The sequence below is a fragment of the Salvia splendens genome, chromosome 12 (assembly GCF_004379255.2).
Source record: "Salvia splendens isolate huo1 chromosome 12, SspV2, whole genome shotgun sequence".
In the NCBI taxonomy this organism is placed as follows: Eukaryota; Viridiplantae; Streptophyta; class Magnoliopsida; order Lamiales; family Lamiaceae; genus Salvia; species Salvia splendens.
In genome coordinates this window covers 28167750-28237394 of record NC_056043.1, presented here as the reverse complement: position 1 = coordinate 28237394, position 69645 = coordinate 28167750, and the positions used below count along the sequence as shown (strand labels likewise).

The window sequence follows — 69645 nt, the reverse complement described above, 5'->3', positions numbered from 1 at the left end:
GTTCGGTCGAATACTGAGACCGAACTGCTTTGGTTGCCGATCTGAGAGTAGAGCTTGATGCCGACCTGAGAGCAGAGCTTGATTGGTTGGCTTTTACCGAGCTGTAGGCTGAGGCCGAACTCTTTGTTCGGTCGAATACTGAGACCGAACTGCTTTGGTAGCCGATCTGAGAGTAGAGCTTGATGCCGACCTGAGAGCAGAGCTTGATTGGTTGGCTTTTACCGAGCTGTAGGCTGAGGCCGAACTCTTTGGTAATGCCGAACTCATACTCTTCCTTGGGCTGATGGGCCGTCATTGCTGTTGGGCTTGTTTAGTACGCACCCCATCACTACCCCCCCCGAAGGGCGAAGTGAATCACTTCGGCAAAGTGAGTCACTTCGGCATTCTGGATAAAGGCAAGGGGGAGGCTGATGTCAGGGGACGTGCCTTGCATTAAATGCGACAGTAAAATCCGGCCGTTGAATCCTGAAAAGGTGGGATTCGAAACGGTGCGACGATTTTGAAATCTTCGCCGAATCTGATAAATACCTCCTTTCTTCATCATTGAAGCACTTTTGCGACTGCTTCTTCTGCACTCTCTCTTTTTTGCGAAAATTCTCTCTCCGCTTTCAAGAATTTCTTCAGACTTTCTTCACCTTCAAAAAGTAAGAAAAATGTCTTCTTCTTCTTCTTCGGAGTCGGGTAGCGGTAGGAGAGGCGGTAAGGGGTCTTCTGGCCGGAAAGAGTCCGGGGAGAAGACCGTAGAGTATTTCCATAGTATTTTGAGTAAGGATACTGTGATATCCCTACCCGAAAAATACTTTTTTCCTGGGGGGAAGGCGGTGGTACCTGACGGTGATCATAGGGCTGACTCCCCGCCGGAGGGTTACGCCACCGTGTACGAGGCCTGCTTAGAATGCGGGCTTCGTTTCCCCCTCCCTTCTGCCTTTATAGATTTACTAGATTTTTTTCAGCTTCCTTTAGGCCAGGTGACTCCGAACTCTTGGAGGCACTTGTCGGCCTTCGCTGCCGAACTCCGTAATTTAGGAAGGGATTTGTCTTTGAAGGCGATCCTTAAATTCTTTCAATTTAAGAGGAAGGGGTCTTGGTTTTACTTGATCCCTGTACAGCCCTTTAGGGCCTTTTGTAAAACGAAGTGGCCGAAGTGGCAAAACCGCTTCTTCTACTATGATAGGACCGCGGCTCCTAGTTTTCCCTGGAGAGGGCCGAAGTCCGTTATCCGTCATCCTCGGCCTGAACCGTTGGACGAGCTCGATGGCGAGCTCAACAAGATTCCCATAGTTAGGAAACAATACACGGAGTCTGAGCTCGTCAAGGGCGACGTCGTGTTCGACATCTCGTCTTCGGACGAAGAGGCCGAGGGTGAGGATTTCTCTTTATCTTTATGCTCTACTGCTTTAACGAAGAAAACTAACCTGGCTTTCTTGCTTTTTGGCAGTGTACATGTTGAATAAGGCTATCCGAAAGTCCTCCGAGCTTGTGGAGCCGGAGAGGCAGAGAGCCCCTCGCTCGGCGTCTGAAGCCGAGAAGAATCCGAAGAGGCAAAAAACCTCTTCTTCGGATCCGAAAGAGCCGGAGTCGTGTTCGGCTAAAGGGAAGGGGAAATTTCATGAGTCCCCAAGAGTGCCGGGGAAAGACCTGGTCATCTCCGAGGTGGTTGCAGACATCCCGGAACACGTCCCTGAGCCTTTTCAATGGCCGACTAATTTTGTGGAGGTAAGCTTTCTGACTTGGCTTCTTTTCCACATTTTTTGATGGCCATTCTGTTGAGTTTTTTCCTTGTTCATCTTCAGAGAGCCAAGCTCGTCTCCGTGGAGCTCTCCAAAGCATCCCACGACTACGAGGAGATGCAGAAGAAGTTGCATCTTGCTCGTAGTCTGGCCGAACAGGCTGAGGCCAAATTTGAGAGGGCCCGAGCTGCCAGGATCTCGGCTCAGGATGAAGCCCGGTCAGCCAAAAACCAGCTCATCATCCTGCAAGAGCAGACGAAGCACCGGGAGGCTCAGAAGGAGGCTGCCGCCGTGGCTGCCCAGGGGGAGGCTCTCCGTGTTTACACGGAGAAACTCTTTTTGAGCAGCCAGTTCTCGGCCTTTGTCGGTAGTCTGGTAAGGCTAATTACCGATAAGGGTGAGCAGGGGGCCGACGTCGTGCTGCCTCTGTACAGCCGAGAGATAGCAGCTCGGCTTCAGAATCTGCCGCTCCTTGAGGAGCTCGCTTCATCCTCGGTCCTGCTTTCTGCAGACCGAGTCCGGAGTTGTCGAGCTGATCGGGACGAGAACCTGGAGGCTATCTTTGCCTCCGTGGGACCCGTTTCACCCGCTTCGACTTACAACGGAGAGGGTGAGGCCGAGCCGCTAGAGCTGGAGGCCGAAGTCGAGCGGGCCGGGCATCCGGAGAAGGAAGCCGATCAGGAGGCGGAGGCGAGGCCGGCAGGATGCGAGGCCGAGGCTGAGGTAGCTCAGGAGAAAGAAGCTGAACCAGACCGAGGAGCCGAAGCTGGCGGAGTATGATTTCGTCTCCCTTCTCTTAGTCTAGTTTCTTCCTTGTAAAATGGCCTTGAAGCCCTCCTAGTGTAAAAAATTTTCCTTGTGAATGAAAAATTCTCTACACTTGTCTTCGTATAGCTTTTCGTACTCGCCTTTATTCCTGTTGTATTTTACTATCTGCTCGGTACAGCTGCCGAACTAATATAGCTGCTTTGTACTCAAGGAGATGGAGATACTTCACTGGAAACGGCTGTACTCTTCGGCTTTAGACGAAGCTGAGAAAAGAGCTATAGCCGATCAGACGAAGAATGACGAGCTTCTGGCTCGTTTAGTGAAGCTGGAGGCCGATAATAAGGACTTAGAGTCCGATAAGAAGGATCTGGAGGCCGAGCTGAATACGACCATTGCTGAGAGGACTGCGTACGAGGATTACATCCGTGTGCGCGGGGGAGTGACCATATCAGATGTTCAGAGTCGAGTTGACGAACTGTGGGAGGAATATCATGTACTCCGGAGGAACAATGCGCTGGAGAGCTCGGCTTGCCAACAAGTTGTGAAATCATTGCGGCGCTGGGCTTCTCGGTACGACATCATTTTTTCCCGGCGTCCCTCAATCGAGAGATTCCTTAGGCATTTCCCGCCAACAGATGCTCGCACTCCAGATCAAGCCTCTGGTTCCCTTGTTCAAAATCCTACTCCAAGTCAACAACGAACTCCGGAACAGCCGGAAACGTCAAGACGAGAACGGGCTCAGGAGCAACCGGAATCGTCAAGACAGGGACGGACTGAAATTCGCCGAGGAGTTGTGACTATGAGCGAGCAAGATCAGCAGATGCTTATTGCAGAGACTCTTCATCGCCGAGGGGTTAGAGCTTCTGGGGCTCGCGGAAGAGGTGTTGGGTCGAGGATAGCATCTCGTCGACCTGCTTATTCTTCATCTGCTCGGAACAACCGAACTCGGCTTCCAGAGGATTTTGCAGATAGGTGGCTCAACTTTAGCAACCCCGGACAGTAGAATAGTCCTTTGTAATAGCGTAACGCCATTTTGTAGGGTAGCGGAGTTGTATGCCGAACAAGATTTGAAAAATGAAATTTTGTTTTCGCTTCTAACACCGTGTATTTACAGCTTAGCGAAAAAATTTCATCGTACTTGTCCTCGGTCTTATGAAGTAAACTTCTTTGACCGGACTCGTCTTTGGTCTGATGAAATAAACATCTTTGACCGGACTCGTCTTTGGTCTGATGAAATAAACATCTTTGACCGGACTCGTCTTTGGTCTGATGAAATAAACATCTTTGACCGGACTTGGTTTGTGTTCTAATTCGGCGATTTTTGTCGCCGGGATCGAACTTTCCCTTGTCCTAATTCGGCGAGTTTTATCGCGTGGATCGGACTTTCCCAGTTAACCGAAGTGGTCTTATGCAGTAAACCTCTTTGACTAGACATGGTCGTCCCCGGTCTTATGAGGTAAACTTCTTTGACCGAACTTGGTCGTCCTAATTCGGCGAGGTTTATCGCGTGGATCGGACTTTCCCTTATTGCAGTTCGTTTCAGACGAAGTGCTTATTTCTTAAGCCGAATTGTGGTCTTGTATCTTCCTGAAGCTTGGACTCACAATCGTTGGCTTATTGCAGTTCGTTTCAGACGAAGTGCTTGTTAAGCTGAATTGCGGTCTTGTATCCTCCTTGGAAGCTTGGACTCACAATCGTTGGCTTATTGCAGTTCGTTTCAGACGGACTGCTTGTTAAGCTGAATTGTGGTCTTATATCCTCCTTAGAAGCTTGGACTCACAATAGTCTTTAATAATCGATCTAAAAAGGGGATCAGTCTTTAAAGAACGATATACCTTGGTACCATTTGTAAGAGACGACAAGCACATAGAGACAAAACACATAGAGAAAAAATGAAAAAGATGAAGGAAAAAAACTTTAAACATTTTTTTAAAAAACGACAAGTAAAAGGTACAAGTAAGAAACAAACAAATAAAAACATATACCCCTATGACCGAACTAGACACGAGACGGACTGACCGGACTTTTGTCTCTTACAAGTGGAACTTCTTGAGGTTGGAGACGTGCCATGTTCGGGGTACTTGTTCTCCTGACATGTGAGTCAATTTATAAGACCCTTTGCCGAGGACTTCTGACACCCGATATGGACCCTCCCATGTGGGTTCGAGTTTGCCCAGCTTTTCTGCTCGGCTTACTTCGTTGTTTCTCAAGACGAGATCTCCCACTTGAAATTGAAGCTTTTTCACCCTTTGGTTATAATACCGGGCTACTTGCTCCTTATACTTGGCTGCTTTTATGCACGCCAATTCTCTTCTTTCTTCGGCGAGATCTAGTTCTGCTCTCAGTCCGTCGTCATTCATTTCTGAGGAGAAATTTAGAGTTCGGGGACTGGGTACGCCGATCTCCACCGGAATTACGGCTTCAGTGCCGTACACCAGACTATACGGAGTTTCACCGTTGGAGGTTTTGGGTGTAGTTCGGTAGGACCATAGGACTTGAGGAAGATTTTCTACCCATTGTCCTTTGGCTTGTTCTAACCGAGCTTTTAACCCTTTCACCAGAATCCGGTTCGTTACTTCCGTTTGTCCGTTTGCTTGGGGATGGGAGACCGAAGTGAACCGCTGTTGAATGTTCAGCTCTTGGCACCAATTCTTGAACGTCTTGTCGGTGAACTGAGTCCCATTATCCGAGATGAGGATGTGGGGTATGCCAAATCGGCACACTATGTTCTTCCAGACGAAGTCCAATGCCTTTGAGCTCGTTATCGTAGCTAATGGTTCAGCCTCCACCCACTTCGTGAAGTAGTCCACGGCAACGATAAGGAATTTCATTTGCCGAGGAGCTTGAGGAAGTGGTCCCACTATGTCTATGCCCCATTGCATGAAAGGCCAAGGGCTTTGCATAGTGTATAGATCGGTCTGCGGCATCCTTGGGACATTTGCATGAATTTGGCACTTCGTACACTTCTTGACGAGCTGCACTGCCTCTTGTACCATGGTTGGCCAATAATATCCCCATCTCAGAACTTTTTTAGCTAAAGCTCTGGCTCCGATGTGGCTACCGCACGATCCTTCATGAACTTCTCTGAGGATGTAGTCCGTCTCTTCTGGTCCTACGCACCGCAATAACGGCTGGAGGTAAGACTTTCTAAAGAGGACTCCTTCATGAAGTTCGTACCGAAGTGCTCGGCACGTGATCTTCCGAGCTTCTCTCTTATCCTCGGGCAATTGTCCTTGATCCAGATACTGCAAGATCGGCGTCATCCAGTTCGGCGAGCTGGATACTGAATGTACCTCGGCTTCATCAATGCTTCGATGCATTAATTCTTCCGCCTTTGAGCTCGGATCTGAGGCCAACTTACTTAAGGTATCTGCTCGGCTATTTTCCGCTCTGGGAATGCGGATTATCCGAAAATAGGAGAAACTTCGGCTGATGCTTTGCGCTTTGTCCAAATACTTCTTCATTCTCTCGTCACGGGCTTCACTTGTACCCAACATGTGATTTACTATGACTTGTGAATCACAATGGACTTTGAGAGATTTGACGAGCAGACTTTGCGCTAACTGGAGTCCGGCCAGGAGGGCTTCGTACTCGGCTTCATTATTAGTAGTGGGGAATAGGAACCGAAGTGAGTAGGCTACCTCGTGTCCGTCGGGAGCGACAAGTAAAATACCAGCTCCACTTCCCATCTTGTTCGAAGCTCCATCTACGAACCCGCTCCAGCAGTCCGGCGGCTCTACTTCGGATTCCAAGGGCTGTGCTAGTTCGGCACTGGCAGAATTCTTCTGTTCGGCAATAACAGGAATTGCTTGATCGAACTTCGCTTCTGCAAGAAAATCTGCCAAGGCTTGTCCCTTGATGGCTTTCCGAGGTAGATATTCAATTGTGTGCTCTCCCAACTCTATAGCCCACTTGGCGATTCTGCCTGATGCTTCTGGTTTGGTCAACACTTGCCGAAGTGGCAGATCAGTTAAGACGCATACCTTGTGAGCATAGAAGTATGGCCGCAGTCTCCTTGCTGCATTTACTAATGCCAGAGCAATCTTTTCCAGAGGTTGATACCTGGTTTCTGGACCTCTTAATGCTCGGCTTGTAAAATAGATGGGAAGCTGCTTTAGGCCTTCTTCTCGTACAAGCACCGCGCTGATGGTTTGATCCGATGCCGCTAAGTATAAGAATATTACTTCGGCTTCGGTTGGAGCAGAGAGAATAGGAAGCTCGGCTAGATAACTTTTGAGCTCGTCAAAGGCCTTTTTCTGCTCGGCTCCCCACTCGAACTTTGGTGCCTTTTTCAACACCTTGAAGAACGGCAGTTGCTTTTCGGCTGCTTGGGAAAGGAATCGATTCAGTGCGGCTAGACATCCGGTTAGCCTTTGCACGTCATGTATGGACTTCGGCATTGCCATGTTCTGAACGACTTGAACTTTTGAGGGGTTTGCCTTGAGTCCGTCCTTTGAAACCCAACAACCCAGAAACTTTCCCGAATCTACCAAAAAGGTACACTTTTGGGGATTAAGTTTGAGGTTGGCTTTCTTGAGCACGTTGAGAGTGGACTTGAGGTTGTGCTCGTACTCCGAAGTGCTTTTGCTTTTGACGACTATATCGTCAACATACACTTCGACCTCCTTTCCAATCAGGTGCCGAAAAAGCTTGTCTACCATCCTTTGATAAGTGGCTCCGGCATTCTTTAAACCGAATGGCATCTTTTTATAAGCGAAAATGCCGAAATCAGTAATGAAGGCCGTTTTTGAAGCGTCAATCTCATCCATTAAAACTTGATGGTATCCTTTGTATAGATCAAGAAAACAAAAAATTTCAAAGCCTATCAAAGCTTCTACTTTTTTATCTATGTTCGGAAGGGGATAGCAATCTTTGGGACAGTGCTTATTTAGATCGGTGAAATCTATGCACATCCGCCATCCTCCTTCCTTTTTCTTGATCATGACAGGATTGGCCACCCACGAAGGATACTTCACTTCGAATAACACATCCGCCTTCAATAATTGACGGACTTCGTCATGGATGACTTGACTTCGTTCTGCCGCAAAGAGTCTTTGCTTCTGTTTTATCGGCCGGACCGAAGGATCAATATTTAACCGATGAGTGATTACCTCGGGGGGCACTCCGGTCATGTCCAACGGAGACCATGCAAAGACGTCTTTATACTCCTTGAGGAGCTGGATGGTTTTTTCCCGAAGTAGAGGCGTTCCCGCGAAGCCGATCTTAACCGTTCTGGATGGATCGTCTTCGTACAGCTGAACTGTCATCGAGTTCGGCTCCGGTATGACTTCGGTCATCGCCTCTGACTCCGGCTGCTGTGATTGCTATGCTTGGTGGTGCCGATCTGACTGCTCGGCACTTCTAAGCGCAATTTGCAGACATTCCTTTGCTCTCTTTTGGTCACCTCGGATGACCGCTATCCCTCCTTTAGTAGGGATCTTGATGGTGAGGTGATAAGTGGAGCAAACGGCCCGAACTGTGTTGAGCCAGTCTCTTCCCAGGATGATGTTGTACGGGGACCGAGCTTTCACCACGAAAAACTCAATCATCGTACTGGAGCTAGTAGGCGCTTTCCCCACCGTGATCGGAAGGCTGATAATACCTTCAGGGCGGGTGTCCTCCTGGGCGAAGCTCTTTAGGGGAAGCGGAGCCGGACTGAGCCGAGCTGGGTCCACTTCTAGTTTGTCAAAGCACTCTTTAAAAAGAATGCTAACCGACGCTCCTGTATCCACAAACACCCTGTGGATCAGTTTGTTTGCCACTCCGGCTTGGATGACAATGGCGTCTTGGTGAGGAGAGATGGCCGGGACGGGATCAGCAGCCGAGAACGTAATCACTTCGTCCTGCTTCAGCCTTTTATGCGTTGGCTCCTCTCGATTGGAGCCTCTGCGCTCTGACTTTAGGGACGACTTGGTCTTCCCGGCAGGGAGCGCGTCAATAGTCTGGATTACTCCATCATATTGCGGCTCGTCATCGTCTTCGGGATCCGGCTGCCTTTTCGGATCCTGAGGAGCGCAGTTCGCACCTCTCTGCTTCTTATTCTTCTTTGACTGCTTGCTTTGGTATTTTTTCAATGTCCCTGCCCTCACAAGAACATCGATACCTGCAGCCAAGTTTCTGCACTCCTCGGTATCGTGACCGTGGTCTTGATGGTAGGAGCAGTAGTTATCCTGGGGTCGGCGCGCGGCTGATTTCGTCATCCGCTTTGGCTTTTCGAACAGGTCAGAGTGCAGTTCGAAAATTTCCGCTCTCGGCTTGTTCAGCGGTACGAACTGAGCGGGCGGCTTCTCGGGATTGAGACGGGGTCCCAATCTGTCTTGCACCGGAGTCCTTTGAATCCTTTCAAAAGGAGTTCGGCGAGGATGTCCCTGATCGCCAAAAGGAGTTCGGCGAGGATGTCCCTGATCGTTATGATCGGGCTTCCTCCTGTCTCCTCGGGATGAGCTGTCTAAAGACCGTTTGCGACGGTCAGCCTCATCGGCACGGGAGAACTGGTCCGCAATGTCCCACATCTCTTGAGCTGTTTGCGGACTGCATTCCACGAGCTTTCTGTAGAGAGCTCCGGGCAGGATTCCATTTTGGAATGCCGAAATGACAAGTAGATCGTTGAGATCATCTACTTGTAGGCATTCCTTGTGGAATCTCGTCATGAAGTCGCTGATCCTTTCGTCGCGACCTTGACGTATAGAAAGCAGCTGAGCCGAAGTGATCCGGGCTTCCGCTTTCTGAAAGAACCTCCTGTGGAAAGCATCCATTAGATCTCGGTAAGATCTAATGCTGCCTTGGGGGAGGCTATCGAACCACCTTCTCGCGTTCCCGATAAGCAGCTCGGGGAACAGCTTGCACATATGGACCTCATTGAGACCCTGGTTCGCCATGTTATACTGATAGCGTCCCAGGAAGTCATGAGGATCCACCAACCCGTCATAAGTCATCGACGGAGTTCGGTAGTTCTGTGGAAGGGGAGTTCGGGTGATATCGTCCGAGAACGGAGTCTTCAATGCTCCGTACATGGCGAACCCGACATCTCTTCGGTATGGAGGAGATGGAGATCTCCTGTGATTCCGGTACCGAGGAGGAACAGGAACATGTCGGGGTTGAGGATTCTTCTTCCTGGAAGACATGGCACTACTGCGGTAGTGACTTTCATGTCTGGATGAGGAAGGAGAATCCACCGTTTTCGTCTTCGGCTCTTGGCTCTTTTGCAGGAAGGCTAAGAACTCATCCTGCTTCTCAGCCAAGAACAGCTTGACAGCCTCATTCAAATCAGGCTGCTGGGAAGACTCGGTGTGTGGACCTTTTGAGCGGCTTGTTCCTTCGCCATGAGAACTGGTGGTGGATTTATCCCTAGGCTGTTTTCCAGACCTATGGGATGGATTGGCTTCCTCCTGGTTCTCACGGGCAGGAATACGGGTACTCTGCGATCTGGTATGCATTTTTTGGGTGGAAAAAATGGATCAAAAATTCGCTTTATCACAAATTTTGTTCTCTGTTTCCCACAGACGGCGCCAGTGATGGATCCGCGAATTTCTGATGTTAGCAAATGCTGGTAGAGAATAAAGACTACGACACAAAGAATTTACGTGGTTCGATTTACTGAAGTAAATCTACGTCCACGGGAAGAAGGGAGGGCAAGATTGTATTGCTTGATCTGGGATTACAGCTTACAACACAGACTTGCTATATGATCTTTTATCTCTAGAGAGCTTAACCTTTTTCTATCTGATCTAAGTTCTATTTATACATTGAACTAAGATCGTGGCTTGCATCACCACTAATGATGGTTGTGGATGTCGTGGAGGTCATGGCCTAAGATCGTGGATGTAGCGTAGGTCATGGCCTACGATCGTGGCCTGAGTTGACACCACGAGGTAGTGGGTGTGTTGGAAGTTGTGGAAATCCTGTATGGGTCCACTAACTCCTTGTTCGGTCGAATACTGAGACCGAACTGCTTTGGTTGCCGATCTGAGAGTAGAGCTTGATGCCGACCTGAGAGCAGAGCTTGATTGGTTGGCTTTTACCGAGCTGTAGGCTGAGGCCGAACTCTTTGTTCGGTCGAATACTGAGACCGAACTGCTTTGGTAGCCGATCTGAGAGTAGAGCTTGATGCCGACCTGAGAGCAGAGCTTGATTGGTTGGCTTTTACCGAGCTGTAGGCTGAGGCCGAACTCTTTGGTAATGCCGAACTCATACTCTTCCTTGGGCTGATGGGCCGTCATTGCTGTTGGGCTTGTTTAGTACGCACCCCATCACCGTCATTTGCAGTTTGAGCGTTTTTTGTTATAAAAAAGAAATAAGTTATTGTGAAATAAATACACTAGTAAGTAGTCACCAATTTGCGCCGTGGCATTCTTTTGTGAGTGTGGTGCCGAATTTTTTTTCTCAATTTTTATGCCGTCTAACTAAGAGAATTTCAATCTGGAGTTTCCAACCATGCTAGTGATTTCATTCATATAGTAGAATGTAGAGTACCCAACTCAAGTGGTGAAGGATGGGTAGTTTGTTGTTTGTGTTTGTTTTATAAATGAAGAAATTTAGATTCATTTAAGTGCAAAATACATTTGCTCATGGCACATGCTATGTGAACATGACTGGTTTCTTTTCTATGCATGGTGGGACGTTTCCCACTTATCCATTGAACTGCACCGAAATAATCCTACGCCTCACAATAAAAAGAACTTCATCAACGGCCCACGTTGCTGGCGGTGGAGGGAAAATTCTGTCTATTTGTTTATTGATTTATTTATGTCTTTTTCTTCTGAATTTATAGAATTTTGGAGTCCACATCGCTAGTGCACATGAATAAATCTATGCTGCAAAAAAACTTTAGTGTGATTGGTTTGAGCACGTAACCTTTAGCTCAAGAAACAATCACTTGAGTAACCATAATATTTTTATGAAAAATAAAATGTACTACTAGAATTCTTTGTAGTTTGAATCTTTTGACTAATACACTCACTGAATTCTTAGGGCTCGTCTGGTAGCCCTCATTTGCTGTGAAACCCAACTTCCATCACGCCTAATCCACCGTTTGGTACGCCTCACACCAATCGGCCGACCCGGAAAACAGCAGCCGGGTTTCAGGCTTTCACATACTACTATCGGCGCATTTGTGTCAACTCTATCAAGGTGAGGGTGTGGTATTAGTTTTCGACTTCCGTCGATTAGGCTGAAAAGTTTACATTTGTACCAATTTGCCCTTTGAAGTCGTTAATTCCTTTTGTTTTGTGCACCGTTCGCAGCTGAAATTTGGTCGTCGGTGTGCGAATCGACATTCGCTGGTGTCGGACTCTTTTCAATTCCGGTTCGTTCGCATTACCTTTGTCTGGGTATGTCGATTTATCGAGTTTTGGGGTTCGATCTGTTGGCAGTGAATATGAATTTGGTGTTGATGTTTGAATTTGGGTTTGATTTGAACAAATTTGTCTCTGCATCTGTAGCTATAAAACTACCAAACGGTAGAATTGCATTGTTTTCAAGGTCGATCTGTAGGTTTATGTTTTGAATATGCAACTTGTGTCTGGTTGTGATGTTGCATTCTTTATGGATTTGTGCCAATTTTGCGAATTTGTCTTCGATCAGTCTGGGTTGCAGAGTTTATTTCGTTCTGCATCCTCCATTAATTGAATCATTTTTTAGGATAGCTTTTTGAGCATCTACGAAAAGCTAGGACGTGCTTCTAAGTTGTCGTTCCGTGCTGCCGTATTAGTTCAAATTTGAGCTTTTGTGGATTGCGATCTGTTTGATTAAGATTAGAATATGTTATCGGTCTAGTTGTTTAAGATTTGGAATATGTTATTGCCGTATTTCCTTGCTTCTGTTCTTTGAGAAAAGTTTGTAAAATTGCATATGTTTTTTACTTTGTCTTGAATAATTGATTTGGTACAGCCTTAAAAAATGTCACTCAAATGATACTTTTACATCATAAAATGATAGTTTGAGGGGATAAAATGATGTTGAAATGTTTCATTATTTGTTCACAACCTCAACATTCTTCTGCTCATCTGAAACAGGGTGTGCTTCCATCCATCAAAAACTCAGTTTCTAAACAACCAAGTCTTTTACCAACAGATTGAGTTGAGAGCCCTAACATATTAAAGCATATGCTTTTGTGAATAAAATTTTAAACCTGCACATTTTTTATGATTAACAGCAACTAACAAGATATAAAAGCATTTTAAGTTGAAAGAGGGAAAACTCGACCAGCCCATAAGCTTTTTCAATTCAACTCTGATACTTTTATATCATAAAATGATAGTTTGAGGGGATAAAATGATACTTTTGCCGACATGCAAATACTCGTCGAAGAGGTCGGCCGTTTGCCCAGTAACGAGTTGTCGAATGGCACACGTACACTTCTGCAACGCCGAGAGACTTTGGCGACCGGCTGCATCTGGATCTGTTTGGAAGTATTCAACACGGGCGGACAATGTGTTGATAATACGCATAAACAAGCGCTTTGACATGCGAAAACGGCGCCTAAAGTAATCTTCCGGAAACCGCGGCGGGTCGGAAAAATAGTCGGCAACGAGCCTTTCGTGGGCTCCCTCCCGGTCACGATGGATGTAGCGGCGAGTTGATCTAGTTGGTTGAGGAGGATGGGCGGGGGTATTCGCTGCGACATATGCTTCATAAGCGGCACGATGTTGTTCGTAGTATTCTTGTTCTTCGCGCTCCGCTTCCGCATTGAGATGGGTGAAATCCATTTGAGGTTTTGAGTGAGAGATGAAAGTGTAGATATTAAGTTGTATGAAGAATATGAATGAGAGATGATTTGATGTGAAAAATGGATGATGAATGTGTGTGTTTATAGATGATTTTGGGGAAAAAATATAAAGAAATAAAAAAAATACAGAAAAACGGGCAAAAAACGGCCATTTTTTGGGATTGGGAAAATAATTTTTTTTATTTTTTGGTATTATTTTCGATCTTTAAAAAAATAAAAAAAATGATTTTCCAACGGATTTGCCGTTGGCCAATCACACGCTGTCACGTCTCCTGCTCGCTGGCACGGACGTGCTCGATGCATCGAGCAGTGCCGTGCCAGCGGCTAGAGCGCAGCGGCGGACAGCTCCTCCGCGCCGCTATCACAGACGGACGGACGAGCACATGCTCTGCGTTGTGGATGCTCTAATGAACCAACAAGCATATTTAAAAAAAAAGTTTAAGTTATTTACCAAAAGAAAAAAAAATTAAGTTGATTGAAGATTGGCAATCTCAACGAACATATATTCCTAAATTTGATTTAAGATACAGTATTTTATTATTCCATTCGTCCCTGGGCCGATGTCAACTTCCATTTTTAGTTTATCTTACTAAAAATATTTTTTTTAAAAATCTTACATAAAGAATTCTTACCACCTACCCAAAACAATACCTCTAGAATCTCTTGCCATCACCCAAATATAATACGCCTTGGAATGAAGGAAATACTTGTTTATCTGACGGGAACGGAACAATTTGATATGAGTTGATGATTAATAACAAAGTAGCATTTAAATTAAATCATACAACAATTAAGCAATATTTTAAATGAACTTTTGTTTGAAGTGTTGTATTAATATTAATCTTTTAGTTTGTAGTACCAAACTTATCATCTCTGCATTTGTACACTAATTTAAAATTTCAAAATTTTGGTATGTTCTCCAAATCAATATACTTTATGTCTTTAATACTATTACTATCACATTATTAATAGTGCGTACCTTACTGTCCGTTAATAATATTTCAATTATTTTTCTCTTCTCTTTTATATTTTACCAATTTCACATCAGAATCTATGATATTAACAAAATTCTTAATTTTAGAAGACAAAGTAAGCATATTTATCATCTATCGAACATCAAAATTCAAATTCGATTAACGATTGCAATCAATTTTATTGTTGGATTTCGAGAATCGCATCTCAGTATTAATAAATTACACTCTACCGCGTTATCTGAGGCCAACTACTCAACGGCCACATCTATGGGTGAAATTGATAATTAAAGAATACATCAAAACAATTGGATTCAAAATTTCTAAAATCAGCTTTTATTTTCATTATTCTATAATTTTCTGTATTTTATCCCCTAGATTCTTCAAACTCCACATTTTTAGTAGTAATTGAGATAATAGAAAATAGATATATGCAAAATGATATACATACATGAGTAAATAGTTGGCGGGGGCACGTAGTCTGATATTGAAAAGGACAAGAGTGATGGTAGATAAAGACACCATCGGTTGGTACAGGTGGGCCCCAACGATTATATTCAGCAACGCTCTGCTTCCTTATTTCCCGCTTGCATTGAAATTACCTGTTTACCCTTTTCTACTTTACACTTTCATTTTGGGCTTATGTCAGACAAACGGGGACCTGACATTTTTGTTCAATGTCTTAATTTTTGTCATCAACATCAATTTCTTTTTTCAACTTGCTACTATTTCAATCAAATTACATACAGTACTCATGCTAAAACTGACCAGGGAAGCAAATTTTCCAACAATATTTAGTTTTTAAATTTTAATATCTATTGCATAATTTGAATGATTTGCTCATAAGTGTTAATGCATATGTGCTATTTATAATTAAAAAGGGATAAATGTTAGTATGTGATACTAACTTTTAGGTCTGATCCTTGAAAGCAATATGCATGATCTTGTTTTAGAATTTTAAATCTTTGTAGAGTTTTACTTTGTAAATTAAGATTTAAGAGATTTTAACATCTGTTTGATACAAACAATCCATTAAAGTAAAATGAACGATTTTTCTCAAATTATACTAAACTAAATGAATAAATTTGAAAAGATAAATGTTTTTAATTCAATTGTTATTTTATTCTGACAAAATACAAGATAAGAAGATATTATGAGATATATTTTATTAGTAGTATATTTTTATCCGATATACTGAATTTCGATAGGACAATCGAAATTGGGTTTAATATTGGTATCCAAAATCGATCATATAAAAAATGTGGTATACCTACTTTTGGCACACACAAAAAATCGATAAAGTAAATGTATATTATTTTTACTTATATCAAATTTTTAGTGTGATAATATCAATTTCAGCATGATATACACCATATAGAGCCACCTTCCCCTACTCGACTTTATATATCAATCTGGGCTATTGCAACCGTGTGATGTGTGAATTTTATTTTTTATTTTTTTAACCAAAAGTTTTGGGACGCAATATGCGTATTTTGCTTTTGTTTTCCATTTTTCACTCAATCAATATATTTGAATTATTGTTTGTTGCGAATCTTGGGATCCTGTAACCACCTAAAAGAGTAAGATAGATTAATCAATCACAATGAGTTTATTCCAAAAACAAATTTAAAAGATAGATTGTTAAATATCTTTCTACCCGTTGTATTCACATCTCAAAAGTTACGTACATATCAAGAATAGTAAATAATTTTAAGAACCGATTACAACATAATTGTGATAGTACTGTCGCATAAACACTACGTCAATAATTCTTTCAAAAGAAAAAAAAATATAAGTAAAATGCTGAATGTTTTTTTTTTTTTTTAATAAGGAGGATCGACGATGGTTCCCCATCTATCCCCGAAGTGACTCGGATCGACGATGGTTAACGAAGTAAAATGCTGAATGTTAATGTTTTCCCCCTTATCAGTTAAGTAGGTATGTAATAGTAATAATAATAGTAATAATACAACTTTATCATATGAGTATCATGCAAAGTATACGAGATAATCGAAACATAAATCCAAATATATATTGAACCTTACTACAAATTAACTCAATCTTCAATGTGGTATAATAAATACTTATATGCAGAAATTTAAATAGTCTTCAATGAGGTAGCTCAAAATTAATCAAGGGATTGCTTCAAAAACTCTACTTTATATGATCCAATTATATGCAACCAATCAGGAAATTTTTACATTATTAAAGACTTATTTAATTTGGACAAATATGATCCAAAAATTTAGTTTTTTGTTTACATTGATTAATTTTAGAATAGGCTACATTAAAATTTATGACTATTATGCGAAAATTTGAGATTGCATTTATAATCATGCAAAACTACATGAAATCGAGGGCAAATAAAGTCGATGATGAGTTTTGTGAGTATATATTTGAAATTTTGTACAGATTAGATGATAATTAAATATTCAACCAAACTGATAAAAGTAATAATTTTTTAGAACCTGTTACTTAAGATAATTATATTCCAACATCTGAACCACGGGCAGATTAAAAAACATTTATCAACCTAATATAATTTGATCAGTGCGATATTAAATAAAATGGAATAATAGGACAATGCTTAACGGCACTAAACAAATATTTCCGCACAGTAAAGCCAACTTTAACAATTCATATTATTTCATGTTCTTAATAGTAATATTAAATATTTAATTATAAAGATAGTAGATGAACATACATATTCGATTATGATGCGATACTATATGAAATGAAGATTAATTTCATAAAAAATAAGCAAATAAAGGGCAATATAGTAATCTAGTAATTCCACCAGGTCAAAGAGTCAACCAAAAACACAACTAAGAAAAAACTCATCTGCATGATTGGTGAGCCATTATTACTACGTGCCGATCGTTCATTGGTCCATTTCAGTCCATCGGGATTCACAGCTCTCACACATAATAATAATAATAATAATTAAAGTTAAACAAAAGCGCAGCAAGAAAACACAAACGTACACTCCCTCTCTCTCATCTTCTCATCTCCAGTCACACTGTGTTTTCTCTCTCCTAAAAAAACCCAAATTCTTCCTGAATTGCCAGCGCCATTCATCCAGAGGCGCAAAGAAGCTTCACCACCCAATGAATTGCCTTCCCACAGAGCCTCATTTCAACACCTAAGCCTAAGGAATTGAGTTCATTTTGCTTGTATATTCGCAAGAGAAGTTGGAAAATGCTGGAAGCTGCTGCAGTGGTGAGCAATGGCGGATTCTCTCCTCACTCATCGCATCTGCATAGCTGCGGCGACAGCTCAGAGGAGGAGCTTTCTGTTTTACCGCGCCACACCAAGGTTATTGTCACAGGTAACAATCGCACAAAGTCGGTGCTGGTGGGGCTTCAGGGCGTCGTCAAGAAAGCTGTTGGCCTCGGTGGATGGCATTGGCTGGTAAAATTCAGCACCAATTGGAAAAGAACATTTAAAATTGAAATATTTTTTTAGTTTTTTTTCAGTCAATTTTGGAAATTCTTCAGTTGCTTAGTGGAGCAATGTGTTTTGGGTCTTACTTGGAATGATTCTGCGTAGATTATGTGACTCGGAAAGTTGTAATTTTGGCAATATTTCAATGTTTTGTAAGCTTACTTGAGTAATTAAAATTCTTTAAATGCTGAATTGACTTTGAAATTAATCATCTGAGTGTTGTTTGAGAAATGGTGATAGTGGATCCCGTAGATCTAATTCGATTACTCTTGTTTTCATAATGTGATTGCTATTTGGCATTTATTTTACCAATTTATTAGTATACAAAATTGCTCTGGTTTCCCCTTTTGATTCTTCGTCAGTAATAAGATCAATTTCTATAAGTTTTTATCATTGCAAATCAACTTTATCACATATGGATGTCCTTTTCGTTTGACTGTCTTTAGTTTATTATGAATTTAGCGAATATTGTGAATTAACTGGATGCTTCCCGTGACTGATTAGAACACTGCATTGTTAGTTTTGCATTTATTTATGATTATTTCTGTAGCAGAACTGTAGAATTTTGGTAGTTTCCAATTCAACAGATTCTATCTTATCTTTTTAGATATTCTTGGAGGAAATAGTTGGCCTCTGTATTAGGAATTATCCCTTGTGAGGAACTCAATATTTTAGAAATTCATTATCTTCTAAAGAAGAGATTGAAGGTGCTTGAGAAGGATGTAATGAAATTGAATGATTAGTCTTTTGATGGGTTGCTTACTGATGGATGTGCAGGTCCTCACTAATGGTATTGAGGTGAAGCTGCAAAGGAATGCTCTAAGTGTTCTTGAACCTCCTACGGGGAATGAGGAAGACGACTACCTTGAAATCGAACACGAGCAGTGGAATAGCTCGGATATTGGTGAGGATTGTTAATAGTTCTATCTATTTTAGTTAATGTTGGCTCATGTGACACTGGCTATATGAGGTCCTCTTTCTGCTAAACCAGAGAACTTATCCTGTCCTAAAATGCAAATGATTCCTATTCTTGTTGTATATGTCCAAATTGATTGTTTTGTTGGAGATGCTACAAAATTGAAGCAGTAATAATGTCGCGCCTGCTGCCTGATGATTAAATAGCTTTTATTTTTCTTGTGAAAGTTACATTGGATTCTTTACATTTCTTTATCACTTTTCTTATATTACTTCCACTCCATTTCTGTAAGGCCTTGGATTTATCCATTAATGTGATCTGATTGTATGTTGCATTGCAATTTTTTAGCATTCGACGATGCTCATAAGTCCCATAGGTCGAGGCATCGTATGCACCGTTCGTCTAACAAGACTCTCCGCCGGTCTCTCTCCTCCGACTCTCAGCTGAAGGATTCTGTTTCTGCAGCAAAAGTGTCCTCGGTGAGAAAACCTTTCCCTTTTTCATTCATCTTTCTCTTGATAAGAATATAAAGCTGAATCAGCTTTGCTGTTTGCTTTTTTTATCTCATTCACAATCAACCATTGCTAAATACCTCAGGTTGACCTCAGCAAACTCGAGATGGCTGCGCTATGGAGATATGCATTGCATTTTAACCTTGTGAGTGGCTTTATTATACTTCTTCATTCTTGATTTACAGTTATTTTTTGCACAGTTCATTAACCTAATTGGTTCGACTTTAGGTGGATACGAATCCTAACCCTTCTAAGGAGCAACTGATCGACGTTGTCCAGAGGCATTTTGTTTCACAGGTTCGTCGATACTTGTGTGTATATATACACGCACAAGGTCCTGATCTACACGTACATTGCGTTTAATGATTGAATCTGTATGTCGGGTGCAGCAACTGGACGAGCTTCAAGTGATTGCGGGGTTTGTGAAGGCAGCAAAGAGACTGAAGACAGTATGCAAATGATGATGGTTCGGATTCGATGCGGCTGACCCTAACAAAGTTGCAATACCTTAAAAAAACTTGTGGGAATGTATATGTTTAGTAATGTGTCTAGTTGTGTAGGTGTAGATAAAGATCTGTGTAGATATATGCGTTGGAACTGACTGACTCAAGATTCCTAAGAGGCCATATCCCAAACCAAAAGTGGGGACTTTTTCTTCAGCCTGTATAGGCCCCCACCCACAGATGACACCTTAACCCTTTCAATGGATCTATTGTTATCTCTCAAAACTCTCTCTAGTGTGTGTATATTCTATCAAAGCTTGTTACTGTGAGAGAGAGGGGAATTTAGTTGGTTGGAGATGAGCATCCGATGTTGGATTTTGTTGGCAGTGGTGTGTTTGTAATCCACCTGTCACTTTACCAGATGGTCTTGAGTAGGCTCTTACTTTTGGATATATGAAAGCATATCACAAAATTCAAAATATTAATTATAGTATTGTCTGCATGTGGAGTCTGGAGCGTTAGAGCATCCGCATCATCGCTGCTCTCCCGGAAGGACGGCGTCCGTATCGCTGGCGTGGCTTTGTGTTGTCCGCCGTTGTGCTCTTGCTGCTGGCATGATGTTGCTCGATGCATCGAGTACGTTCGTGCCGCTGAGCAGGCTAATGTGGCGTGATGGGATTGGCCAACGGCAAAGTCGTTGGCATTTTCAATTTTTTTTTAAAAAAATTGAATTTAATTTTAAAAATCTTTTTAAATAAAAAATAAAGATGTTCCCATTTACTGATAAATTATATCTGTTTTCTACCCACTTTTAATTTATTTTTCAATTTTTTACCCCAAAATTCACATTTTCATCTATAAATACCTCCACTTCCACACAAAAAATTTCCCACCACACTACACAATTCTCATATAAATTTTCTCATCTAAATTCTCTTATCAATTCTCAATCTTTTACTCTTACAAAAAGATGTCCGGCTCCGGCGATCTCACCTCCGGCTCCGGCGGTTGGAACCACGAATGGTTCGGCTTACAACAATTCCCTAGTCTGGAAATGCAATTCTCAGCTCCTCCTCAAACCCAAGGTTCTCAAGTTTCGGGTGGCTACCGGCCTTACCCGGTGGACGACCAAGATGCCCCCGATGGGTGATACAAGTGGGCACCCGAACCCGGATCGTGAGGGAGCCGCGGCTCTCAAACTCATCCTACTCCTCCTCGTGGTGTCCGCACCCGTACACTCCGGCGGAGATGGATAAGTTATTCAAAGCCTATTTGATTATCTCCGAAGATCCGGAGGTTGACACGAACCAAAGCAGGATAGGTTTTGGTGGCGTGTCTCTCGCCGGTACAATGAAAACCGCCCGGATGGAACCATCGAGGCAATGAGAGTACGGTGCGCAATGCCATCTTCAGAGCCAACGAAGAAATCCAAAAGTTTCAGGGGTATTACTTCCAGGAAGAGCGGCCGGCGGGGAGCGGCAGGAGCGAGCTCGACATCATCAGTGCCGCGTTGGCGACCTACCAATCCCAACATTACAAACCGTTCAAGTACCTCAGCGCTTGGCAGGAGGTGCGTGTGCATCCGAAGTATAAGGGAGGCGTATCATCCTCCTCCAGCTCTTCCAGCAAACGGTCGAAGTCGGTATCCCTATCCGACGCCGACGAGGATGAGGTGGCTAGCCAGCATGCCGAATGTAACTTGGGTAGCCCCGACGCCAGCCCGAGCAGTTCTCAATGGCGCTCGTAAGGAAGGAAGAAGGCGACGATCAACCGCCGTCGCGCCGCGACTCCATCCGCCCCCGCTCCCGCTCCCTTTGTGCCACCTCAACCCCCCTACCAACTCGTTGTGGACCCTTTTGGCTCAACTCAATTTGGCCGATAGGTCTCGGATGACTCCCGAGCAATTTGATTCACATTTGGCAATGATACAGGGTCTCCGAAAAACATTGGGGATAGTGCCAGAGGACTAGTCTTCCACGGGGTATTTTAGCCTTTAATTATGTAATTTTTAATTTGTAGGATTTTAAATATGTATTTTTTATTATTTTTTAGGATTTTAATTATGTATTTTTTATTTTTTAGGATTTTAATTATGTAATTTTTATATTTTAATGTATTTTTAGTAATTGAAGTATTTAAATTAAATAATGAAATGATGGGACCCTTGAGCATGTCCTTGCTGAAGAGTATGAATGTGAGTGTTGTGTTCTTAGAGAAGAGCAGAGAATAAAAAATTAATAAAAGTGAGTCCGGCCCACATCTATGCTCTTGCCAAAGAGCAAGGATGTGGATGCTCTTAGAGTCATTAATTAATATCTTTTGGAATCCTAAGTTACAAGGCTCAAAAATCAAAATCCATGAGGTGAATAGCTCAAATATTAATAAGGAGCAATGTGACATTCCATTCTCATTTTTTCGTGCTTTTTCAACCTTTTGATTTTCGAAAAATGTAAAAGTAATCTATTTTTACTTTTATTTTAAGAAGAGAATCTCAAAAGGCAAAGTAGTAAATTGATGAGGTATAATTAATAATTTTATTTATTTCTTTTAAGTAAATATTGACTATAAATAAGTGTTGGATAGGATGGGAGTAGTGATGAAATAAACCAAAATATCAGTGATATTTGATAAAAATGAATACGGTTAGAATATACAGTATTATGTAACTAATTATACGTAAGATAAAATGCATCCAAAACAAAACTCCAATTGCTAGTTTCGGCCCACAAATTTGATCTACAACTCTCCCATTAACGAAATCCTAAATGAGTTTTAGTTGGTGTTTTCTAATCCCATAATCCCATATCAACATCTTGTCAATTCAATTGAACACAAATACAAATATTAAATCTCATACTAAATCAACACACACAAGAGAAATGCCAAATTTCCAATGCTCAAACTGCATTAAGCATAGTAGATTATAGACACGCTGCTTGGATGTAGGGTTCCAATTTCCAACTGTTCGGTAAAATGACTCAATGAGTTGTTATAAGTTAACTGAATATATTGTTGGGATTGTGATGATATCAAGTTTGTTTGAGTACTTATTCTTCTTTTTTGATTAATACTAAGATGTATGATACTAGTAGAGTACTAGGAGAAATTCTTCTTTTGGATTATTATGGAAATAAGGTTCCCAAATTAGGAAGTTTATTTTTTAAATTCTGCAAAAGTGATCCTCTCTCACTAGTCTAGTTAGTTAGTAGTAGTAAGTAATTTTGTGGTTGGTCCTTGTCACAGCTGACAAAAAATAAAATTTTAGAATAGGCTTTGGGAACAAGTGATTCTAATTCCGATGGGGACAGTTGCATCATCAACCACCAACTATTTTATTTTTACCCCAATATTTCTAATTGGCAATTGATTTTGTGAATTACTTTGAACTGTATTTAGTTATATTGGTTCTTATAGTTCTCTGTTTAAAATTATACACGCCGTTTAATAGTTTTTTTCTTTTTCTTTACGACTTGGTTAAGAAGTTGACTGATTTCGAATTTCGATTACATCCAATAATGGAGCACTTAGCACTTTAACATAGATATATTTAATTCATAAAATTATGAAGAAACAATGAAAGAAGGTTGTTAAAGTGTCAACAAACTAGTGGCCCTTTTTTCCCTATGCAAAGGCCCAACAGTTGGCATCATACCAAACTTGGATATTTTCTGTAGTGGAGGAGAGTACTTTACCAAAATGTCCTCTCTTTTTTTGTCTTTGCTTACTCATCATGACAAATCAATGTCAACACTTAATCTATCACATCAAATCAAAACCAAAAATAAAAATTTAAAATTTAATGATAAAATCAAAACTCTATTTCGCCTATAAAGAACTATTCTTTTTAAATGGACTGGGCTCGGGTGGATTTTGGACCGAACTTATGGGCCTATAATATCACAACATTAAAGTAGTACTAGTATGTTTTTAGTCAGCAATTTCACTAGTATATCCAACTCTAAGAAATTAATATAATTGAAATGGTTTCTACTTTCCACGTGTACATGCATAATTAAAATAAGTGAACGTATGATTCTCTATCTATTGATTGTATTTTTATGGGGGGTAATTTTTAGTCTTAACAAATAAATAGCAATAGATTGGCGAGTTGTACCTTAACAAAGTCGTTAAACAAGCACATTTTAAAACGTTGATAATAATAGTAATATATTTATAAGTTGCCAAGTTGGTGGGAAAGAGCGTCTAAGAAAGCGTGATTAGGTAAAGTTTGCAACGGCAATTATTTAATTAAACAATTAATTAATTGGACTCATCCCTTTGAAAAATTTGGTATATAGCTAGTTGGACTTCAGCAAAACACCAAACCCAACTGCCCTTACCTAAACAAATTATTTTAATTTCATTCAAAATTTTCTTCTTCACTAATTACTTATTTACTCTAGCTAGCTTCCAAATTCCAAATCTATGCCTCGATTTAATTATTGGATAGCTCAGATTGGATTCGGTCGAATTGCAATCAATAATGTTTGCTTAGGATTTACTATAAAATTAGTTTGTCTTTATATAATTGAATTTACGAAGGTAATTTCAGTTGGGACGAATTGGGTCGATAAAAACATCAAAATTGATTTGACATACCAAAATTAATCTGTTTGAACATAACAGCCTACTTAAAGAAGTTAACAAAAATTAATACAGTAGAAGCTACACAAACAATCTTGAGGTGATGGTTCGAATATAACACATCTTAATACGTTAGATGGTTTGATAATAGTACTCAGATATCGAATTTATACATATAGTTTCACAAAAACCTATTTTACTATTTACCAATAAAATTTGCCAGACTTTTTCAAGAACCGAGTATTAAATATTTTCGATACGATATTGGTATGAATTTTCATACTCTGCGGTGTACTGAAAATCAATACTCCTATATGCCAAAAAGAAATACGATAATGATACTATATATCTATTATATACTATATATATATTTTTTAAAATCCTAACCTAGATATAATTCTAAATGAAACTTGAATTCTTAAAAAAAGGCCTCATCCTAATTCATTTTTAAAGTTAACTTTATAATTTGATATATGAGTTACTTAAAAATCACATTGTTGAATTCGTATGTTAAAGTTATAAGAGCCGCTCCAAAAATATGGCGATGAACTTAAATAATTATCTAATGAAGTGGATAATTACCTAGACAATGAGATGGAGAATTGCTATAATCTCACTTTCGATCTTTTGGAGTCATGGAAAGGAAATAGAACTAGCTATCCAATTGATGGTTTTGCGAATTGTTGATGGTGATGAATGCAGGAAAATATAGATTACGACACAGAGATTTACGTGGTTCGATTTACTGAGGTAAATCTACGTCCACGGGAAGGAAAGAGGGCAGAGTTGTATTGCTTGATCTGTTTTCTACAGCTTACAATACAAACTTGCTATATGATCTATTATGTCTAGAGAGCTCCCTTTTCCTTCTGATCTAAGTTCTATTTATACATTGAACTAAGATCGTGGCTTGCATCACCACTAACTAGGTCGTGGCTTACATCACCACTGACTAGGTCGTGGCTTACATCACCACTAAGTATGTCGGGGATGTCGTGGATGTCGTGGAGGTCCTGCATGGGTCCACTATCTCCCAGTTCGGTCGAACTATCCTGCATGTGATCCTGCATGAGTTGACTATCTTCCAGTTCGGTCGAATACTGAGACCGAACTGCTGAACTATTGCCGAGCAGCTTTAGCCGATCTGAGAGTAGAGCTTGACTGGTCGGCTTTTACCGAGTTGTAGGCTGGGGCCGAACTCTTTGGTAATGCCGAACTGATACTCTTCCTTGGGCTTTGGGCTGATGGGCCGTCACTGCTGTTGGGCTTGTTTAGTCCGTACCCCATCACTACCCCCCCCGAAAAACGAAGTGAATCACTTCGGCGAACATATTGGATAAGCTGAGCCGCAAATCTTCGGAGTCCAAGGAGCCGGAGAGGCCGAAAACCACCAGCTCGGCGTCTGATGCCGAGAGGACTCCGAAAAGGCAAAAAACCTCTTCGGATCCGAAGAAGCCGGAGTCGACTTCGGCAAAGGGGAAGGGGAAGGCCCAGAAGCCCCCGAGAGCGCCAGAGAAAGACGTGGTCTTGGCGCCTCCTTCGGAACATATCTGTGAGCCGTTTTTATGGCCCACGGACTTCGCCGAGGTGAATTCTCTTCTTGATTTTCTGGCCTTGCTTTTTTCCTGTATTTTTTGTGGCCCCTTTGTTGACTTTTTTCTTTATCCATTTTCAGAGGAACGATATGCTCTCCAAGCTCGTCGCCGTCGAACTCTCCAAAGCGTCCAATGACTATGCTGAGATGCAGAGGAAGTTGGCGGCTGCTTGTCATCGGGCCGAACAGGCTGAGGCTAACTTTGAGAAGGCCAGAGCTGCTAGGATTTCGGCCCAGGATGAAGCTCAGTTTGCCAAAAACCAGCTCGTCATCCAGCGAGAGCAGACGAAACGGAGGGATGCTGCTGCCGTGGTTGCCCAAGGGGAGGTTCTCCGTGCTTTCGCGGAGAAACTCTTTCTGAGCAACCAATTTTCAGCCTTTGTCGGTGATCTGCTGAAACTGATGACCGATAAAGCCGAGCAGGGTCCCGAAGTCATCCTGCCGCTGTACGGCCGAGAGATAGCAGCTCGGCTTCAGAGTCTGCCGGTGCTTGAGGAGCTTGCTTCGTCCTCGGTCCTGCTTTCTGCAGACCAAGTTCGTAGTTGCCGAGCTGACCGCGATGAGAACATGGAGGCTATCTTTGCCTCCATAGGGTCAGTTTCACCCGCTCCAATTTTCCATGGAGAGGGTGAGACCGAGCAGCATGAGCGGCAGACCGGCGATGAGCAGGCCGAGCAGGAGGCGCAGCAGATCGGCTACGGTGGCGCCGAGCAGGCTGGGGAGAGCAGGGAGGCCGAGGCTGAAGCTGAAGCAGACAAGGAGAAGGAAGCTGAACCTCACCGAGAAGGCGGAGACGAAGCTAGCGGAGTATGATTTCATCTTCCTTCTCTTAGTTTAGTTTCTTCCTTCTTGTAAAACGGCCTTGAAGCCCTTGTGTAGAAAAAATTTTTTCTTGTGAATGAAAAAATTCTTCTTTCTGCTCTTGTGTCTTCGTATAGCCTTTCGTGCTCTCTTACTCCTGTTGTGGTTTACTACCTGCTCGGTAAGCTGAAATGCCGAACTGACGTAGCTGCTTTGTATTCTTAACTCTCAAGGAGCTGGAGGTATTTCACTGGAAGCGGCTGTACTCTTCGGCTTTAGACGAAGCTGAGAAAAGAGCTATAGCTGACCAGATGAAGAATGACGAACTCTTGGCTCGTTCAATGAAGCTGGAGGCCGATAATAAGGACTTAGAGTCCGAAAAGAAGGATCTGGAGGCCGAGCTGAACACTGCCGTCGCTGAGAGGACTGCGTATGAGGATTTCATCTGCAGGCGTGGGGGAATGACCATCTCTGAAGTTCAGGAACGAGTTGACGAACTGTGGGAGGAATATCATGTACTCCGGAGGAACAATGCGCTGGAGAGCTCGGCTTGCCAACAAGTCGTGAAATCATTGCGGCGCTGGGCTTCTCGGTACGACATCATTCTTTCCCGGCGTCCCTCAATCGAGAGATTCCTTAGGCATTTCCCGTCAACAGATGGTCACACTCCAGCTCAAACCCCTGATTCACTTGCTCAAAACCTTACTCCAAGTCAGCAACGAACTCAGGAACAGCCGGAAACGTCAAGACAAGGACGGACTGAAGTTCGTAGAGGAGCTGTGATTATGAGTGAGCAAGATCAACAAATGCTTCGTGAAGAGACTCTTCGCCGCCGAGGTGCTAGTGCTTCCCGGGCTCAGGGAAGAGGTGGTAGGTCGATTAGAGCATCTCGTCGACCTGCTTATTCTTCAGCTGCCGAGAACGCCCGAACTCGGCTTCACGAGGATTTTGTGAATAGGTGGCTCAACTTTAGCAACCCCGGACAGTAGAATAGTCCTTTGTAATAGCGTAACGCCATTTTGTAGGGTAGCGGAGTTGTATGCCGAACAAGATTTGAAAAATGAAATTTTGTTTTCGCTTCTAACACTGTGTATTTACAGCTTAGCGAAAAAATTTCATCGTACTTGTCCTCGGTCTTATGAAGTAAACTTCTTTGACCGGACTTGGTCCTTGGTCTGATGAAATAAACATCTTTGACCGGACTCGTCTTTGGTCTGATGAAATAAACATCTTTGACCGGACTCGTCTTTGGTCTGATGAAATAAACATCTTTGACCGGACTCGTCTTTGGTCTGATGAAATAAACATCTTTGACCGGACTCGTCTTTGGTCTGATGAAATAAACATCTTTGACCGGACTCGTCTTTGGTCTGATGAAATAAACATCTTTGACCGGACTCGTCTTTGGTCTGATGAAATAAACATCTTTGACCGGACTAAGCTTGTGTCCTAATTTGGCGAGTTTTATCGCTCGGATCGGACTTTCCGTTGTCCTAATTTGGGGATCGGACTTTCCCTTGTCCTAATTCGGCGAGTTTTATCGCGTGGATCGGACTTTCCCTTGTCCTAATTCAGGCAAGTTTTATCGCGTGAATCGGACTTTTGTTGCAGTTCGTTTCAGACGAAGTGCTTGATTCTTAAGCTGAGTTGTGGTCTTGTATCCTCTTTAGAAGCTTGGACTTCACAATCGTTGGCTTATTGCAGTTCGTTTCAGACGAACTGCTTGTTTAAGCTGAATTGTGGTCTTGTATCCTCTTTAGAAGCTTTGACTTCACAATCGTTGGCTTATTGCAGTTCGTTTCAGACGAACTGCTTGTTTAAGCTGAATTGTGGTCTTGTATCCTCTTTAGAAGCTTTGACTTCACAATCGTTGGCTTATTGCAGTTCGTTTCAGACGAACTGCTTGTTTAAGCTGAATTGTGGTCTTGTATCCTCTTTAGAAGCTTTGACTTCACAATCGTTGGCTTATTGCAGTTCGTTTCAGACGAACTGCTTGTTTAAGCTGAATTGTGGTCTTGTATCCTCTTTAGAAGCTTTGACTCACAATCGTTGGCTTGTATATGTTCTAAGAAGGGGATCAGCCTTCGAAGAACAAGATACCTCAGTAACATTTGTAAGAGACGACACGCACAGAGACAGACAAAACACACAGACAAAACGCACAGAGACAAACAAAGACCAAGCAAACCAAAGAAAGCACATTGACCGAACAGGACTCAAGACTGACTGACCGGACTGTCTCTTACAAATGGAACTTTTTGAGGTTGGAAACGTACCATGTTCGGGGTACTTGTGCTCCTGACACGTGAGTCAATTTGTAAGACCCTTTGCCGAGGACTTCTGACACCCGATATGGACCTTCCCATGTGGGTTCGAGTTCGCCCAGCTTTTCTGCTCGGCTTACTTCGTTGTTTCTCAAGACGAGATCTCCCACTTGAAATTGCAGCTTTTTCACCCTTTGGTTATAATACCGGGCTACTTGCTCCTTGTACTTGGCTGCTTTTATGCAGGCCAATTCTCTTCTTTCTTCGGCAAGATCTAGTTCGGCTCTCAGTCCGTCACCATTCATTTCTGAGGAGAAATTGAGTTCGGGGACTGGGTATGCCGATCTCAACCGGAATCACGGCTTCAGTGCCGTACACCATCGAGTTCGGCTCCGGTGTGACTTCGGTCATTTCGCCTGCCTCTGACTCCGGCTGCTTTGATTGCTATGCTTGATGGTGCCGAACTGATTGCTCGGCACTTTTAAGCGCAATCTGCGAACACACTTGCTCTTTTTCGATCACTTCGGATGACCGCTATCCCTCCTTTGGTGGGGAAGGTGTTCGGCGAGGAAGCCTCTGATCGCTATGATCGGGCTTCTTTTTGTCTTCTCTAGATGAGCTGTCTAAAGACCGTTTTCGACGGTCTGCCTCATCGGCACGAGAAAACTTGTCCGCAATGTCCCACATCTCTTGAGCTGTTTGCGGACTGCATTCCACGAGCTTTCTGTAGAGAGCTCCGGGCAGGATTCCATTTTGGAATGCCGAAATGACAAGTAGATCGTTGAGATCATCTACTTGTAGGCATTCCTTGTGGAATCTCGTCATGAAGTCGCTGATCTTTTCGTCGCGACCTTGACGTATAGAAAGCAGCTGAGCCGAAGTGATCCGGGCTTCCGCTTTCTGAAAGAACCTCCTGTGGAAAGCATCCATTAGATCTCGGTAAGATCTAATGCTGCCTTGGGGGAGGCTATCGAACCACCTTCTCGCGTTCCCGATAAGCAGCTCGGGGAACAGCTTGCACATATGGACCTCATTGAGACCCTGGTTCGCCATGTTATACTGATAGCGTCCCAGGAAGTCATGAGGATCCACCAACCCGTCATAAGTCATCGACGGAGTTCGGTAGTTCTGTGGAAGGGGAGTTCGGGTGATATCGTCCGAGAACGGAGTCTTCAATGCTCCGTACATGGCGAACCCGACATCTCTTCGGTATGGAGGAGATGGAGATCTCCTGTGATTCCGGTACCGAGGAGGAACAGGAACATGTCGGGGTTGAGGATTCTTCTTCCTGGAAGACACGGCACTACTGCGGTAGTGACTTTCATGTCTGGATGAGGAAGGAGAATCCACCGTTTTCGTCTTCGGCTCTTGGCTCTTTTGCAGGAAGGCTAAGAACTCATCCTGCTTCTCAGCCAAGAACAGCTTGACAGCCTTATTCAAATCAGGCTGCTGGGAAGACTCGGTGTGTGGACCTTTTGAGCGGCTTGTTCCTTCATCGTGAAAACTGGAAGTAGATGTCTCCCGAGGCTGTTTTCCGGACCTGCGGGCTGGACTAGCTTCCTCATGGTTTTCACGAACGGTATTACGGGTAGTATGTGATCTGGTATGCATTTTTTTGGGGTGGAAAAAGGGTCAAAAATTCGCTTTATCACAAATTTGGTTCTCTGTTTCCCACAGACGGCGCCAGTGATGGTTTTGCGAATTGTTGATGGTGATGAATGCAGGAAAATATAGATTACGACACAGAGATTTACGTGGTTCGATTTACTGAGGTAAATCTACGTCCACGGGAAGGAAAGAGGGCAGAGTTGTATTGCTTGATCTGTTTTCTACAGCTTACAATACAAACTTGCTATATGATCTATTATGTCTAGAGAGCTCCCTTTTCCTTCTGATCTAAGTTCTATTTATACATTGAACTAAGATCGTGGCTTGCATCACCACTAACTAGGTCGTGGCTTACATCACCACTGACTAGGTCGTGGCTTACATCACCACTAAGTATGTCGGGGATGTCGTGGATGTCGTGGAGGTCCTGCATGGGTCCACTATCTCCCAGTTCGGTCGAACTATCCTGCATGTGATCCTGCATGAGTTGACTATCTTCCAGTTCGGTCGAATACTGAGACCGAACTGCTGAACTATTGCCGAACAGCTTTAGCCGATCTGAGAGTAGAGCTTGACTGGTCGGCTTTTACCGAGTTGTAGGCTGGGGCCGAACTCTTTGGTAATGCCGAACTGATACTCTTCCTTGGGCTTTGGGCTGATGGGCCGTCACTGCTGTTGGGCTTGTTTAGTCCGTACCCCATCACCAATCATTTTACTCATTGCAAATGATATATTTGTAATTCCAACTTTAATCGGTTGCTAGTGAAACCACTTCTAGCTTAGGTAAATGATAAGTATTTTATTTTTTAGAATTAGTTTGAGTTTAAAAATAACAAAGGCATTGATATATATATATCAATGATTGGCTCGAAACAGGTGATTGTAACTTATACCGTACCTTCCACCCTTGTACATAATCTCATCAACCAACATGGTATATCACGTAGTTCAAACTTAAAAAAAAAACTATTTTAGGATTAAAAAATAATATCGGTCAATTTTTCTGAAGTTCAACACTGACGATACACATTTAGTAGCAAAAACTTCGACGGACGACTGGTGAATCACGTCATGGTATTTCTAGCAACATAAGGGCATTGTAGAAGTTAAGAATAACATGCGAACAAACGGATCATAAAAGTTTTGTAGTGGTATTTATAAACTAATATCCAAGTCATAAATTCCATATTAAGAATACATGCTTTAGACCATAGGAAAGCATACATTACCTTTCCATATCTTAATAATTCTTTTTTACTTTCTATAATACATCAAAATCGGATAAAACCATAGTATTACAAATTTGAAAATAAGACACCAAATTACTTCCGAAATTATCCTAACCCACCAAGCGAACTAAATGAAATTATACCTTAGTTTCAATTTATGAAGTAATCAATCAAAAAATAAAAATTATACTAAGTCAATTTTATGATTCTCAATTTCTCAAATGAAACGAAGGATGAAGAATAGGGCAACCAACCACTAAAAAATTCAATCGAAGGAAAGTAACATAATTGGATTCTTGTTGTAGCCAGTTTCGTAACAGATAATACTAATCAAAATTAGTTAATGCTACAGTATATGTATCCACGTGAACATGAATTCAATTCATACACCGCCATCACCAATTCTTACTTTACCCATTCAAAACAGAGCAAAATTTCATCATCTCCGTATCATTAATTCAGTATATCTTCCTCTATTTCTCTCTACTGTGAATGCGCAGTGTACTCTTTTCTCCTTTCTCTCCCCTAAACTGAAGAATCTGCGAGATTTTGCTACTGGGAATTGGACAAATTAGTGCACAGAGCTCACGCATAGCAAAAGAGAAAAAAAGTTCGTTTTTTGTCGGCCGAGTTCTTCAAAAGCTGAGCCCCCTTTGCCATATTTTCGGGGTTTGAGGGTTTTCAGCTTCTGGGTTTTGTGCACCGCCTATAATGCGGCGAGTTTCGAGGCTTTTGCAGGGGTCGGAGCCGATCAGAAGAGTGGCGGAGAATTGATTCAATTGAGGTTGTTCATGTTAGAATTCGTCGTTTAATGGAGTTGAGGGTTCGATGTAACCGATGCGCTGGAGAGGTTTCTTCACTCCCGAGATTTGAACTGAATCTTACTGGCATTTGCCTCAAGGTAAAGATGGGATTTCATTTTTGTTGAGTAAATGTTGGACACTAGAAAAAAGGGATGATTTTTGGTTCCACAATTTTTTAAGTTATTTACTCTTTGACGAGCATTGATGCTTTAAACTATGGATGATTGTTCATGGAAGGAGGGTGTCTGTATTTACTTTTTTTTTAATTATTTCTTATCTTCTGGAAAAATTCTTGTCTGTTTCTTTGACATTTTCTTTTTTGATTAGGATTAAGTGTTTTAACTAATTTTGTGACTGTTGTCTTTTCATTCCTCGGAGAGGCTTATTTTTTTTTACTAAAATTAGTATTTATGTATGCTACATTGGTATCTACTATCATTTTCTGGGGGGATTCGGCTTCGTTGGGTTTACTTGAGGGGCTGTTTCTTCAGGTCAGCTAAGCTTATGGAGTTTGTATTTCTCTAAATGAATTAGGAGTTCTTTTACACAATTAGTTTATATCTTCTAAGTTATCTCTATCGATCTCAGATATTATTGGTGTTACTTCTGTTGGAAGCAGCTTTTGTAACAACCGAAGGATTCCAATCTCAAAGAAGAGTACTTGATAAAGACAAAGATAACATACTATCACATTCGTGCATTCACGATCAAATTATCGAGCAAAGGAAGAGACCTGGACGCAAGGTTTATTCCGTGTCTGCTCAGGTCTATGTTGAGCCTGATATTTCCAAGTCCCTAAAGAGAAAGGGACGTGAACTGCTTGGTGTTTCTGAATTGCCAGTGTGGCATACAGAAGCTAAGCAACCCATTAGAATTTACTTAAATTATGATGCTGTAGGGCATTCTTCAGATAGGGACTGCCGGAATGTGGGGGACATTGTAAAGGCAAGTATTTTCAGAAACATGAAAATTTGTGTTTGTGCTTTTGATTTGATACTGATGCTGGATTTGCATCCCTTCATGCCTGTGTTTCTTTTTCCAGTTGGGGGAACCAGCTGGAGCCTTTTACTCTGGTGCACCATCTTGTAACCCTCAAGCAGATCCTCCTATTTATGGGGACTGTTGGTATAATTGTACACTAGATGACATAGCTGAGGAGGACAAGAAACTTCGCCTTCACAAGGTTTTGCTTTATTTCTTTTGTTGCTATATGGTGTTAACTGTAACCTTGATGGAGTTTGTAGAATGCAAAAGTAGAGTTTGTTTAAGAAATTTCTTGTCTAATCCTTTCAGGAGTTGCTGCATGATACATAGATTATTGATGGGTGTAGCTTGAAAAATATGTTTTTGAAGGACCCTTTAGTCCTTTAATTATTCCGTATGATCATGTTATAATATCCTCATTCTTCTACAGGCTCTTGGGCAAACAGCAGATTGGTTCAAAAGAGCGCTCTCTGTTGAGCCTGTGAGGGGGAACTTGCGGTTGAGTGGATACTCTGCTTGCGGTCAAGACGGAGGTGTGCAACTTCCTAGAGAATATGTCGAAGGTTTATCTCTTGCAAAAGTCTATAACACTTCAGTTCATTAAACGTTTCCATCTGTTGGTTTTCTCAAAATTCCGGCATTATTAACTACATAATATCCATCTTTTCAGAAGGTGTAGCCTATGCAGATTTAGTTCTATTGGTTACTACAAGACCAACAACTGGAAACACACTTGCTTGGGCTGTTGCATGTGAACGAGATCAATGGGGCCGTGCTATTGCTGGTATGGTTGTTTCATTTGAAGTAGCTACTTCTTGTTATATATAGCTAGCATTGAAAGTGGAAGTTTAGTGACCAATATTGTTTTTCGGCAAGTAGGACATGTGAATGTTGCACCTCGGCACTTGACTGCTGAAGCGGAGTCATTACTTTCAGCTACACTAATCCATGAGGTAACTTAACTCAAGCAAACACTTAGAAAGTCAGGTTGCTTATTTGATTGGATATATACTGATCATGTTTCACTTTTTCTAGGTTATGCATGTTCTTGGATTCGATCCCCATGCCTTTGCTCACTTTCGAGATGAAAGGAAAAGAAGGCGTATCCAGGTAAATTTTAAATTAATTTTCAACGTAGTGTTTATCAGGAACTTTATCATTGGACCACCACTATGAATTTACGTGTATGAGATTGTCAGTCTGACATTAAAAAATTGAAATGCTATTTTCCACATTGAATGTGATGGTGCAGGAATCTTATCTTGTTTAAGAGTCTTTCTTAATCTTTATTGGATCTTGGTATTTAGGACCTCATTGATGGACTATATTTTATTTAAACTAGACTGTTTTCCCAATCGTTCTTTGTGCTTCCCTCTACTTATAATGGAGCAGTTCCCAACATGGGGCCCTTCTTTGAGTTATCAGGGGAAATACAGCTGCTTGACCACCCCCACTTTAGCTGAGTGTGGTTTTTCCACACAACTATCATGGTTGTAAGATGTATCCTTATGACTATGTCATGTAAAATCTCTTTGCAGATAACAGAACAAGTCATGGATGAAAAACTAGGACGGATGGTAACAAGAGTGGTGCTTCCTCGAGTTATAATGCACTCTCGCTATCACTACGGGGTAGAGATATAAGTCCCATTTTATCAAATTTCTATTGTAAATGATTCTTGTGCTGGAAAATGTCGAGAAGAACTATTTTGATTTTATTTCTGTGTAGTTTGTAAGGTTTAAAAATATCTGTTGGCAGGCTTTCTCAGAGAATTTTACCGGTTTGGAGCTTGAAGATGGTGGTGGGCGTGGTACATCAGGTTGGTCGTTATTTTGCAGTAACACCTGACAGGATCTACAGTTTTTTTTTCCATATCATCATCCAATTGTTTTTATTTTATATTTACATATTAAATCTGACATTCTAGGATTTGGTATCACCATTCCTAAAATATTTGGTCAGTGGAATGGTAATGTATAAAATTTGAATCCAAACGCTCGTGTTGAGTCTTCACCCTAGATTGCACACATTTATGTAAGGTAGAGTGTGGCTGATGCTTATAGTTTATAATTAATATTTTAAACACAGGATCTCATTGGGAGAAAAGACTTCTAATGAATGAGATTATGACGGGCTCAGTTGATACAAGATCGGTTGTTTCTAAGATGACACTCGCTTTACTTGAGGACAGTGGATGGTACCAGGCTAATTACAGCATGGAAGAACATCTTGACTGGGGCCACAACCAGGGAACTGATTTTGTCACTTTGCCCTGCAATCATTGGAAGGGTGCATATCTCTGCAATTCGACACAGTTTTCTGGATGTACATACAATAGGGAGGCAGAAGGCTATTGTCCTATTGTAAACTACAGTCGTGATCTTCCGCAGTGGGCTCGCTACTTTTCACAAGCTAATAAAGGTGCGGTCTGCTGTTGCCTCCATTGAATTGAACATAATTCATAATTTCTCATTTTAACTGGCTTGGTGACCTTATTGTGCGTTCTATTTTTTGCAGGCGGTCAGTCATCATTGGCTGATTATTGCACTTATTTTGTAGCATATTCTGACGGTTCATGTACGGATATTAGCAGTGCTAGGGCACCTGACAGTATGTTGGGTGAAGTGCGGGGAAGTAATTCAAGGTGAGTTTTTTTATTCTACTATTTGTGGTCAATTATAAAATCCATACATGTCAGATAATTACAGTTGTCATATCCTCGGATGACAGATGCATGGCCTCAAATTTAGTGCGAACTGGGTTCGTTAGAGCGTTGACTAGCCTGGGAAATGGTTGTTATCAGCACAGATGTTTAAACAACTCATTGGAGGTACAATTTGCTCTATAAATATACTTATACATGTATGTATGTATGTATATGTGTGTGTATAGTTTTGTAGCTAGCGCTTGTAAGCTGAAAATGGAGATCATAATCACCCTTTTGGGACTTACTGATTTGTTAAATATGTGAAAAGCTGAAAACTTTTGAATTATTTAAAGGTTTTACTAATATTTAGGCAAGAGAAACGAGCAAAACAGCAGGCTGTGATACCTTCCGGTTTAATCTACTGTTAAGCTTCAGACTTCAGAAAATACAAGATTTTCAACTCTGACTCTAAGAGTACATTTTTGCTGTCTTGTTAGATTGCGGTGGATGGACTTTGGAAAGTATGTCCTCAAGCTGGTGGACCCATTAAATTTTCTGGCTTTAATGGTAACATTATTGTTTTCTATAGGCTATCTGCGCACACAAACATTTTCACACATGCACTGACAACTTAATGCGTTCGTTTCATTTATAAGCTGCATCTTGATGCATGTTTACTTATCAATTTTTTCATGTGCATGCTCTAGGTGAGCTGATCTGCCCTGCATATCATGAACTCTGCAACGTAAATCCTGCCCCTGTATCTGGTCAATGTCCTAATTCCTGTCATTTTAACGGCGATTGCATTGACGGAAGATGCCAGTGCTTTTTGGGGTTCGAGGGTCATGATTGTAGCCAGCGTAAGTGGTCAAAACTTTTATTTCGCACCGCAATCCATATCTGTTTCCCAACTCATCTCCTTGTCCGTTTGTAGGATCTTGCCCTAACAATTGTGGGGGTCGAGGCAAGTGCCTTAGGGAAGGTGTTTGCAATTGTCAACCCGGGTACACTGGAATTGACTGCTCTACAGGTACTGCAATCAAATCGATATATTTCCTATTACGCCAGCTTGTGTTTTTTTTTCATCAATTGTGCGATAGAATGTCGACTGTGTTGGTCCCTCTTTTCGCTCATTAAAGTGTTATATGGTTTGAATTACATGACTCAAGATTCATTCTACATTTGCTTTGCCATCTGCAGCCACTTGTGACGAACAATGCAGTCTTCATGGTGGGGTCTGTGACAATGGTGTCTGTGAGTTTCGTTGCTCGGACTATGCTGGCTACACATGCCAGAACAGTTCCACGCTCCTCCCAAGTCTCTCAGTGTGCAAATCTGTCCTTGAGAACGATATGTCGGGGCAGCATTGTGCACCTAGTGAGCTAAGCATCCTACAACAGCTAGAAGAAGTTGTCGTGATGCCCAACTACCATCGTCTTTTCCCTGGTGGCCCACGTAAGTTTCTAAATTATATCAGAGGCAGAGACTGCGATGGAGCTGCCAAACGATTAGCTTGCTGGGTGAGTCTCTTCACAATCTTCTTATTGTCTGTTTATAAATCGAAAAAACTGCATTATTTGCTGATACATGATGGTTGAACTAGATATCGATTCAAAAGTGTGAACGGAATGAGGACAACCGGCTACGAGTATGCCACTCTGCATGCCAATCGTACAACTTAGCGTGCGGGGCCTCACTAGATTGCTCGGACCAGACCCTATTTAGCAACGAAGAAGAGGGGGAAGGTTTATGCACGGGGTGGGTGAACTGAGTTATTCCGCGAGGTGGGATTTCCCGTAAGGGAGTATGTAAATTGTAGGAAGCTTTAGAGGTATCCATATTTTTTTCCTACAAAATCGCCATATATGGATAGGCTGTGTAGGAAGAAAGAAGAGCAGGCACATATTGAGGTGCTTTAGTTTAGAGTTTCATTTTTCCTTTTCCCACCCAAAATATTGTTAAAAAAATTATTGGGAGGGATTTTGATATTAGGTTTTGGCTTTCGAAGAAGGAAGTCCAGATGAGTAGAAAATTGAAGAGTGGCTGAGGGCTTTTGTGAAATGTGAGTTTCAATTCTTGGTCTTTTTCCTAACTCAAATTAATGCCAATCAGTAAACAAGAATATTTATTTGGTGTTTCAATCTTGTAAACATATCAGAAAACAGGAATATTTATTTTTTGTAGTGCATTTCCTATCTAGGCTGTAAAATACTTATGTAAGTATTTATTTTTTTGTAATAGGATAAACGAATCTTCAGTGATAGTCATTTATCCTATAATGATACATAAAACATGTCTGTTTTATTCATTAATAAATATGCTAATAAAATCAACTTAATACTCCATAAAGGACAAAATAATGCAACCAATTAATTTTTTTCCCGTGATAGTAGTATCTAACCTAAGATCATCTACTACATTTGCAATTTGATTGCATTCTCATTAAAATATGTGATACTTAATAAGTCTATTTTTCTAAGTAATCATAGTTATCTAGAATAAATAAGGCTACTAACATGAAGTAGCTAAAAATAGCTTTGTCCCAAAAATGAAGCTGTCAAATGACGCCAAACATATGCAACTACAAAGCGAACCTTAATATAAAGAAAGTAACATGATAACAGCCAACCTACTTGTTTGGCTTACCACCAAATTTATGAGTGTTTAGTTGAGCTTATTACAAGAGCTTATATGACATCTTAAACTTATAAGTTATGAAAGTATAAAGTGTAAAACAATTCCCACTTCACCAAATCCAACATATACCTTCTACCAATGAAAAGTTGAAACAATATTACTACAAATGAGCAAAAGTTATGCTGTATAACATCCATGCTTGGATCTATAATAAGAATTCATGTCATCATCTAATGATACGCAACAAAAATTACTGAAAGTTAATATATCTAGATTCATAACATAATTATATATTGAGCATATGATACAACAATTAGATAACTTACATACAACAATTAGAGAACTTACTCGTTACGCAATTTATTTTCCACGATTGATTGAATCCAACAGGTGAATCCACTACTATCCGTATGCACGTGCATTTCCAGTCCAATGCAGGAATGATTTCTCGCTACAATCGTTCTATTGAAAAACTAAGAAATCTTCGTAGAACATATGTATTATCTTTTTTGATCTTCTTTATAAGAGAATTATAGATTTCTATCTCTGTATATTCTCTGGAGTAACTGCCACATGCATCTTAGGCCAATAATTTAGTTTATATTATAGTATAGATTAAATAATTCATAATTTAACTATTTTTAATTAATCCATTATCTTTCACTGTGTTAATCCAATGCATAAAGTAGACAGGTTAGAAATAGCATTGTAAAAAAAAATTCCATTAACAATATGAATAAAATTCAGGTTGAAGGACAAAACACGATCAAATAATCAGAGGCAGTGCAAGTGCACGTGCTCGACAAATCATCGTACGCGTAGCTATACGCGGTCGGGCACGCGCTCTTGAACATGTCCGAGTACGACGTCGGTCCGCACGTGGCCGACGTCGCGTGGGCGCCAGTGCAGCAGAACTCGGGCGTCTCGAACGCCGTGCACGCGCTCCGGCACGCCACCACCGCGCCGCCCCCGTCCACCACCTGCAGCTCCCTCGGGCAGTTCGCGTTCACGTCCGACACGCACCCGGCCGACTGGCAGTCGCCGGAGCCGCCGGAGGCCTGCACCGATATCCCCACATTGTACCCGTCCACCAGGCTCACGTCGTAGAAGTCCTTCCCCGCCGCCCCGCTGCCGATCGTGAACTCCGCCAGGGACACCGGCGGCACGCCGCCGCCGGAGCACTTAATCGCGCCGCCGCAGTCGCCGGTGGCGCACGGCCCTTTTCCGGCGTCGTCGAAGTCGCAGCCCGTCCGGGCCCAGAAGCGGCCCGACCAGCCCTCTGGGGCCGGGAGCTCGACGGTGTCGCCGGGGGCCAGTGCGAAGCCGCCGCCGCCGAGGACGGCGGCGCCGTTGCCGGAAAGTGTGCCGGGCCAGATTGTATAACTGCAGCTGTTTTGGAGAGTAAAGATCGTTGCTGAGGCCATTCTCAACAGACCTGATCATCAATCAATAACGAAATTAAATTAAAACGATCAAAATTACAACATCTTTTTTGAAAACTATTTTGATTTTATGGAATATTGATTACCTATGGAGAAGAGCTGCAGAAGAAGTTGGGATATGCCCACCATTTTAGTCTAAAATTTTCAACTTAATGGTGTCAATTTATAGACTTGGAAAATTTGGTAATTTAAAATTTTTGAAGCATTTTAAAAATTGAAAGATGAGCAACAATTTTTGTACGTGGTCAAATGTCAGTTTCAGGTGTGAGAATATTAGATTAGCTTTGAGTATTCATGAAGAGTTCATGGTGAAAGAGAGGCAGTTAAGAGGCAAATTCTTACATTACATAAATCTTGTACTCCACTATAAATACATATTTTTAGGGTTCATTCAGACTACATTGGTGTAAATGAACCCAATTGAGTCGAATAATAAATCGAAATTCGAGCTTTATTTATCAAAGGCTACGAACTTAATCGAGCTCAACGAACATTTTAAATATATATATTAATTGATATTTAAATAAACACTATCAAAAAATGTCTAGAGATTTTTTACTGCAATTAAAATTGCTAATTTATATTTATAAATATAATATTAACTTTTCAAAAAATATTTTTATTGTTGGTGTTATAACTAAAATTAAGAGATGCAAATGGAAATATCCTAAATAAAAAAAATTAAGATAATTTGTTCCCAATTAAGGCTTAGTTGGGACATAATACAATCATTACTAATTACAGTATGAGGTATTTAGTGCCGTTTGAATTTTATAGGATATGTAGCTCTTATAATTAGTTGTCGGAAATTTAAGAAGTGTGTGATATTAAGATCCGATTGCAATAATTAGTAAAATCCAATCAACATTTTGAACCAGCCTTACCATGCCCCTTTCGAGAAACTATAGCCTTACCATTTCCGAGAAACTATAGAACTTCATGAAAAATACATATATAAAGTTTTACCGGAATAGTAAATAGTTTGTGGTATTAGGTAGGTTATTAAGAAAATGGTTTACAAGAAAAATAAAAGGTTCACCAAACACGTTCAGTCAATAGAATAAGCCCCATAACTTTTTTTAACAGAACATAAAAATATGGATAAAAAAATGTGTATATATGTGTATTTTATTGTTTGTTTTATGTTTGACACTGAAGATGCCGCAGATCCAATCACAAAACCTAAACTTACAACTTAAATTTTGAAATATCACATATTATAAGTTAGATTAAGACTACCCATGTAATTACATTATAATTCCATTACTCATTTGCTTGATTTAAAGTACGGACTTTAACTTATGGGTTGAAATGTAACACCTTGTATTAGTGCAATGAAATCAACCCACGGACCATAATGCGTGAGATTAAAAAAATTGAATAATCCAAGTAAAAAATTTGAAATAAAATAATTACTTCAAATACAGAAAGGAATAACTATTTTGCTATTTAAAAAGTAGTACTACTACTATTAGTTAAACTATTTTGCTATTTGTGTTTAACTTTATGAATTATGGATCTATATGCAAGAAAGAATAAATATCGTGTTTTAAATCATTTTCATACGCCTACACGAGAATTTGATTTTATATGTGTAATTTAGAATTTTTATAAACCAAGATATGATTAATTATGAGACTTTTGTATCCATGGTTTTTTATTTGATAATACAACAAATAATTCCATAGCATGTTGGCATTGTGACAATCATATTCTCATCACAATACTTAATGTAGACGTTGATAAATAGTACTCAATTCGTCCGCAATTAGAAGTCCTGATTGAGTTTTAGGCGAGTTTTTAGAAATATAAGAGTGGGTGGAAGTGCTGAGCTTCACATTACTAGAATAATCACAAATTATACCCAAGAACAATATATATAAAGATGAGAAGAAGCAGCCTAATTACAAGGGCCTAGATTAGTGACTTCTAATTAGGTATAGTGTTACATTCTGGTAACACAAAATACTAATACGATCCCAAAAACCTCCAGTGTCCAGCATCTTGTCTGCCCGCATACAAAACCATAGACTATCAAACTGCAAGAAATAAGACAGATTATATCACATTTGATAAGCAGCTTTGGGATAAACCGTTAACGAATAATTATGTTTAGCATGCTGCGTTCTTGAGTTATAAAAGTAGAGAAGTTGGTTTGGCTCAACTTTGTCAGCCAGTAGTAATGATCCAACTGAAACTTGAGTACATAAAAATGAACATGATGGAAGTGATAATGCACATTCACTTTCAAAAATCACATGTGCTGGTATAACAATGCTCACCAGATAATCACAGTTACTTGTTTTGCTGTTTTGTCACAGTTCTCTGGACAGTAGAGACACCATCTACAAATTTGGTCCGGAAAAGAACATTGGCATTGTTAAACATGCCTTCTTTCAAGGAGACTACAATAAACTGCACTCAGAAAAAACAAAAGAAAAGAAGGCATCAGATTCCAAGTGTGAAGAAAAAAAGGAGAAATGAAATACGCAATAGAAGAAAGAATTCTAACTTGAGAGTGTGGAAAGTGAGATTTGATCATTCTTCCAATGTTCTGTGTGTGGCTTAAATCAAGAGCTGCATCTACCTGAGACATTTTGGAAATGAAAGGTTTGATCATGAACTTTATCTATTTACCTCTGCATAGAAAAATTCTGCGAAATCCTAAAACTTCAAGAATTATCATGCTGGGCATGGGTTGAAACATGTGGAGTTAAGAGGTTTATGACACTCTTAAACAACGCCCCAATAGTGGATAGGGAGATTGAATAGTCACTGGAGAAAGAAAATCAAATTAAATGAGATGATTCACGTTGAAGATACCAAGTTATTCATACCTCATCCAGTATATATAATGGAGCTGGTTTAAAAAGAAGCAGAGCTAAGATTAGAGAAAGTGCGAGTAGAGATCGTTGCCCCCCACTGAGCTCAGACAAGGACTGTTTCCAGACACTCCCAAAAGCAACTCGAACTTCCAAGCCATCAAGGAAGCTGCCTCCTTCAGGAGGTTCCAGTTTGGCCATTGTGCCAGGCAAGAGGGTAGAAAATATTGAACCAAAATCTCTGGATAAAAAAACACCAAGTCAATATTGACTAAGCTAGTATGATTATAGTTTAGTAAATGCAAGAGAAAATTAAAGTGGCAGTAGAAGATTTTTACTACAGTATATTTATTTGAGTTACAACTCACACACACTGACAATAATGGACACTGAGTGACTCAAACTCTTGACCAACTGCATGGGGAAGTCTTGCCAAAAAAGTTGCACTTTGTTGTCGCGAAGAAACTACTCCTTCCGTCCCATAAAAATATGGGCAATGGGTATGGCACGGGAATTAAGACAAAATTGGTAAAGTAAGAGAGAGAGAAGGAGAATTGTATAGTACAGTAGGAGAGAGGAGGAGAATGGTAGTTAAAGTAGTGTTAGTGGATAGTGGGACCTACATTATTAAATTGATATAACTTTCCAAAAATGAAATGCACATATTTTTGTGGGACGGATGAAAATGGAAAGTGCGCAGATTTTTATGGGACAGAGGGAGTATATTTTTTTTTCAAAAACTTACACATATTGTAAAATGTAAAGGGGCTTACTTGTTAACTTTATTCCAAGTAACTTCGAGTGTTTCCTTCTTCTTCTCATCAAGTTCTTCAATAACCATTTTGATTTTTGACTTGTCATTCTACACAGAAAATTTAGCATAAATAAAGGCAGGGCAAGGGCGTAAATCTTTACATTTCACAGTGCTGACCTCGATTATGTTCTTTTTAGATATCAAATCATTGTACTCATCTTCAGCTTTTTCAAACATGGACATGACCTTCTTATTCACCCTCTTCTCCAGACTGCAAGTAGAAAATGAAGATATGGAAACTATTAAAGGATTTCTTCTTCCACTTGAACATCATTTTTACCAAATATCTTGCTCCATTCTCACCCAGATTGCTCAGCTTGCAGTTTCTCAAAGTCTTCCCTAGCCTTAAGGGGATCACGGGACTCAAAATCGTAATCTGATCCAGCTCGTCCAAAAAGTTGCTTCTCAGATGCAATCCATGCATGCTTTTCAATCATTTTATCAACCTTCAATGCACAATCTTTCTGATCCATTTCCATGCGCTTGACCTACAGCCAGAAAGAAACTGAGGATAGCTTGTCTAGAGAAGCTGTTCCAATTACCAAAATATATGAATGACCTCATTTTCCATTCTTTTCCTCTCTAGATTGGCCTCACTAATCTTTTGCTGGATATCCTGCTGCTTCTTGGCAATACCACTTATTTGTGAATCACACTCCTTGATCTTCCTGCTGGCAAGCTTGTGCTCAGCTTGGACTTTATCACGAGACTTCTTAATAGAAGAAACCTGAAAACAAAGAAGACCACTTCTATTTCCTTAATTCCTTCTAGGAAAAGCACTTCTATAAAACACTTAATGTCTGATTTAGTATGTACCTTGGTTCTCTGAGAATCCAGTTCAGAAGTAAGATCCACAATGTGCTTATTCAAATCTTCTAACTGGCTCTCCAGTGATAAGCATTCTTTTTTATTTGCTTCCATTTCCATTACAAGTCGCTCAATTTCAGTCTCGTGTTGCTAGTGGTTTCCAACAATGAAACAAGGATCAGGATGTAATTTAGTTGACTAAAAAGAGAATTAAGTTGTGACATGCTCGAGAACATTCAATGCATCAGTCAAATAAATTACCAGAAACAATCAAAATGAGTATATGGGGCCCATAAATGAGCAAAGGGATATAGTATTACATATAACAGTGATATCTACCATGATTGTGCAACAAACTCATATAGTTGACTACAGAATACTTATTTTAATTATCTAAGTCAAAAACGTTTTGATGGATACCATAACAATATACTCCCTCCGTCCCACTATAAGTGAGGCATTTCTATTCAGCCATTGTTTTGCGAAAATGATAATAAATAGTTAGAGTGGAGAGAAATTAATTAAGTAAGAGAATAATATAGATACGACTCTCTTCTATATTATTCTCTTTCATATATTAGACAAAATGTTGAGTAGCATTTATATTTTTCAATATTTACATGCATGTAAACTAAAAATGAAATTATTTAGGCTCTACAAATGTGCATTGCATTTAATTGTGTTACTAAATCACAAGAATTTTATGATTGGTACTTTGGTAGAACATAAGAGATTATTCATACTGCCAGAATTAGATTGACATCCAAGGCCTGTCAAGCTAATAAACTTCAAGGACCAAATTATTTCCTATATTTTTTAGGATTTGTAAAGCAATGCATGGGTTTAATGGTACAAACTACAAAGTATCTCAAGCAGATTGGTAGCTTTCATGCAAGTTATGCGGTGAACATACCTTGAGGTTCTCTGAAGCTGCCTGCATCTGGGTTTTAATAGCCTTGATCTTTTTCTCTAAATCCTTAAGCCTACTCTCCCTATTTCCAGTGTGGTCATGGATTGACTTCTGAAGGGATGACACTCTGGTCACACATTCATCATACAGAACTTTCTTGTCCATAATTGCTGATTTTGATTCGGCTAGCTTCTCCGCAGTACTCTGTACCCACTCGCTGAGCTATATTACAAGACAGGGTTCATGAAATGTTATGGATGATAATAATGTAGCATGTAGGGATCAGACATGAAAATATGGAATGGAAAAAAACAAGAAGAATCCCGTTGTTCTGCTGTAAATACATGGTAAAGATTAAAGGCCAACCTGATGGTGCTCAGTTTGTTTAGCCCTGTCCTCTAAGAGTCTGAGCTCATGCGACTGGAGTACCAAATTTTTCTTAAGGTTTTGAAACACTCTTTGAAGGGGAAGAAGCGCATTGATCTGATGCCGATACATACATATATTAGAATTTATGCAAAAATATTGCTAATGAATGTAGTACATATTTTCATAATAACAGATTATTTTCGAAGGTCAGAATTACAGGATTTCTATCCCAACCCTTCGACTGGATTTGACACAAAGAAGTTACTAATAGAGGACTGTAGGATCTAAAGAGTAGATATTATGTGATTCTCCAATTCTTTGCTCGATCAACTATAAAATTTAGAAATTTAATAGCATGATTACAGATTACTCCTCAAATGGGGTTGTTTGAGAAAGTATAATGACTCCAATTTTATTTGGTAACTACAACATAAATAAATCAGCTTTTTAAAACTGGGGGAAATAAAATTTAGGTAAACATTGTGTTAAGAGAAAATAAAAATCCTTAATCACTAATCAAAATAAAAATCAATATTAGAGGATGTTTTTTTGAATAAAATGAGTATATTGTGATTTTTTTAATAAAATACAGTAAATTACGACAAAAAATGACGCTATTGCAACTATACCTGGGTATATTTGTCCCAGCTCATTTTGGAACAATGATGAAAAGAACATTTTGGTTTTCACATAAAATTGTTCTGATGATATCAGTAATTTCGATTAGGTTGATGAATGGAAAACATAAAGTGTGTGAGTATGTGAGGTTTAGAAAGGCATTGGCTTTCACGGCAGTTCAGCTAAACCTCTAGGTGGTTTTCTTATGTACAAGTTTTAACTATCTTTTTTATGTTTATTAAGAGAAACTCATTTAATTGAGATTGATATCACATTTGCACCACATCTATTGAACAGACACATAGGTGCTCTAGAAATTCAAGTTAATGAGGAGATGAAAGTTCAAAATACCTTAGCTTCAATTTCTGATAATCTCTTCTGATGATTAGAGAGTTCCAATTCAACTTCTGCCAAATCATGAAGCTGTCTCAACAGATCACCTCCACCTCTGGAATTATGATGAGTTTGAAAATATATTTACGTTACTCTGATGATAGAATATATGAAAAATACAAACATAAAAAGAAACTTAATTGTATCATGAATGGATTAGTCTTTAGAGTTTTCAACTCCATAAATAGTAGTATAATCACTTACTTGCGACTACCACCAGTCAAAAGTCCACTAGGTTGGAAAATATCACCTTCCAGTGTAACACTTGGTGTTCCTATTTCTCTAGTGAAGGCTACCTATAAATCAAGCAATTAGATGACAGATGAGAATATCAAAGGAAAGTGTAGCAGACACATTTGAGGTGTGGCGTTGCATATAGATGTCAGCAGTTCAATCAGTGCCATAATCAAAAGAAGTTATATGTCACCTTTCATCTCATTACCTCATCACCATGACAGCAAAATAATTTGATTACAAATTAAATTAATCTTTATAAAGTAATTTGACAATTCCAACAATTTGAAAGATGATACATTATGCAAGATACAGTGAAGATGTTTAACCGGACATAAGGTTTTACTGCAAGGAATATCCAAACAAAAAAAGTGCAGCAATTTATGGAATTGTAAGGACTATGATACCAGGTCTGCCAAAGAAGCTACAAACATCATAACAAATAAACATACCTCTCTTGCAGCATCAATTGTTTTGCAAACAAATGTTGATCCAAACACATATTCCATGGCACTCTGCATGGAATAGATATGTCTCAGAAGGGTATAGCTCGTAAGTATCGCTACTCCACATTTTAAAAGGAAAAAACATACTCCCTCTATCCCACTACAAGTGAGGCGTTTCTTTTTGGCTGTTGTTTTGCGAAGATGATAACGCATAGTTAAAGTGGAGAGAAAGTAAAGTAAAAGACAGAATAATATAGAAGAGAGTCATATATACATTATTATCTTACTTACTTTACTTTATCTCTACTCTAAGTATTTATTATCATTTTTGCAAAACAACTTCCAATTTGGAGCGCCTCACTTGTAGGGGGACGGAGGGAGTACCTTATTTCAGAAAATTCCTTGCTTTTTAGTCACAGAAGTTACAGTTTTACCATTACTAACATCTTACAGGCTAAATCATCCAAACACTAAATCTTGAATTTGAAAAATAAAATCTAGCATCTTATAGTATTTTCTAAAAATACCTTATATTATTCTAACACACTTAGTCAAACAAACTCCTAATATTTAATGCAGATTCATCGAATGGGAGTGTATTTTCATCGAATGGGAGTGTATTTTCTCTCTAATGTTTGCAGAGATAGGAATACAGAGCCCCATATTTCTGGCAATCGTAGAGAACAAAAGAGCTGATAATATTCATAATAGTATGCTAGCAAGTATCAAGAATAAATACCTAAGTTTGCATATGAAGATAACCCAACAGCTTAAATCAAAAAATAAAAATCAAATTTGCTGTCTAGAAGCTTACTTGAAGCTCTTGGTCATATCCAACCAAAGAAAGTGCCACTGCAGCATTGCCTTCGCCAACCTGCAAAATTGTAAATTACATGTTTGTTGACGTAACAAGTGATAGATAGAATTACATGAGAGAGTTTGCAGGCTTACCAATTTAACAGCAGCGTCTTGGATTCTCTTTGAGACAGTGTGAGTTTGGATCTTGTTTAAAGGAATAATTGTGACTCTCCTTTGCAGACCACCCTTTTGAAGAAGTTGTTTTCCAGTATTCTCTGTGTCTACAACAACATTAAACAACTTGCCACCAGCAGCCACCTGAACATTCAACAAATCAACTAAGAGTCTTGAGATCACATCAGAAAGTAACATTTAAAATAAGACAATTTGAACTACCACATGTCAAAAATCCAATAACAAACCTCTAAAGCAACCACTGCAGAGCTATCCTTTACTTTAATTAGTTTGGCGACCACACCTTTCACCTTTGACTTATCGAAATTCTTTTCCGGGTCGCGATAATTGAATTCGACTCTACCCAGTCTTGAAGAAACCTCGCGTGCTCTCCGTTCAAGTTTCTGTACCGTCTCTGACTCAAACATGCGATCCTAAGAGCATTTTCAGCAACCATATGAGACAAAGATGCATATACCTTTCATCAAATAACTTTGTGATGCTATTCAGTTTAAGTACCTTTTGGAGTGACTCCATAAGGGTCTCATCATAGGAAAGAGATTCCAGTTCCTTTTCAACTATTCCGACTTCTTTTCTCTTGGCATTTAGCTCATTGTCTATAGCAGCAGCTTTTGCAGATGTCGATGCCAACTGAGTTTTTTTCTCCTTCAGCTCTTTCTCAACATGATTTATCTGATTTTGCAGCTGCTTCAGTTCTGTCTCTGACTGTCCTACAGCTCTCTTGGCATCTACCAGTTGGTCTTCAAGGCACTTCTCATCATTTACATTACTCTTACCTGCCATCACACCCTGCAGCAATACAAGAGCATAAATATGAGATCAGTGTAATGGCATAAATTAGATAATAATCTAGAAAAGATTCAATAGTTTACTTGGAATTCTTTCTGATGCTCATCCAAACTCTTTGAAAGCTCCTGAAAACTTTTTTTAAGATCAGCAGCTCCATCTTCAGCAGTTTTAATTGCAGTAGCCTTCTCTTCAGCTGCTAGTTTTGATTCTTGAAGGTTCCTCTCAATCTGTGTATAGTAGAAGAAATAAGGTACATATGAGATACAAACTATATAAAATAGCAAGAAAAAGATCAATAGACTTTATGAGCCCGTCAAGAGAAATTAGATACTACTAACTAATGCCTCGCACCTTGGCTACATTATCTTTCTCAGTATTAAGATTGTCTTCTTGGCTTTGGAATGCCGAAGTTTCTTTCACCAGATCACTTGAAAGTACATCAGCTTTTTCTGACAATAACTTTAGCTCCCCACCCATGCTCGCTTCTTTTTCAGCACTCAGCTTTGTTATCTGCATCTCCATTTCTTGTCTTTCCTCTTGCATTTTTCCAACAGTTGAATCAATCTCCAGCATCTTATTTCTTATGGCTTGAACGCCTTGAAAAGTGTTATCCCTATCTTTTTCCGCTTGAACGTATTCATAAGCAATACAATATCTCTTAAGTCTGTCCAATTCAGCATTTCCATTGGCCCATTGCATGTACTGCATCCTCTCTTTTCTCAACTTCTGCAGAGCTGGGAGTATTTCCTGGTCCAAAAGCTTGTCTATCTCATCAACCTTGCTCTGCTTCTTCTCAAGTGTTTTAAGGGCAGCCTCTTTCTTCGTCTCATACATTCTGGTCCCAGCAGCTTCTTCGAGCATTGACAATGTTTCAGGAGGTTTCATGTTCAAGACTTTAGTAATACGCCCTTGCATTATAAGAAAGTGTGGATTATTTACATTCAGCTGAACTGAGTGGAAGAGATTCTGAACTCGACTAGGCTGAGCCAGATGCCCATTGATCAAGTACTTGTTCCTTCCACCAACGACAATCTGCATTATGCATTGACAGAATGACAGGCTTTCTTTTACTGAATATCCGGAGCCATATAAAGCCGTAATAGTATAAACAAATCATTACTAATTTTTAACAAGTCAACAAATTAGCAAAAAAATTAAATAGACTTGCTAGCTTCAAAATTTTACTACTAGTTTAACTGGTAACTATCTATATAAATTCACAAAATTGCAAAGAAAACAAAATTCACATTATTGATGTCAACCGTTCAGTTTCCCAAGAGCACAGACAACTCTAGAGAAACAAAAGGAAGGCACAATTACAATCAAACGCTAGAACTCTGATTCTGACACATTTCCCGAATATACCTGACGAGTTACAGTAATTTCAGGAGAATCTTCGTATCCAAGAGGACTTCGACTACGGTCAGAGTTGTCAAAAACAATCGATACAGTGGCCTTGGTGATTCCAGCTTGGCCCTGCTTGTACACCAGCTCCTGCAAATTAGAAGCCCTAACCTGTTGCAAATTGGTGATACCCAGCACAAAGCATATTGAATCGAGGATGTTCGATTTGCCGGAGCCGTTGAGGCCTGTTATAGCGTTGAAATACGGGTCGAAGCCCGGAACAACGGTTCTCGTTGCGTAGGATTTGAAACCCTCAAGACAGATTTCCTTAATGTGCATTTCCTCTCTGAGTTGTAGGAATTACGGATTGAAATTGAGATTAATTTCTGAAGACTAGGGGAATTCGGAGGTAGAAGAAACGAGCTAAGGGGTTTTAGATTTCTTCTCAAAATTTGAAATCCGAAAATGGGGAACATGAATTTAAACGTTTACCGCGAGGCGGGAAATGTTTCGTGCAAAATAACTCCCAATAAAGGTGCTCCTTAATGGGCTTTAGCTTCTGGGTTGGGCCTAAATATAAATGGGCCAATAATAATGTTACAAATAAAATCATTTGCGAGATTACTCTAAAAAATATTAAAATCCCAATGTAAAGGAATGCATAGACGAAATTTGCTTCATATGTAGGCTGCTAGATGCTAATCGTTACTCCTCCGTCCCATAAGAATATATATTCTTTCTTTTTTAATTCGTTCTATAGGAATATGCATTTTCTAATTTTAGAAACTATTTTCTTTCTATTCAGGTGAGACTCATTCTCTACTAACAATATTTTAATTACTTTTTCTCTCTTCCTTTCTCTTACTTTACTAATTTTGCATTAAAATCCATGCTGAATCCGAAGTGCTTATTCTTTTGAGACGAAGATAGTATTATATACCTACTAGCGGACACACCAAGAAAGAGGGGATTATCTGTTAATCCCTGAAACCAAAGATCTCAGTTTGGATCCATCGTGACACAATCATTAAAATTTTATTTATAGAAAAAGGGCGTATTCCTTCTTGGCTTAGGATGCATTGAAAGAGATGACCACTCAGTTAACATGAAAGTCATTCGTAAAACTATAAAACTACATCCCGTAAGATGAGTTCATATATGAATTTTTAATAATTATTTACAAGTTGTAATGGATACAATTCAAAGAAACCACTTACCCAAAAAATAATGTAAATATATTCACTTGTATAAAAACATATAGGAAATACCTGTGATTAAGTAAAGAGACAAAAATATCCTTAGATTGACAAATTTTACAATCAGACTTAGATTGACAAAACAAACGAATGCACAGGCCTACAGGTGAATTAACCGGCGACCAGCAAATGAAAGACACAGATTTGCCAGAAATCTGCAGATATGTGTACTTACTTCTTTCCTCTGGACTCATCGTGCGTCTCACATGTATCGTTTCCAAAGCCTCTTCCAATCTTGTCAATCAAGTGCGGCCTTGATACGTAGAGTTGACACCTTATATGCAATTTACAGCGATTCAGAAGTACCATTTTGGTCTTACTTCCTGTTCCAATTCCGTCAATTCCCTATACTCGTACCATTTCCCTCCAGCAGCACCAACTGGTAAAGGAGGCCGCACAAAAACCTCCACGGGCTTAGGAACATGGACTGCTAACACTATCTCACCACCAGTTTCGCCTCCATCTGACACGGGTGATGGGCCAAATGGTTCAACAGTTATCCACCCGAGCCCGGATATAGCTACATCACAGGCAGGTCTAGGAAGGGCGACAGAGAAGATCAGAGAGAAGAAAATCTTTAGCAATCACAAAGAAACTTGGGACTATATCAAGAATCTATGGCTTTAGAAGGATTCGCCTACCTCTCGACATCATGGTATTTTAACTGCAACTCACGTTTCACTTCAAGACCCATCCAGCTGTCTGCCTTCTGTTTTTCAGTTGGAGGAGTCAAGAGGACCCCAACTTCTTTCTGCAATTCACACACAAGGTTTAGTATACCTCCACTGAAGCTAATCACTACTGAATGAAGTAGAGATCGAGATGCACATCAATGCCTGTGGCATAGAATTGCAATAGAATGATGAAAAGGGGGAAGGTGATCTTATGCAGTGTTATAGCAATCTGACCTGGTAAAATTCATCAGCTTTTTCAGTAGGTACAACATGAAGTTGAAGTGCCTTAGGTCCAAAAAACGTCAAAAGGGTTTCTGGGAGAGCCTGCCATAGTACTAGTCAGTACAAAAAGATACACATTTAGGAATATGATCTTACTTGCATAAGAAAGAGTTATATGATCAAACACCTTAATGATGTCAATTCGGACAAGACCTCCCCAAAAGATTGAGAAACCAACCAATCCACTTGATCTGATTTGCTCCATTAATGGGCCATCTAACATCAGAGAATTGTTCTGTTTTACACCACAAGCGAAGGGGGGAAGTAAGTTCAACAGAAGTAGTAGTCTAGTCAACAAGATTGAGAAAGAAACGTACAGGAAACGTTTGCCCCCGGAGTCGACTTTGGGGTGCAAGAACAGGAAGATCCTCTGAATGAATCACAGCAGCTAGCCTATGGTGAAGATGAACTCCAGGTGTATCATATAAGTTCTACAGCAAAATGGGGCAGCACTTAGATAATAAAACAGTGATGCAACATCACCACTACTGATTTTTATAGTAGCTACCATTATTTATTTATTTTTAAAAACCCTATTTCATGTTCTCGAAATTCTGCTGTAAGATAGGTACCACATTTCATATAATGTGAATAGTGTTAAAAAACAAAATGACTAAGAATTGAGAAAGTCTACTAGCGATCAAAGCATGGGGATTTAATTATATTGATAAAGACAAAGGTTGTGTGAGGTCTTGAAGAAAATTGGCTTGATTGTGAGTAACTTGGGACGCACTAATTATCTGACATAGTCATTATCATAACAAACTGCTTTTGATACACGGATATAGAAAATAGAAGGTGAGAATAAGATCACTGCCCATTTGGAGACTTAGGTTGGATAGTACTTACCCCTCCATTTGGGAAGGCTTCAATTCGAATTGGACCTAAAGTAGTTCCAGGAACAGCAGATTGAATTGGTTTATATCTTCTCGCAGAAGCAGCTACTGGATCATTATATGATAACAGTTCTATGACACGAGAAACTCCAAATTAGTAATTAATAATATTATAATGACAAAGAGAGGATATCTAAACATAATTTCTATAAAAGGTCAAAAATGTGAAAGAGGAAAGACTGAGAAAGTGAGAATTAGTTAGCAACTTGCATGGCAACCCAGAACATGAAAGGATGTGTCAAAGCGTTCTTCTATTTTCTCTACACAACTCAACAGTTTTGAAATACTGAAGGATGTAGGAAAAGACAAAACGCTGATGATTTAGCCACAAGCAAGGTGAAACTGCATCACTAAGACTAACCAAGAAAAGTTGAGGTTCGTTAACATTGAAAATATACCCGCCTAATGATAATGTTTTTGCTATGAGACTCAAGGTATGATTGATCTCTGGGACAATATATTTTTGTGCAAATTTTAGTAAACATATCAATCAGAGGAGAGACTGAACAAGCACAATAATGAAACAAAGCATGCACGACTGCATAATCAAAGGTTCTCAGGACCCATACATGAATTCTGTAATAAAAGAATATGTAAGGAGATCAAAACAGCATAAGCTTACTTAATAATGCATTAATGAAAGCCGACTTCCCAACATTAGCTGAACCCTGTTAGATTAATGAAGTATTACATAAGCAGATTCACGTGGTCTCTGAGCAGAAAATGAACATAAGGGATACATGCTGCACTTAACCCGGACAACTGAATAGACTTACCAATATGTAGACATCCCTTCCCTGCAATGATAAATCCAGTGTCAAAGTATTTATCGTATTAAGAAGCATTAAGGTGTACGAGATTCTTAATGATTATTCAAAAGGAGACATACATCTATGAACTAAGAAACAACAGAACAATCAGTCCATGAAACACAAGGTGGGTTTACCTTATCCTAAAAGCACATTTAAGTGACTGGTCAATCCCAACTGGAAGAATTATGCCTACAAATGCACATGCATACTTCAATATAATATCTATAGGGGATATTCTCAACATATTCATCCAACCGATATACCCATATTGATGATGTATGGGATCTTATAGAGAGCAGTTCAAATATTTACAAAAATAATTAAAAACAGTGTAACTATTCAAATCCAGATTAACAGTGTGTTCTTTTCATAACATGCAAAGGCATAACAGAAATGCATGCTATTTAATTGGTTATATGTGATATAAGCATTTCAAAGCATGATTTTCAAGGCAGCCAATCAAGTAAAACAAAAAAATAAATAACGGAAGCCTTGGTTGGCCACTGACCTTCTTCTCTTTCTGAATTTCTGAGATCACTCCAGCAACGCCCACCAATGACTTTGAACTTGTCAAGTGTACACTCAGTACGCTGCAGGATAGCATTTTTTTTCATAACGATTAGCAGCCGATCTATGAGGAAACTACAGGAAGGTAATCATGACATGTTGGGCATTCAAGAATAATTACTCCTCCGGAATAAATTAAACATAGCCCCTAAATCAAATTTAGCAATCAGGATGTGCCCAAGAGAAGCAGCCCATTCAGGCATTATCAATATTGTTTCACGAAGCCATTGTTGCTGGCCATCACAATATTTTCCACTTAAAATAGATCAAAGGAGGAGCATAAGGTGTCACTGCATAAAGGAAAATAAGCAAAATGGCAAAGCATAGCTCGCTCATCTTTAAATAACAATCTAGCTAATGTAATACAACTCACTTCAATTTCTTCTTCATTGTTGCCTCCACAACCCAATCACCAACACAATTCAAATCAGTTCCCTTTGGAAGAAGATCAACCTAAAACAATCAAGGACAAAAGTTCATAGCTATTTTTAAAACATTCAAAACAGTGCAATACAAACACACTCAAGGAAGCAAAAACTAGCTACAGAAGGTACCTTTGTCACAACAAGTATTATAGGATTCGCACCAACATGATCACGCACACGAGCCAAGAAGCTGCCGTTGAAGTCCACTATATCAACCTACGTACAATTACCCCCAAATTCCCCAATTAGATAGATATTTACAAACACGCAACCTCAATCTATAAAAGACACCACAAATACAAAACAATTACCAATTTCACAATGAGCGTTTTCTCGTGTCGCAAATGTGAAAGCTTCTCCCGAAGCTCCTCCGCAGTGACAAACTGTTTCCCACCGGGATAACCTCCATTGCCACCAACTGCGGTGATCATATGCCCGTGCGACAAAAGCCGGCATCTCCCGCATATCACTGTTCGCAGCTGCCTATGTTTCTTTTTCTGTAAATGCGTAATATAACACATAAACGCTCAATCAAACCATAAATTCAGGCCAGGGTTTTCCCACGACGCTATAACTCACCAAATTATACGTCTCAGGCTCGATGTAACCCGGAGCATCAGGTTCGGATTTCTGCAAAGGTGCGCCGCAGCCATAACAGCTAGGGCCACTAGAGGAAGGTAATTTCGCTGCCTTATCTAAATTCTTCTTCTTCTCCTTCTTCTTATTCTTCTTAATTTCAGCGAGAACAGCGGAGGAAGCGGCTGAAGAGTGGTGTGTTTGGAGGAATAGGTCGCCTCTGGTTGGGGCGGCGGCTCCGGAGCCGTCGAGTTCGGGCGCTGACAGCGGGTAATCGACGGCGTCGGTTTGGGTTGATTTGCAAATGATTGGAGGAGGTAGTGCGCGGGAGTGAAATTTGGGATGGAGGAGGAATAAGTTACAGTTTTGGATGGGATTGGGAGTAGAGAATGAGGAGAGGGAAGAGAGAGAGGAGATGGGTTTGGTGGCCAACGCCATTGATGTATACTGTGATAAGAGTAGCGAAATGCGTTAAAAGACGATAGGCGTCTCGATATTTTGAGAGTTGCTGAAATACCATCACGCTTTTGAGAAAAAACGTTGTACACACCGTTTTTCGTGAAGCAGTTACTCGAAGCCTTCTTTTATTCATTGAAGAAGAATAATTATCTAAAACAATTTCTTAAAATATAATCAAATAATTAAGTTAGAGAATATATAGTTGAAAAATACATCTCATACGGCCAAATATTAGCTTGAAGATATACCGGTGACAATTTATGAAAATATGATTAATATCATTCACAGTTTAGGGTAATGTCAAGATTGAAAATTATTTCAAGACTAAAAATCTCAGATTCGAGTTAGCTGGGCATACAGACGGATCCAGAGATTTTACTTGGGGATCCAAATCACATGACATAAGAAAAATGAAATATCCAAAGAAAATAACACTAGTAAAATAGACATTAAAAAACAAGAGCTTGAATGATTAAATAAATGCAATACCTAAAACCAAATGATTTTGCAACCTAATTCTAGACCAACTGTGCTAATGATAAGATACATAAATTTAGAATACTAAATATACATAGGTAGTTGATCAAATTGTTGGGGGTCTCAATGAACCCCATTCGCATATGTGCGATGCAACCTTTAAATTTCTGTCCGTTTATTAATTAAAAAAATCTAAGTTACTCTTGAAAAATAAGCACGCAATATCTGAATTATTTTGGAGTAGCTACTTACCTATTATGCTTGGTTTATATTATTAAACAAATATTTTACATTAAGCCACATGATGTAAAATTTGAGGAGAATTAGTCACCTAGTTTCAGTTTTTATTGTTAAATGTGAGCCTATATTTAATTTCAACGCAAATAAATAATAAGAACCAGAAAAACTAAAAGAAATAATTTTCAGAAAAAGGGAATGGGAGAAGACGACTGCGCCAAGACAACTGCTAATGACGTGACGATATGTGGACGAGTGTCTGAAATGGTTGGAAAGAAGCCATACACCGGCAACAATTTGCCTCTAATTTAGGCTTGTTGGCAGCTACTCATCAGTTAAGAGAGGTTGTGATAGGAAAAAATATTTATTTTAATAAAATAAAACTGTTTTGCAGAAATACAAACTACTATGTTGTTTAATTGGCTAGACACTTTGCACACCCAATCCTTTTTCCAGTTAGTACATCAAACATGATCTCCAGATAAAGAATTGTTTCCTTTGATTTGTACTTTTCCACCACATCAAAAAGTTTACATGATTTCACTAAAATTGTTTTTCCAGATACAACAACCTTCAAAGCATTCAGCTCTTTGATTTACTTTTCCTCCACTTCAAGAGTTGATGAGCAACCTGTAATAAACAAATTAGGTGTATAGTTTATAACCACAAAAATTCCAAAATTTGCCAAACAAAGAACTTTAAGTCACTGCAGAAGATGCCAATTGTTTGTTTGCTTGTTTCCTTTTCCCAGCATATAAAGAATCAGATTCTGAAATCAATTTGTGAGCAAGTTAGATTAAAAAAGAGTCCATTGTTTCAACAAAATCTAGGAATTAAAAGAGTCCGAGTGGTGAAACATGCAACTTTGTATCACAGGGACAACACATAAAAAATCTAAGAATTGAGTACAGATTGTAGTGATTTAGAATACTGACTTATTGAAATTGGAGTACCTATCAACAACAGCAATGCCCTATCGCGACACTACGTCAAACTGCTAACTAAAGAAACCTCAGACCTGTAACTCTCCTATCATACTTCACCTCATCACTAATTGGCAGTACATTAAAACAAACTTACTAAACGGAGTAATTATTAATAACACTTTAGGTGTTATAAGAACTAAATTTGTCTCGCAAAAAAGAAAAAGCGAAGAATACAATAAACAGAACTTGCATAGAAGAAATAGACTTGCATATAATACAAGAACGAACTGATATTAGTCAAATTGAAGCACCAACTGATGATTTACCTCAACTACAAATTAAACTTAGAAGCACACAGAATCCGACCACCATGAATAGGAGCTTCAAGTTGGAATCCACTTGCTGTTCCTGGTTTTGATGATGAGGGAATCCCGGAGCATGTGCACCACGGAACGTATTATGATACCCGTATGGGAAACCATGGCCAGCTCCATACATGTTGGGATTTGGGAATCCATTCACTTGAATGTTAAAGATTGACGGCAATAGTCCCCCAAGTGCTGCAGATAATGTGAAGCCTCCAAACCTAGCACTCACAGGCGCAAAATCACCAAAGGGGCCAAAGCCTCCCATAAATCCATATCCTTGGTGAGCAAACGCATTGGCATTAGCATTAGCATGTGGTTCAGGTTGAGGAGCTGTTTCGGGCCTTTGACCAGTGGGGCGATGTGGAATCTCCATTCCGGGAATTGACTTAGAGCGAGGGTCGGTAGAATTCTTTCCACGGCCGTATAGGGGAACCAGCTTCTCCTCTTCAATGAGAGCCTTACAAACAGGGCACTCGTGCGAATGAGAGTGGATGTGAATCCATTTGTAGAGGCAAGGCCAGCAGAAGAGATGACCACAGAGAGTAACTATAGGGTCTTGAGCCAAATCGAAGCAAATATTACACTCAAAATCTCCAGCATCAGTGTTGTTATTGCTACTGCTTGCAAACGAAGGGCTTGGGGGTTGCCTATTCATCGATTCCCCAAACCCACCCTCCATTTTTTGACCTCAAAACACCAAACTGCCTATCAAACTACCAACATATAATTATAACCCCACAATCACATAGCTTGAAAATTACATATACTAGTGTAAATCCGATGGATAAATAGAGAAGATAAAAGGTAAATTCAGTGAACAAATCAAAGCTATAACCTACCAAAACGCAAATTCTAATCCAGATTTCACAAATTCGTGATCTAAGTTTCAATAATTTTACACAATTACTGGGTCTTGAAATCTAAAACCCCCAATATGGATGAAATTTGTAATGGTAAAACTTATCAGATCAAGCACAAGCAAATCAGAGAGAGGGAGAGAGTGATAGAAACCTTAATCGAGGAGGAGAGAGTCCCACGCCGACGGATTCAATAGAAGATGTTCGAATAGAATCGAAAATCTTGTTTTGGGGGAAAAGGAATACAGGTGAAATTGCAGGAACCAAGTAGCGAGATCCTATTGGATGGAGCCGCGGAATTGACTCTGTGTTGGAGTTTTGATTTGACTGACGTTGTAAGTCCAACTTTTATGCTTATATAGGTATCCCTCAGTAGAGTCCTATTCTGATTTGGATTAAGTTTTGAGAAAAATAAAAATGATAATTTGAATAAGTGAGTGAAATATGAATTTTATTTATATAGTTCTACGTTAGTTTTAAAATAAAATATAAATTGAATAAGATAGTACTTACCATTTATAAAGTAAAATAGAACTCTTATTGTGGGACAGACGGAAATAGCAAAATAAGACTCTTATTGTAGAACGGAGGGGATAATGTTTTATCAATTAATGAAAATTCAATTACATTAAGTGTTATTTGGTAGACATGTAAAATTAACACAAGATAATTAATTAAGATGAGTTTTAAAATAAAGATATGTTATCTCACTTTTTTGCTGTTACATAATTCACCTTTTTTGAATTAATTCGCTTTGGGTCTTAGCAGACCGAGATGAGCTTTGATGGCCTAACATGACCTTATTTTTATCTACCAAATAACTCATATATCTTGACCTTATCTAGATTACCTAACAAGCACTAACAAGTGGTGATGATCAAATGTTGAGTTACTAAATAAGTACCGTCTTTATCCCATAAAAGATGTCTTACTTTCCTTTTTAGTTTGTTCCATTAAAGATATCACATTTTCATTTTTAGAAAAAGTTATTTCTCACAATAATATAAATATTATATTTTCTCTTTCCGCCTAATTAATCTGTTAGACAATCTAGTGTATGATTAAAATGACATAGTGGATAATATTTCCCATCCTAAGAGTGTCCACTATAAGGCGGACACTCCAATAGCCGCTCCTTTTTTGTCCACAACCCCAATTTTTTGTCCACAGCCCTAAAAATTTGTTCCTGCCACTATAGTGGACACTTCCAATAGCCCCAAGCTTTTTTTCATTTATGTTAATTCAATTATAATTAAATTTATCAGACTATACGTACTTAGAAAGAAACGGCTATACGTGAAGACATTAAAATTAGACACTAAATTTTTGTCGTATTAAAGTACATGAAAAATTATACAACAAAAATTTAATCTATTGAAAATCACAAAGGTGTTCACACTGCGCCGCCTCCCCTACGTGCCCAAACTTCTTCAATCAAATCGGCCTGGAGTGTGGTATGTGCTGTGGTCCTGCGCATATGAGTGAAACGTTGGATCAAATATTCAATGCTCCGTGGTACGCCCATCTGGATCGGCGCGGAGGTAACACTGTGACTTGTACTTGCGCCATCTTCCGGTGCCCAGTGCTCTACCGCAAATCCTTCCTCTTCTATTATCATATTCTGCAATATGATACATGCTAACATAATATTCGCGACATCGTCTTCGTGCCAAACTGGTGTCGGGCACCGTATAATGGCCCACCGTGATTGGAGGACACCAAAAGCCCGCTCTACATCCTTCCTAGCACTCTCTTGTTTGCGCGCAAAATATTGTTTCTTCGGTCCAACCCGTTGGCGAATTGTCTTGACGAATACGGCCAACCGAGGATATATCCCATCTGCCAAATAGTATCCCCTACTGTACTGCGTGCCGTTGGCAACGAAGCTGATTTCTGGACCCTCCCCCCGGCACTCATCATTGAAGAGCGGCGATGACTAAAGAACGTTGATGTCATTGTTCGAACCTGCCACACCGAAATACGCATGCCAGATCCGCAAACGGTAGTCAGCAACGGCTTCCAGAATCATCGATGGATGTTTGCTTTTGAATCCAGTTGTGAACTGGCCTTTCCAGGCCACCGGACAGTTCCTCCACTCCCAATGCATGCAATCGATGCTTCCTAACATTCCTGGGAACCCGTGGATCGAACCGTGCATATCTAGCAGTCTCTGACACTCATCAGAGGTGGGCTTTCGTAGGAACTCCCTACCGAATATTTCCCGGATCCCCTTACAAAACTGCCTTAGCACCGTTAGGCTAGTCGTCTCACCCATCTGTAGGTATTCATCGAACATATCGGCTGGTCCGGCGTAGGCAAGCTGCCGGATTGCAGCGGTGCACTTCTGATGCGTAGACAGCCCGATCCGGCCAGCGCAATCACGCCGGAGGGTGAAGCAACGGTAATGGTCCGCCAAATTCGTCGCTATATGGTTGAAGAGCCGTTGCGACATTCTGAATCGCCGGCGGAAAATCTCGGGTGGATAACGGGGGTTATCCATAAAGTAGTCCGCCATTAGACGCTGGTGCGCTCCGCTATGGTCTCGTTGGATGGTCCGCCGATGAGTAATCACCCGAGGGATCGCCGCATCCTCCTGGGAGGCCTGGTGTTGCACCTCTTGAATAAGAGAATTCCACACGTCATTCCACAAATTATCCATTTCAGTCCACAAATTCTAGTGAGAGAAAGTTTTAGTGATGAAGAGTTGGAATGGTGTGAATAATAAATAGAATGAGGTGTATTTATAGGTGAATTAAATTGAATTAAAAAAAATCGCCCCGGACCGGCGCGCCGGGCACCGCCCCACTATAGGCCGGCCGGCCTATTCGCCGCGTCCACCCCGGCTCGGCGCGTCCTCGCCCCGAAAATTTCGTCCGCCTCGAGGCGGATGTTCTCCCCACTATAGATAGCCCCGAGATCGCCCCGATCGGGGCTATAGCCGCGTCTGGCTTATAGTGGACACCCTAATAGTATCACTTTCCTAAAAAGTTTTGTATTGTTTTAGATATATACTCCCTCCGTCAAGAATATATGCACTCTTTCCTTTTTAATTCGTCCCGTAAAAATACGCAATTTCTAATTTTAGAAAGTCTTTTATCTCTAATGAGGTGGGACCCATTCTCCACTAACAATACTTTAATTACTTTTTCTCTCTACCTCTTACTTTACCTGTTATACATTAAAATCTGTGTCAAATCCAAAGTGCATATTCTTTGGGGATAGACTCATTCTCTACTAAGAATACTTTAATTACCTTTTCTCTTTACCTCTCTCTTACTTTACCAATTATACATTAAAATCCGTACTGAATCCAAAGTGCATATTCTTTGGGGACGGAGGGATTCCTAATAAGGAATAATATAATAATATGAAACGTTAACTATCATGTTACTATAATAATGTAGTAACCATATTTGAAGGTGAATCCGAAAAGAAATGTGCTTAACCCTATTTGAAGGCGGATGGTGCTGTTTGAGGGCAGTAAGGTGTTGCCGGCGTACGAGGTGGGATGGGAAAGGGATGAGTTTTTTGAGGCATTGGATCTCATGATTTTCTCGGCTACCGGTGGGTACTATTATGAGGAGAGGACTCGACAGTTTTTGCTCTCTAATCCTACTACTTTCTTATCAATGGATCTTTATTTTTTTCTTATATAAATCAACCAAATTAGCTCAAAATATAGGAATTGTCCAAGTTTTAAATCTACTCCATCCATATAAGAAGTTACTATCTTTCTTATCTGTTACATGGGCTGCCTAAGAAGTTAGTACTATAACATAGGCCCTTTAAAAGAAAGCCCAATTAATACAGTACAATAATTGCATTTATAACCCAAATTATACAGTGCATAATTTGAAGAATGTGGCATATTAATAATTAATTAAAACTAATGTGTTTATTTTTTAGTTTGAAGTTATGTGTATAAAATTTTTGTACTTATAATTACTAATAGTAGGATTAGGATGAATAAGTCAATCACGTAACGATTGAGTTATTTTTGTTAGTTAAATATTTTTAAAAAAATTCGTAAATGGAGTAGTTCAATTTTTTCAATAAAATAAGACAAGCTTTTGTGGAGTACTATTCTAGTATCTTTATAGATAGAAAATTGATTTGCTGATCGATTTAATTTGAGTGTTTATGAGTGACATGGAGTATTTTCTCTCTTTTTTGACACGTATTTCTCAATAATATCTGCATATGTATTTTTCAATTTATTATTGAGAAATACGTGTTAGGAGAGAGAGAAAATATATCAGTCGCTCACAATAGCTCAAATTAAGTCGCTCAGCATATCAATTTATTTATTCCAGATTAAATGCAGTTTTCAGATAGAGGAATTAAGATGCAACAAAATTTTTAGATCCACATATTCCAATTGAAGTAATGCGAGCAGATTTGTAGAAGAGGTTGACATGATGAGCAAATATAATTAAGGCTTCTTGTTATTGTTGAGTTGAAGCTGAAAAGAGAACGGCGAGCTCAAGCCAACAACAGCGGCAACGGTTATCTAATGGGCAGTTTGAAAGACAGCTTCAAAATGAAATCTCCTCTTAGAACTAAATTGGACTAAATTGGTAAGTGTCATAAACTAGTCAAGCCTTTCTTCTACGAACCAACACTGTAGTGAAAGAAGTGTCCATTAACACTATTCACATTCATCAATACACAATAACTTGATGTAACATTCTCAAACACAACAGTAAACTCAACCCTAGCCAAATCAGATCAAACATTTTCCCACAAACATACACTGTAATATTAGAAGTGCCATCAACATTATTCACATTTACTATAAAGCAAGATTAGAGCTAAAACCAGTGAGCTCAAAAGTCAAATCTCCCCTTAGATAATAAAATCAGTGACCTCATTCACAATTGATGATATGCGAGGCTTATTGCATCGCATATCACAATGGATTCAAGTGGAATAATGCTTGATAACTTCACAGACTTCAACAATTGAGACATTTCTCAACTCCCTAGATGATTCTATGTGTAAACATTGAAGAGAAGGGCAATTGGAGACCAAAAATTCAAAGTCTTGACCCCCACATAAATACAAATCATTAAGGCAGTCAAGACCATTCGTATTTGGAAGTCTAAGAAACGGACCCTTATGGAGATGTTGATGGAGACCGACTACATGAATTGATTCAGCTTTCTTTGTTATGACAAACTCAAAACATCTCTCAAAATAGCCGCCTTTGTCACCTTACATTTGTATAAATTTGACGTCAAGACATGATCCAACATTTTCTCTTCCAAACCACACACGTCCACTCTATACATTTTTATTCGAGTGGCTCTATTTGAATTCACAACACGATCGATCATACTTAGGTAATTTCAAAATTTTGACAAACTAGTAAACGTATTTCTAAGATTAAGTTTTGGAAAATTGAGACAATTGGCATAGTAATGGAGATGTCGCCATGCATCTTGTTGACAGTATGCTAGTCGAAGTAGCTTCTTGGACGTTCAGCAAAGAGATTATAGATATCAAAATATCACACGGCAAGTTGCTAATTCTATCTTCACGTACAATCTACAATATTTCAGATATTATAATTACTCTACACAATTAAAAGAAATAGAAAAAGAGACTAGGCATATGTATAGATCTTCATGGAAAAACATACCTTGTGTGCACTTGGTCGACTACGTTTCGTCATAGGTGAAAACCCTAAAGACAAAAAACGACGATGGAAAGGTGAAAATCCCAAAGAGAGAGTATATTATTGGATCACATTCTAGATTGGTGTATTTACTCAAGATTAAATACTTGTATTTCTTATTTCACGTGTTATTGAATAAAATTATTGGAAAAAACGGATGAATTATAATTTGAGAAATAATTTTTTGACATCTCTATACTAGAGTAATAAGTTTACGTAATTAATGTATTTTTAAATCTTTTGGATACAGATAACTCATTGACAATAACAACCAATATTTAAAACAAACAGTTAACAAATTTAAAATATTAATTACATTACATATCTTTTTTTTAATTAATTCAAAACAACGATAGCATAATAAGATATCAATCTATTAAATTTTGGAAATAAAACATCATATAAGAAATTGTAGGTTGGCAGCGTTTTGTTAGGCTAGATTTTAGGAATATTTTCCTCATATATTTATAATTTATATAGTAATTAATTAATTTTCTTGATAATAGATGAGTTGGGATGTTCATTATTTTTTGGGGAATGAGAGTATTATTGTGGATATTCGCGTGGGATCTTTTTGCCGAATATATACCGATGTTCATAATTTGATAACAGGGAGTGATCAATTGTTAACTCATTATTTAATTGCTAACTACAACTAATTTAAGACCATAGGAATTTAGAAATTTTGTGGTCTACAATTTGCCATGTGTAATTTAGTATTTTAATTTTTAATATTAAAAAGATAATAACAACTATCAAATTTAGGGTTTACAAACACAATGCCAATACATTGTATGAAATACATCAACACAAAGACATGACAATGTCAATACAATTTAATAGTGTACAAGCATTGTATTAACATATTATGTTTCGTGATATAAAGCTCTTAACGAAATTTATGAAAATTTTTGATTTTTTTCAAATTTTGACATTGAACATATGCAAGTGAGATCTCGTTAGAATCCTTATGAAATTATCTTTAATTTGATATATATTGTGTGAAAAAATAATTTAAATCGAGAAAGTTATATGCATTTTAAAGTTATGAGATATTTTTCAAAAGTTAGTTACAACTAATTTATTGTAAATTGACCTTAATGTCCTTATTGACGTTTTTTTTATCGTATTGACATTCCAGGCTAATGATCTAGGTCCTTGATTTGAATATATAATAACTATTATTTAATTGTAGTTAGCAATTAAGTATTGAGTTAATAATATAACACTCCCCTATAACAATATTAAATATTACATCATCTTAAGACAAACAGTAAATGAACATCCAATGGAATATATAGGGAAAAAGTAATTGCAGGATAACGTTAAAAAGAAAAATTTAGAAAAAATTTCCCTAGGAGGTTTGGCCTAAATTCTTGTACCTAATTAATGTATGGGTGACAAGAACTGTTCAGCTATGCCAGATGAACCACATCTATTCTTTACCTAATCAGAACAATTTTCGTTCAGAATTTTGTTTTCAATGTGTTTTTTATTTATTTTTTCTGGAAAGAAAGGGTTCATTATAATTTATAATGCCTGATGTAGGTATATAGTGGGTTCTATCATACATTCCTCTCTCTAATTAAGTATATTTTCCTCATAGCTTTACTTAATTTCATCATAGACTCACATTACTAATTTACTACTAATATTAAATCTGGTTAATTAGAAGTTTCCAGGAAATTTCTCAGTAGGGCCCACTGGATATTCATACAAAATTTCCAGTATATTTCCTTGACATAAAATGAATCATTGTAGTAAAAAAGGCCAGACACTTTTGATTTGGGGTAAGACGATTCATAATTTTAGAAAACCTTTTTGACCACTCCCAATATATCATAATTTCTCCAATTTGTTCTATGTATTCACACTATTGTAGTTTTCCACAATGCATGTTCAATAGAAAATATAGAACATGCATTGTGGATTAAAAGATTTCTTTGAATAATGATAAAGATAAAATCTGAAGTAAGTTAGTTTTGCCATTAATTTTTTAAAGAAGATCAAATGTGACGGACTTAATTATTCCTATATATACTTGTTAGTGAGATGGAAATAATACTTCAATATTTACATAAGTAGAATAGTTAAATGTTAATCCAAGCCTTCTTCAATAGTAGTACTACATTATTAGTAGTATATAGGAAACCACCATGCAATTTCTTGTAAAAATTTGGCCATTAAGTCCGGCACATATTTTTGGGTACTTTCCATCTCATTAAAATCGTCTATTTAAACCCTTTAGTTTTTTGTCACAAACATTCTATGTTTTAATTAATTAATAAATTAATTTACTTCATATCTCAAAATCAAAATATTGATCAATGGCAATTGCAACCATCACCAAGCCATTCCGCAGCCGAGTTTTCAAGCTCCGCCTCCGCACCAAGCCAAACACCGCCGCCGCCCCTCCACCGCCGCCGCCAACCACCAAATTAGAAGAGTTCCGGCAGGTTTTCCGGTTCCTGGACGCCGACAACGACGGAACTATCTCGGCGGCCGAGCTGACTGCCTACTTCGCCAGCATCGGCGATTCGGTGTCGCGCGAGGAGGCGGAGAGGATCATCGGAGAGTTCTCGGGAGGCGGTGATCGGGGTTCGTTGGCGCTGCAGTTTGAGGAATTCGTGAGGGTGATGGAGCTGCAAGAGGGCGTGGACGGCGTGGACGTTCTCCGGCGGGCTTTCAAGGTTTATGAGGAGGAGAAGGGCTGCGGTTGTATCTCGGCGGAGGGGCTGAGACAGGTGCTCCGCCGCCTCGGCGATGTGAAATCGGTGGGGGAATGCAAGGCCATGATTCGGGTGTATGATCTTGATGGCAATGGGGTGCTTGATTTCGATGAATTTTCTAAGATGATGAGTTATTGATCGGTTGGACAACCAATTGCTTCGATTTGAATTAATCGGAGAAAGCTTTATGCATATATGAAAAGATGTCGACCAATCAAACCGATTCGATTTATGTCACGATAGAAAGATAACGGTATAGTCAGTGTGCCGATCTACGTCACGATTAAAAATCTAGAAAACATATTACGCTCTGAAACAGAGGATGTCGCGTGTTTTTTCTTGACGTGACACACTTGTGGAGCTTATAATTATTGTGAGAACATAATCGTATCTCCTTTCGCGTCGCAATTTATTAGCCGCCGTATATATAAATTAATTTTCGAATCTTGATTCACATATCAAAATTTTGCAGCTATTGTTTATTTTTCATACGAATTAACTCTCTCTCTCTCTTCCGTCCAAGAAAAATAGTTTTATCTTTCCATTGGTCCCCGTTCATAAAAATTAGTCTCTTACTCATAAGAGAAAGTTACTCTACTTTCCACTTTATTTAATTCTTTAGCATATTATACCAATTTTATATTAAAACTTGTGTTGTCCACCAATGAGACATTTTTAGTGAACGAAGCCCAACATTCACAAAAAATAGTACTATAATTGATGGATGGAACGTGCGTTAATGCAAAAATTGATAAAATATGCAAAATAAATAAATAAAGTGGGGAAAGAATGAGAAAATGTAGATGAAATCAGAGATAGAAAGATAAAAGATGAATAATTGATTTATAATAACTTTTCATTTTTAGTAGGAGACTATTTCGTTATGATGAAAGGAGTATTATTGAATGTAAAAAATAAAAACATAAATTATTTAAATGTTCGAAAGCACTCAACTCTTAAACTTAAATTTAGATTTTATTCAATTGAATGACACGAAAATTACACATAAAAATGATGGTGATACTTTATTTTACTAGCATATATTGAGGAACCTTCAACTTATTTAGTGCACATAAAAATCATAAAATTCTAAAGTCTCGAAATCTGAAATTTATTATTATCTGTGATAAATCATGTACGTGTGAAATGAGACCTATACGAAAAAAAGCTATACAATAGAATGATCATGAATGATTACTAAGACCTATTCTAAAAACTCCTGTGCAAATAAATGGAAAAAAAATCAAAGCTAAAATCTCACAAAATCAACCATAAAAATGATAATAAAATCCATTATTTAGTGAGGAAATTTTCCAGTCTTTCGAATGCAATCGAGAGTACGCTGCAGCCCAAACTTGATGACCGCTTGATGGCCAGCTCGAAAACCATTTCCATACACCTCAGAAGGATCTGATTCAATCTGATATTTGAAGCACTTGCTAAGCTTCTTGTCGAACCGAGAAGTCTTTGATCCTGACGAATGTGAGGTTGATGCATGGTTGTTATCAGACATTGAGAGGATCTGAGACTCCAGCCACATGCTCGCAATGACCTGACATATACCCTCTTCCACGTCTTGTCTCACACCTCGAAAACCTGGACAAGATTACCATATTATCAGCACAAGAAGAACGAGCGAGGAAACGACACGGACAAAGAGACACATTTTGCAAAGACTTCAACTGTTTGTTAACATCAGTGATTCATTGCTAATAGTTATCTAAGCAAGCCTTCCTTTTTCACAAGTGATACAAAAAAACTCATCTCGGTTAATAGTTACTTTAG

The 69645-nt window shown here is 39.4% G+C and overlaps 8 protein-coding genes across 11 annotated transcripts in view; 3 read left to right on the top strand and 5 right to left on the bottom strand.

The window, feature by feature from the left end:
- Window positions 1–17166: 17166 nt before the first annotated feature.
- LOC121759635 lies at window positions 17167–19795 on the top strand. Its single transcript, XM_042155292.1, has 6 exons — window positions 17167–17606; window positions 18417–18543; window positions 18904–19034; window positions 19153–19212; window positions 19296–19364; window positions 19457–19795. The coding sequence occupies exons 1-6, from the start codon at window positions 17394–17396 to the stop codon at window positions 19526–19528; spliced, it is 672 nt and encodes a 223-aa protein (XP_042011226.1). The 5' UTR covers window positions 17167–17393; the 3' UTR covers window positions 19529–19795.
- Window positions 19796–31954: 12159 nt separating this feature from the next.
- LOC121759224 (leishmanolysin-like peptidase) lies at window positions 31955–38165 on the top strand. Its single transcript, XM_042154741.1, has 17 exons — window positions 31955–32491; window positions 32982–33338; window positions 33436–33576; window positions 33808–33940; window positions 34048–34161; window positions 34257–34330; window positions 34413–34487; window positions 34916–35008; window positions 35136–35196; window positions 35466–35798; window positions 35895–36021; window positions 36108–36207; window positions 36522–36591; window positions 36732–36884; window positions 36959–37054; window positions 37225–37544; window positions 37628–38165. The coding sequence occupies exons 1-17, from the start codon at window positions 32402–32404 to the stop codon at window positions 37793–37795; spliced, it is 2505 nt and encodes an 834-aa protein (XP_042010675.1). The 5' UTR covers window positions 31955–32401; the 3' UTR covers window positions 37796–38165.
- Window positions 38166–39367: 1202 nt separating this feature from the next.
- On the bottom strand, window positions 39368–40237 carry LOC121759226 (pathogenesis-related thaumatin-like protein 3.5). Its single transcript, XM_042154742.1, has 2 exons — window positions 40190–40237; window positions 39368–40096 (listed from the first exon to the last, which is right to left on the bottom strand). The coding sequence occupies exons 1-2, from the start codon at window positions 40230–40232 to the stop codon at window positions 39405–39407; spliced, it is 735 nt and encodes a 244-aa protein (XP_042010676.1). The 5' UTR covers window positions 40233–40237; the 3' UTR covers window positions 39368–39404.
- A 1681-nt stretch (window positions 40238–41918) lies between these two features.
- LOC121758112 (structural maintenance of chromosomes protein 2-1-like) lies at window positions 41919–51091 on the bottom strand. The gene is made up of 21 exons (XM_042153546.1): window positions 50664–51091; window positions 49650–50330; window positions 49382–49525; window positions 49008–49298; window positions 48737–48922; window positions 48468–48632; window positions 48331–48390; window positions 47523–47585; window positions 47041–47132; window positions 46795–46891; window positions 45823–45939; window positions 45460–45678; window positions 44556–44696; window positions 44299–44466; window positions 44043–44227; window positions 43857–43950; window positions 43699–43787; window positions 42941–43166; window positions 42616–42690; window positions 42386–42518; window positions 41919–42142 (listed from the first exon to the last, which is right to left on the bottom strand). Exons 1-20 carry the CDS (start codon window positions 50979–50981, stop codon window positions 42399–42401), a joined length of 3531 nt encoding a protein of 1176 aa, XP_042009480.1. The 5' UTR covers window positions 50982–51091; the 3' UTR covers window positions 41919–42142; window positions 42386–42398.
- A 764-nt stretch (window positions 51092–51855) lies between these two features.
- On the bottom strand, window positions 51856–56593 carry LOC121756935 (putative nitric oxide synthase). Its single transcript, XM_042152377.1, has 13 exons — window positions 56134–56593; window positions 55866–56051; window positions 55684–55770; window positions 55503–55582; window positions 55071–55152; window positions 54527–54547; window positions 54373–54418; window positions 53704–53822; window positions 53172–53285; window positions 52982–53089; window positions 52807–52896; window positions 52540–52649; window positions 51856–52435 (listed from the first exon to the last, which is right to left on the bottom strand). The coding sequence occupies exons 1-13, from the start codon at window positions 56566–56568 to the stop codon at window positions 52195–52197; spliced, it is 1719 nt and encodes a 572-aa protein (XP_042008311.1). The 5' UTR covers window positions 56569–56593; the 3' UTR covers window positions 51856–52194.
- A 1058-nt stretch (window positions 56594–57651) lies between these two features.
- LOC121758977 (E3 ubiquitin-protein ligase RNF185-like) lies at window positions 57652–59770 on the bottom strand. 3 transcript variants are annotated; one of them, XM_042154454.1, is made up of 3 exons: window positions 59609–59770; window positions 58556–59310; window positions 57652–57933 (listed from the first exon to the last, which is right to left on the bottom strand). In XM_042154454.1, exon 2 carries the CDS (start codon window positions 59274–59276, stop codon window positions 58557–58559), a length of 720 nt encoding a protein of 239 aa, XP_042010388.1. In that variant the 5' UTR covers window positions 59277–59310; window positions 59609–59770; the 3' UTR covers window positions 57652–57933; window position 58556. The 3 variants fall into 3 exon arrangements, with proteins under 3 accessions (XP_042010388.1, XP_042010389.1, XP_042010390.1); XM_042154455.1 differs by having other exon boundaries at window positions 58556–59302; XM_042154456.1 differs by having other exon boundaries at window positions 58556–59284.
- Window positions 59771–67232: 7462 nt separating this feature from the next.
- Window positions 67233–68349, top strand: LOC121758159 (probable calcium-binding protein CML41). The gene has a single exon (XM_042153593.1). The coding sequence runs from the start codon at window positions 67459–67461 to the stop codon at window positions 67996–67998; it is 540 nt and encodes a 179-aa protein (XP_042009527.1). The 5' UTR covers window positions 67233–67458; the 3' UTR covers window positions 67999–68349.
- Window positions 68350–68950: 601 nt separating this feature from the next.
- The window catches only part of LOC121757941 (protein DA1-like), a 6700-nt gene continuing 6005 nt past the window's right edge, over window positions 68951–69645 (bottom strand). For both annotated transcript variants that reach the window (XM_042153386.1, XM_042153387.1), the window contains exon 12: window positions 68951–69456. In XM_042153386.1, the coding sequence (XP_042009320.1) occupies window positions 69158–69456 (299 nt within the window). In that variant the 3' untranslated portion in view covers window positions 68951–69157. The remainder of the gene's footprint in view (window positions 69457–69645) is intronic.

Excerpts from the sequence above, each read along its gene's own strand:
- LOC121759635 (XM_042155292.1), top strand. The coding sequence starts at position 17,394 with ATGCTGGAAGCTGCTGCAGTGGTGAGCAATGGCGGATTCTCTCCTCAC. Across the intron at positions 17,607-18,416 it reads TCGGTGGATGGCATTGGCTG|GTCCTCACTAATGGTATTGA; the intron begins GTAAAATTCAGC and ends ATGGATGTGCAG. Across the intron at positions 19,213-19,295 it reads ATGCATTGCATTTTAACCTT|GTGGATACGAATCCTAACCC; the intron begins GTGAGTGGCTTT and ends GTTCGACTTTAG.
- LOC121759224 (XM_042154741.1), top strand. The coding sequence starts at position 32,402 with ATGGAGTTGAGGGTTCGATGTAACCGATGCGCTGGAGAGGTTTCTTCA. Across the intron at positions 33,339-33,435 it reads ATGTGGGGGACATTGTAAAG|TTGGGGGAACCAGCTGGAGC; the intron begins GCAAGTATTTTC and ends TTCTTTTTCCAG. Across the intron at positions 35,197-35,465 it reads TGGTGGGCGTGGTACATCAG|GATCTCATTGGGAGAAAAGA; the intron begins GTTGGTCGTTAT and ends TTTTAAACACAG.
- LOC121759226 (XM_042154742.1), bottom strand. The coding sequence starts at position 40,232 with ATGGTGGGCATATCCCAACTTCTTCTGCAGCTCTTCTCCATAG. Across the intron at positions 40,097-40,189 it reads TCTGCAGCTCTTCTCCATAG|GTCTGTTGAGAATGGCCTCA; the intron begins GTAATCAATATT and ends ATTGATGATCAG.
- LOC121758112 (XM_042153546.1), bottom strand. The coding sequence starts at position 50,981 with ATGCACATTAAGGAAATCTGTCTTGAGGGTTTCAAATCCTACGCAACG. Across the intron at positions 45,679-45,822 it reads AACAAACTGAGCACCATCAG|CTCAGCGAGTGGGTACAGAG; the intron begins GTTGGCCTTTAA and ends CTTGTAATATAG. Across the intron at positions 42,691-42,940 it reads CATTATATATACTGGATGAG|GTAGATGCAGCTCTTGATTT; the intron begins GTATGAATAACT and ends AAAATGTCTCAG.
- LOC121756935 (XM_042152377.1), bottom strand. The coding sequence starts at position 56,568 with ATGGCGTTGGCCACCAAACCCATCTCCTCTCTCTCTTCCCTCTCCTCA. Across the intron at positions 56,052-56,133 it reads AGCCTGAGACGTATAATTTG|AAAAAGAAACATAGGCAGCT; the intron begins GTGAGTTATAGC and ends ACGCATTTACAG. Across the intron at positions 53,286-53,703 it reads AAGCCTTCCCAAATGGAGGG|AACTTATATGATACACCTGG; the intron begins GTAAGTACTATC and ends ATTTTGCTGTAG.
- LOC121758977 (XM_042154454.1), bottom strand. The coding sequence starts at position 59,276 with ATGGAGGGTGGGTTTGGGGAATCGATGAATAGGCAACCCCCAAGCCCT.
- LOC121758159 (XM_042153593.1), top strand. The coding sequence starts at position 67,459 with ATGGCAATTGCAACCATCACCAAGCCATTCCGCAGCCGAGTTTTCAAG.